This window comes from Seriola lalandi, unplaced genomic scaffold, assembly GCF_002814215.2.
Source record: "Seriola lalandi dorsalis isolate HSWRI2012SDOR001 ecotype SW California unplaced genomic scaffold, Sedor1 jcf7180002054829, whole genome shotgun sequence".
Lineage (NCBI taxonomy): Eukaryota > Metazoa > Chordata > Actinopteri > Carangiformes > Carangidae > Seriola > Seriola lalandi.
The window spans coordinates 1,133,671-1,194,618 of NW_019525382.1; the positions used below are offsets into that span (position 1 = coordinate 1,133,671).

At 38.9% G+C, this 60,948-nt stretch overlaps 3 protein-coding genes across 4 annotated transcripts in view; 2 read left to right on the forward strand and 1 right to left on the reverse strand.

Annotated features, from left to right (window-relative positions):
• The window catches only part of mast3b (microtubule associated serine/threonine kinase 3b), a 35,641-nt gene extending 15,110 nt beyond the window's left edge, over nucleotides 1-20,531 (reverse strand). Inside the window, exons 1-9 of the mRNA XM_023426525.2 lie at nucleotides 20,245-20,531; nucleotides 17,396-17,485; nucleotides 10,017-10,105; nucleotides 7,459-7,531; nucleotides 4,690-4,710; nucleotides 4,233-4,311; nucleotides 2,072-2,229; nucleotides 439-514; nucleotides 1-63 (exon numbers count right to left, since the gene is read on the reverse strand). The exon at nucleotides 1-63 is cut by the window's left edge and continues 147 nt beyond it. Of these exons, the coding sequence (XP_023282293.1) occupies nucleotides 1-63; nucleotides 439-514; nucleotides 2,072-2,229; nucleotides 4,233-4,311; nucleotides 4,690-4,710; nucleotides 7,459-7,531; nucleotides 10,017-10,105; nucleotides 17,396-17,485; nucleotides 20,245-20,291 (696 nt within the window). The 5' untranslated portion in view covers nucleotides 20,292-20,531. The remainder of the gene's footprint in view (nucleotides 64-438; nucleotides 515-2,071; nucleotides 2,230-4,232; nucleotides 4,312-4,689; nucleotides 4,711-7,458; nucleotides 7,532-10,016; nucleotides 10,106-17,395; nucleotides 17,486-20,244) is intronic.
• A 6,503-nt stretch (nucleotides 20,532-27,034) lies between these two features.
• On the forward strand, nucleotides 27,035-34,694 carry LOC147817939 (uncharacterized). The gene is made up of 5 exons (XM_087179372.1): nucleotides 27,035-27,307; nucleotides 28,233-28,559; nucleotides 30,486-30,638; nucleotides 32,262-32,305; nucleotides 32,394-34,694. Exons 1-5 carry the CDS (start codon nucleotides 27,238-27,240, stop codon nucleotides 32,541-32,543), a joined length of 744 nt encoding a protein of 247 aa, XP_087035498.1. The 5' UTR covers nucleotides 27,035-27,237; the 3' UTR covers nucleotides 32,544-34,694.
• A 9,311-nt stretch (nucleotides 34,695-44,005) lies between these two features.
• Nucleotides 44,006-57,165, forward strand: il12rb1 (interleukin 12 receptor subunit beta 1). 2 transcript variants are annotated; one of them, XM_023426513.2, is made up of 17 exons: nucleotides 44,006-44,184; nucleotides 44,841-44,964; nucleotides 46,191-46,256; nucleotides 47,063-47,214; nucleotides 47,423-47,580; nucleotides 47,675-47,696; nucleotides 47,916-47,972; nucleotides 48,686-48,808; nucleotides 49,606-49,682; nucleotides 52,863-53,091; nucleotides 53,179-53,286; nucleotides 53,675-53,773; nucleotides 54,353-54,508; nucleotides 54,736-54,891; nucleotides 55,020-55,089; nucleotides 55,704-55,779; nucleotides 56,510-57,165. In XM_023426513.2, the coding sequence occupies exons 1-17, from the start codon at nucleotides 44,112-44,114 to the stop codon at nucleotides 56,825-56,827; spliced, it is 2,064 nt and encodes a 687-aa protein (XP_023282281.2). In that variant the 5' UTR covers nucleotides 44,006-44,111; the 3' UTR covers nucleotides 56,828-57,165. The 2 variants fall into 2 exon arrangements, with proteins under 2 accessions (XP_023282281.2, XP_023282280.2); XM_023426512.2 differs by having other exon boundaries at nucleotides 44,007-44,184; nucleotides 53,179-53,322.
• Nucleotides 57,166-60,948: the final 3,783 nt, after the last annotated feature.

Consider the following 60,948-nt stretch of genomic DNA (forward strand, 5'->3'; position numbering starts at 1 on the left):
AGAGCTGTCTGGAGAGCAGTGGGTGACGATCTCCAACAAGCGTTCCTCCATCTGGGCTGTGGCCTACAGGGAGCACAAGTACACACACACACACACAGTTAAGATATTTAAAAGATCAGTTATTATGATTTTTACTTTTTACTCTCCACAGCACCAAATGTCCATAATATTTCTGTGGGTGGATTCATATGGTTGCTGATCATTACCAGTGATTCAGCAAGTACTTTGCCACCTGCTGAGAAGGTCGCTGTTCAAAACTAAAGCTCAGTTTCAGTTCCATACTGTTTTATTTCTACTGAGTTTTGAGACACTCCAGATTCTGTTTTTGGCTTTCAGGTGGGTTAACAACCAAACTCTGGTTTTATGCACAGTGTGTTTGCTGCTCATATACTGTATGGCTTCAATGGAAAAACTAATTTAACGATATCAAGTACATACCTTTGGAAAACGCTCTTTGTAAACATGGTTCATCATGACTATCTCGTTATCGAAAGAAACGTTGGAACGCCCGGGGCTGCGACAGAAACAAAACAACAGATTAGCATATTTTAACTGATCAACAGATGCATATTGACATTTATCAATACTCCATCCAATTCACCTCTCCTTTGAGCCATTAAGTTGGGATGGGATGTGAAAAGTGATTATGTCACAGTTATCTAGAAATGACCATCAATCGATTCAGTCCAGCCCAACAAAACATACACACATCAACTCTCAGTTCATAGTTTGGGTTTGACTGAAGGAGGTTTTTTGAGGTCAATATCTATATTTACACTTTTGATCTCAACCTAACAAAAGCAATATTGTGAGCCAACACTCGATTTCAGCAGCTCTTAAGCCGCTAGAGCTGCAGTCAGGGTGGATTTCACTGACAGGTTTTGATGTTTCTCTTTTAGATGTTTTTTGTGCAGACAGCAGAGGTTTTTCTGGCCAAAATGTGTGAATCACCAACATCACCCAATTAGTCATTTACTGCAACACCACCAGTGTTAAGACCAATGAGACGAGTGTATTTTTACAGATAAATCTTGCTTAATGAAGCTTCAAACAGAACAGATGGAGGGAAAACCTATCACATGCAAACAGGCTCCCTAAGCCATTTTTTGTCATGAAAGACACCTCTGTTAGACTGGATGGCTGCTGCCAACACACACTGCTGCATCTCTGCATCAACCCCCACCACCACCACCACCACCCCATCCCCCCCATATAGCACCACCACCCTCTACTACAGTTCAGCAGCTAGATCCCTGAGGCGCTCTGTTAGCTAGCACGCCCACACACAGCACACAATGGTGCCAGAACACAGAGCACCCCGGCATCGCACAAACAGTGCAGAGCAGAGCCAACAGACAAAAGTTGTCAAAACCACACAGCTCCGCAGTCAGATCTCCACCTGCCTGCCGGCCAACAGGCATGTGTAATCAATCAGAGGCACTTCAGATGTCAAATGCTGTGTTTACTTGTGAATTTGTCTTGGTCATACCGATGTACAGGCATCCTGACATTTGACAGTCTACCAGTGCATAATGACACCAAGGACGTCATGAACAGCGCACCACATGCAGTCGCTGTCCAAATCTAGAATGTTGTTTTCCCCGACGAAGAGGTAGTTAATCCTTTAGGAAGGATTACTGAATTTAATCTGTATAAAATATTCATTTCATCAGTTTAATGACAGGCCAAGAAACACCATTAAACAGATGTTTGGACTCGGTTCAGATTGGGTTGTAAAACAAGTGGTCTGATGGGAAATTACAAGTGGTGAACACAAGTGTAATCCACCAACACTTTTCTCGCATTCCAACTGGATCTATGGTGAACATTTAAAGTTCGCTGTCACATTTGATTTACAGCTGATGAGGCTCTGTAAACATGCAATGCCTTAAAAATGGGGTGACACTGTTATCATGGATGATGATATTAACCTGCAGTCCATGTCTTTCTACATTATCACTGGCTACACAGATCAACCTTTTTTTCCCAAACTCAATATGTAAAATTCTAGAAGAAAACAATCATTTGCCAACAAGACTTTCGGATGCAATGTGAAATCCAGATTAGGTACCTGAGGCTCCGAGACCGAGGTCGCATGACAGTCGAGGGTCGTCCATCCTCGTCGGTCATGCTGTCTGTGCTACGGAAGTGTTTGAAAAGGAAGTGTAGCTCATCTTGTGTCGGCTGGTAGGGAAGCTGGTGAAGACGCTCCTGGGAGGACGACGAGGACTGCAGACACAAAGACGATGGATCCATTAGTGGAGAATATCTGTTTCCATATGCACCAGATTCAAATCCTCACATCTATCTGTAATTCAGCCAAAACTTTTACCAGCTCTTCAGCCAACCTCAGAAAACTGTTTTTATAACTACACTGAGTGATACACTACAATACTTATATTGGGCCTTTTTTATATTAAATGACCCAAAATAAAAATTACTGGTTTTATTTTGTCATTTTATCAACACAAAAAGACAAATAATTAATGACTGAATAATTTTGTGTATCTATCTTGAAAGATAGACATTTGTTTATACAGGTCTTAAAATCACAAAGACTCAAAACATATTGCGGTGCAACACATATTCAAAACACCAGCAGAGCTAATCCAGCCTCAGTTGCCCAAATTGATGATTAGTTAGACCAAGTTAAACCAAAGAAAGACTTAAAAGTTGATATATGTAGCATTGTGTCTTGGTCAAACTCAAGATTACAGCCCCAGTAAACCCTGCTACTTCCTTTCACGCAGAGGACATTGCTACAGGCTTGAATTTTCAGTGGCATCACTCTGTTTAAGAGACCACAAGCATGTGTTCAGACAAGTTAGGCAAGCCTGAAGCTGAGAGAGGGCAGTAAGAAAAGGAGAAAAGCATTAAAGTTGTGCTTTACTCCTGCACTGAGTCAAATCTGAGCCGATGCCTGTCAAATCAAGCAGCTGTCAGTTTTTCAATGTATTTATACTCAATTACTCCACATTGCACCACATGGTTTTAACCAGCATTTAGCTGGCCACTCACATATTCACATTTTCTTTCTAATTCATGACGACAGCAGCGTAGTGTAGTCTGTGCCAACGAGGAGTCAACATAAGCCTGACCAACTGATCATGCACCTGTGGAGGATTTCACATGTTTAGTTGGTGAGTTTAGAGTAGTAGTCCAAAGAGAACTTAACACCTCTCAGGCTAATCATTAGAGTGGATTTTTTCAGGTGATGGTGTAAACAATAATGAAGCCCAGAGAGGCATCATTAGTTACACAAATAAGCTATTTTCCATATCTACTGAGGCGCTGAGTGAACTCTTTTCAAACTGAAAAGGGACGTGGTGTACGTTGCTGGCGCTGTTTAATTTTACGGCCCATGTGTCCTGAAAAGAAGACGGCCAGAGGAACAACATCTGTGAAGTCTCTTTCTAATGGCTCAGTATGAAGAGGGCAGTGAGAGCCCACTGAAGAGCCCTATTGTCCCCACTGACCTCTGGGCCTTCGCCGAGCTCTAACCAATAAACTTCCTTACAATAGCGCCACATGGCAGACTTTCATCACAAACTCAGCACCACCCGCTGTCCCATTGCGAAACTGTTCATTAGAATGCTGTGTACCGATATCATTCTGTAAACAAATGCAATTACAGATTAATACTATGCATACTATAATAATATTCTCAAAACCTCCTTTAAAATGATTTTGAAATAAAAGTATTTGACATTTATACCTTGTATATTCTGACATTTTCCCTCCCAAAATGTGGGTATAGCAATCTGTCAGCTTTTCAAACACCAAACAAAAACACATCACATTGTAGGCCAAGTTAACATAATTACCACCTGTGATGTTAATAAAAAAAAAAAAAAACAAGATCTCAGCACATTGTTAATATGACAAATGTGTGATGTTGTGATGCTTTGTTGAAATGCTGTCATAAAATAATGCCACTTGAAGCATTTAATCTAATAACTAACACACAGCACACACGCGCTTAGCTTAATCTCTTCATTAACATGCATACACACAGACTGTGTGTATTACTTCTAATACTGAGCTCCACAGACTGGGAGAATGACTCATTCAAGCAGATGATGGAGGAAAACAATTAGTGGTTTGTCATCTCGGTCTTGGCATTCGCTGTCCCTTATTGCATAAACGAATGTGCTATTTGGGCTGAGTGAGGTGTTAGAATTGCCTGGCCGCCACTTCTCTACCAGGGTGGTGGTGGTGGTGGGGTGACTTACTGAGACAGTGGAGCTCGGCGGATTGGTGCCATAGCCAGATGAGGGGAGGGATGCCAGGGACCATCTCCGGCCTTCAGCTCTGAGAGAAACGGACATGCAAGTTACATAAGCCTCGGCAAAATAGGCATTAGTTAGCATTTCATATGTGAAACTCCTTACATAACAAAAGACGTAGGAGTTCTGTGACTACGAAGGCATGAAATGAATGTCTTTTTTCTGCCCAATTCATATACAACAGGGTTTTCTGTGTCATTTTATTCACAGCAGTTCTTTAGCATTTTGCTTTGCTTCAGAAAATCAATCAGTACCTTCACATAAGACCTTTTTTCAGGAGAAGAATTTTCTTTGTGAAAAACAAATATAAATCACAAATACAAGCTTGTAGTATATGAAAAAAAAAAAAAAAAACAGCCAAAAGAAATGGTGCAAGAACATAAAAGATATAAAAAGAAGCTACCTGTCGGCGCGAGCCAAGTGACTGAGATCACGACAGCAACAGAGAGAGAGAGAAAAGCAAAGAAAGAGTTTCAGTGAGTTTTGAGAATCTTGCGCAAGTGATCCTGTGACCCCTGGCATTCATCTGAGGGATTAGTACTGACAATGCTGCCTTCCATGCCAGTTTTCATTTGTCCAGATACAAGGAGTAGCTACCAAACTAAATTAATTTGAGGATAAATTTTACATAACAGAAACAAATCTTCACTTCAATGCAGAGGTGAGAGCAAGTCAAATGTGCAAGTCACAAGCAAAGTCTCAGGTCTTAACCTTCAAGTCTCAAGCAAGTCCCAAGTTACTGTGGTGAGAGTCAAGGGAGTCAAGTCCCTGCTATATGTCAAGCAAGACAAATCGAGTCATTGCTCAGGTCAAAAAAAAGGTCACAAGTCAAGTTATATGAAATTCTGATGATCAACCCCAGTTTCAACTTTTAAATCAGTTAAAAAGTTAATTTTATTTTTAGCATTAATGAAAACTACTTTCACCTTTAAATCTTACTGATATTTTATATTTTGAGGCAATGTAGAGTCTGTATCTGTCACTGCTAGCCATCCACTGCTAAAATTATTAGTTTTAGTCTTTTATTATTACTTTCGCCAAGGAAGTTGAATAGAAAGTCAAAGTTAAGCTGATTCTTTTACCAGTGTGGGTCAAGCAAGTCTCAAGTCCGAAAATTTGTGACTTGAGTCAAGTCATGTGACTCAAGTCCCCCACCTCTGCTTCAAAGCACCTCCAGCAAAATGATCTTGTTACTTTAGTGTCTGCAGTTCGGATATTGCGACAGCAAAAAAATGAAACTGAATAGAAATAAAGGTTAAGTGGTATTATACTATTTGGCATGTTGGAAGCAAAACACAGTTTTTTACACAAAGAATTCCCACAGGAAACTGACAGATTGAATGAAAGCTTCCACAGTCATAATGTTCAAAATTAAATGCATTGACAGTATGAGTCAGCAAACATTGAATAAATAAATAAATAATAAATGATGAAGGCATAATTAAATGGTGAAAAAGATGCAGCTTCTTATTAACAACTATAACCAAGAATGATCATCTTCTCCATTTCAATTTTAACTGAAGAGTCTCATTAAACACTGGAACAAGATTAATTGAGCAAACCAGAGCTTCAAGCAGCAATGAGAAGGGTCACTGACTGTTCAACAAGGCTTTTAGTCTTTATTACTGCAGCACAACAGCCGATGGATGCCTGAGGAAGTGACTGTGTGTGGGGAACTCATCACTTTCCTCCGCATAATAGGTGATCATGTAGTAATATGTTTGCCTGCAGAATTAGATCTTGTGTATCAAGGTGAGATGAGAGCCACTGTATGTTTTGCGCAAATGAAATTAAGGTTAAAGGACCGTAATCTTCTATGGCTCACTACACTAGAACATGTCAAATCTGAATATTTAAGCAATAAGGGTTTATAGAGTGTGCTTCACAAGGATGCCAGCACTAATTTATTCTCAGAGCAGGTGTCATTTATCTGTCTTGTTCCCAGGATGAAGCACCTGAACTGCTCATGAGTTTTTAATGACTGTTCTTCGGTGTCTTCAAGGTGCCGCCTCACTTGTAGGCTGAATGATGTGTGAGTGGGCTTCAGGGGTACCCTCTATCTAACTGCACTCGTCCTGCTGAGGAAGAGTTGGCTGTAAGAAGAGCTGGCGGGGGAGGTGTGTGGGTGTGTGGGTGTCGTGCGTGCGTGCGTGCGTGTGTGCGTGCGTGTGTGTACGCTGTGGGCTGAGTCAGCCTCTGTCACCTTGCTCCTGTTTCTCTTCAGACTGTCCGCCCCTGTCCCAACACACACACTGAATCTCGCAGGAAACCCTCCGATCATTAGATTTATTTGTTTCATTATTTTTTTGCTTGTTGTTTCTTTGGGTTAATCTGAGTTCACACTGTTAAATTACAAATGTCCATGGAATGTAAACAACAGTTACATAGACTCAGGAATCAAAAGTGATTATAGCTCCTGTGATTTTAATAAATCATGATGTGCAGCCCAAATCTTTCTGGGACCCTCAACAGAATTTGATAGACCAAATCCAAAAATGTAATATTTATATAGTGCCCTACTCAGCGATGCATAAATTAATGGCAGCCAGTATTTCCAGTTCATGATAACCTCACTCTCTGTGTACTCACTCACTCACTCACTCACTCACGAGCAGTTTTGGATAAATATGTGCTGCTATTCACTGAAAACTGTATTTGAACTTCAACATTTTGCTCATGTACAAAACAGCTTTAGAAAATCTCTTGATTAATTCTGTAATACTCAAAATTTTTCAAAATAACTTCCAAGAAGTTTATTTGATATATGTATATTATAGAAAAAATATTTCCAGTGAATTAAGTCCATATAATTGCTACTGTAGTGTAACCTAAGGACTCTCTGTAAGCAAGCACACAATTCAACATATATGGAAAGTTTTCAATAGTATATGAATATAAAGTTAACTTTTAGTTAAAGAAAATATCCTATAATCTGTCCCAAATTATACAAGTCTTGTCAATAAACTTTTTAAAAGATTATTAGGAAATGACAGACTAAAATACAGCACCAGCCTTTGTATTAACTGTTCAGATGGAATACAAGGGAGGTTGCATAATAACATTTCATCAAAAACATATTCTTATCAAATCCTATACTTGAGATCCTTTAAATGTAACAAAACAAATATATCACTTGAGAGAGAAAGGATTCAAAAGAGCAGTATGTACATACCTCCGGGCAAAAGGAAAGTTGAGGCAGGCACTGGTCGACACATTTCTGGGGCTGTCTAGAGGGCTGCTCGCAGCTGAAAGAGGAAAGACAAAGTTCCTCCCCATACTGTTCACGACTGTAATAATAAACTTATGAAAACAGAACAGAGATGACCATATGGCTGCATTTACACATGGAAATTTTCCAAAAAGGATGACATCATGTCTATACAGGAACTCTCAATCACTGCAAAAACCAGCAGCATTAACCAGCACCTCAGAAAGGTGCAATATATCATCCTGGTATTACATTTCTAAATATCAGAGCGTCTATCTAAGAAGACTCTTAATTAAGGGGAAAGCCTTGTGCAGGTCTCACCAGAGTCTGCGGGTGTGGGTACAATAGAGACTGTGGTTTGTTTACATGCAAGTGGTTGAGTACCAATTAGAGCCTGATAGCTCTCTGTGATTAAATAATCCTCAGCCTGATTGAGTTCAAAAGGGAGCACATCCACATACTGCTGGAATGAGGAGCTCTTGAGCAAAACTCTTTTCATAGAGTGCAGCTGCTTCACGGTATTAAGAGGCTTACACTGTATGTGCTATTGTTCATACAAAAAGCAGGAGGAGGATGCCCACCACTGAGAAATCTCCTGCCCTTCAATTATCTCAACACTTTCTGCACTTGTGTCTCCGATCTGATGTTAATTCTGATGATGGTGGATAACTTTATTTTCAATTCTGATCACAATTAGAGCTAGACTGATAAATCAGCCAGGCTGATAGATTGGCTGATATTGGCTCAACGTATTTGTCTGGGACAAGAGACTGCAGTTTAGCAACGCTAAACCAGGTATGAGGTCATTTAAAAACACTTCCTCCATTATATAGTTTGTCCACCAGAAAGACAGGACAAGATGATTTTTCAACTGTAGTATGTCCCTCTCAGTATGTATCTTCATAACTTCATTAAAAATACAAATATAAGGAATCCATATCAGGATTCTTTGTTTATGTTACATGTTCATGTTTCAAAAAATAAAAATTTACGAAATTGGCCAAAATATTGTTTCCACCCTTTTTAAACTCTCTAATATCGATGTCAGAGTCAAAGAATAAAGAAATAAATAACCAGAAATTCAGCACCAGTCGGGCTATGATCTCAACAATTACTTTCAGTCATTGGTCTCAATGATTTAACTGCACTTTCTTGTGTCTTATATCAAACATTAGAGCATTTCATATGAAAGAATTTAGGATCGTTTTGGTACTAGAAGCTGTTTCGGAGAAACTAGATAAAGCAGTTCTCGGTTTGAATAATGAAAATGATTATGAAAATGTTATAGATTCAATCTTTCTTCTTAATTTCATCTTTATTTCAGCATTAAAAATAATGTTCGATTTGCACTAGAACTCTGTAACAAAGTGAAAACATCTTGAGTGTGCTGTCAAAATCCTGGGTTGTGTTACACAGATGACTTTTTCTCTTTCTGTCTATTCTACTCTACTTCATCATTCGTCATCATTACTTCACACTGTGTAATATTAGTAATATTATGTAGAATATGAGTCATATTTATATATCAGTGAGTCTCTTTAACAAACCCAGCTTATCATAATTTTAACAACTCAGTTAATGGCTATTGTTTGATAGTTAGTGCCCTCCAGGTCGTCTTAACATGTCTGACTGTTCTGCAGTAACAACCACATACTGGCTGAGGTGCAGCTTACAAGTTAAGAGTGAACAAGATTAATCTTGTATTAGTGAGTGTGGGAGGGAGGCAAGGTGCCCTACAGCTTACCATCAATATGTGAGACGAGCTGATACTTGAGCCCTAAGAAATGATGAACTCATTTGCAACTGTATTAAATATCATTAATCAAACAGTGGAATTTTATTTTATTTTCATGCTGCTAAATTCCACATTTAAATAACTTTGGAAATGTTATTTCTGAGAGGGTCTAGTGCTGAGTGTGTTTTGAGCATGTTTCAAATACTGATACTTGAGTTTAGAAATCTCTCAAACTGTTCTTAAACCATACAAACATGCAGACAAGCACCAATGAGTCAGTCCTGTTAAACTAAATTACCAGAGCTAAAACCAGACTGGTTTCACCACCAACCACCTGCTGCCACCAACTTCTCTGACAGCTCATTCAGTGGAACAAGAGCAGCAGTAAAGCATGACAACGTAATGGGCTGCGTTGGTGTTGACATGTTTCTACAAGCCACAGGGAAAATATGAAGCAGGAAGTCAAGTTTAAAGGTCAATTAAATGCACCACACTCCAGATTGTACTTTTTTGATGCAGGATTGAACAACTTTGTAAAGTTACTAAGACCAATGCTTGCAGGATAAAACTGTAAATGGGTATAATGCTATAAAAGGTATTCTTGCTGCTTTGTGCACTTACATCTAGCCAATGCAGTACAGTGATGGATGACACTGCACTACTGATAACCAAGTCGAGCCTATGCCAATTCTAACATGTTTTTGCTAACGTTTTTTTTTTTTTGTAGCAGTGCTCCTGTTGCAACCTGCTGGGATAAAAGGTTACAAAACATTGAAATGGATCTTACCAGTGTGGAGAGAGAGCGGAGAAAGTGGCCGGGAAAGCGTGGGTGATGGCGTCCCGACGCCGAGGCTCTTCCTGTTGCTGCTGCGACAGCTGGAGCACAACCAAGACAGAAAGAAAAAAAAAAATCAACATCTTAAGGCTGTTGGAAGCATTTATTCGGCAGTTTGCAGACTTGAAATATGAAATATAGGACACTCAAATCAATTAGCCAGATTTATCTTACTTCTATTATTATTAGTTTTTAAAGTCATCTCATTTGCAGTAGTTTTAAGATGAAAACAGCATCCCATTGGTCACCTGGCTAAACTATGCAAGGCAGGTGTATTAACAATATCAGTCGACTGTTTTGCCAAATGTTTTGCACTTTTCTGTTACATTCATCATTTCTTCCCCCAAAATATTGCCTTATTTCTCGTCAATATGTTTCCAGTTGCTGCTGTTAAGTTCTCTTTTTTCACTTTAAAAATTATGACAGCAAAACTAAACTGTTGGACACAGATGTGTCTGCTCCAATATATAATTCTGGGGGGGGGGGGTGATGTATAGCAAGCAAAGTATAATCATTTTGGGCCTGGGTTTATCCAACTACAATTACATGTCTGAGTCATTCAGGTAGTGTTTATGTCTAAGTGTGTGTTTGTGTTTGAGCAGCAGGACACAAAAGACTTATTACAGTCTGACACTGGACAGATTAAGAAGACACTTGACCTCTAAAGTAGCAGACTGTGAGCCATTAAGCTCTGACTGTTGTAGCTCGATGAGCAAGTCTGACACAACAACACATCTGTGCTTGTGTGCAAGCCGGAAGTAGGAGCGGTGAAAATAGACAACAATGTCCAGTTTTCTGTATAGTTGTTTTCCATCTTCACACTTCACTCAAAATAATAAAAAATGAAAATCATACAAATATTCCTATTAAAAACCTTAACATTTTATTTTGCTTACACTTTTATTATTTCATTATAATTTAAACCTATGTAGTTGGAGTCAAGTTTTCTGTGCTATTTACAACTTGAATTTTAGTTTTTACATTTCTTGACATATTAAAATTTTTTCTTAAAAGCCTATTTTTCTTCTTCAACTTTCTTTCTTCTACTCAATTAGGGGCTGCAACTAATGATTATTTTCATTATAAAGGTGATGTCTTCAGATGTCTGGTTTTGTCTAACCGAAAGCCCCAACCAAAAGATACTCAGTTTACTATTATATAAGCAGCAATCCTGTCATTTGAGAAGCTTGAACTTGAGAATGTGTAGCTTTTTTTTTTAAATTTTGCCGGAAAAAGGAAACTGTTAACTGACTATCAAAATAGTTGCTGATTATTTTCAGCTCTACTCAATTTAGGATGTTAAAAGGTTCTCCAGTCAGTGGAACTCGAGTTCTAGGCTTCATTACATCAGCTTGCCTGTTTTTCAGTCAGCATCAGTATATGTCCCTGTAACTACACTTGACAGTCTGAAATTTTTAGTCGCATGTGAAAAATACAAAAATGCAATAAATTGAACCTATATTACAGGCACCATTATACTAATACAGCTTTTGATTGGTATTGTGAGCTGAATATGTCTCATTAGTAATCACATTCTGCAGCTACACACTAGTATTTCATATCTATGGTGGCAATAATGCAGTTTTTTAGCTTACAATGCCAATGTACAGGAGTCTCTGGCAGTCATCCACAGTTCATAGTTACATTTGCAACTCTCTGTATCATATTCACATCTTGAGCAACTGAGAGCAATGCATTTTTGTAATAGGCAGAATGGCATTATCAACTGTAAGCAAACCACAAGTTTAACAAAAATGTACACTTTATGGCCTGGTACAGATGAGACTTAACTAGAAGGAGTAAGATTTCATTGTCTCTGCCCACTGAGATTTAACTCAAGCGATGAGATTATTTCCGCCTTCAGAGCAGCTCTGCCTTGAGAAATGCTTATGTAACTACAACTCTAATCTGCAAGCAAATGCACGACACACCAGCATGGCAATATCAGATGAGGAGGGAAAACTGATGATAGCCAGAATACAAGGGGGAAGCCTCCTGTCAACAGACTCAAGGCGGGAGAGATTGTGTGTGTGTGTGCAACAGCAACAGCAGGACCAGCTTGACCCACAGATGTCCACAACTCTGTGTCTGTGTCTGTGTCTGTGTGTCTGTGTGTGTGTGTGTGTGTGTGTGTGTGTGTGTGTGTGTGTGTGTAAAGGGAGGGAGTCCTAAATAACCCTCTGGAACTAAAAAGAAGGGGCGAACTTTGGCCTACGACATTCAAATACAGATATAATAAAAATAAATAACAGATTTTACTGTGACACCAGGGCTGACAGTTAAACGATCAACAGGAAATTAGGCGTCACCTATTTTGACAGTGGCAAAACTGCAAAACATTTAATGGCTTCCAGCTTCCCAAATGTGATAATTTGCTTCTTTCTTTGTGTATTGTAGTAAAATGAATATATTAGGGTTTCAGACAAAAGATGGTCAGACAAAAAATGGCAACGTGAAGAAGCCACCTTGGGTTCAATGAAATTATAATACACAATTATCACCATTTTCTGACATTTTATAGACCACAAGCTTAATAAAGAATGTTATCAGCAAATAGATTGATGAAAGAATCAATAGTTGCAGCTGTTTCAAGCCACTTTAAAGTCAGGATTTTCTCCTTTTGTGCTTTATATGATTTCAAATTGAATATCTTTGTGTTTTGTACAGATGGTGGCACAAAACAAGCAACCTGAAGACATTACCCTGGGTTCTGGGAAATTGTAATGTGCATTTTACACTAGTTCCTGACATTTTAAAGATTATTGATTATCGACAAGACAACTAACAGATAATTGGAGAGCTACTGCTACTTGCAGCCATAGTCCACAATGGAGAGGCCACAGTTCACTTGAGTGCAACAGACTGCATCAGACAGTCAGAAAATGCAGTTTTATCTCCAGTAATCTAACAGTAAACACGACAGACAACCAGCCACTCATCATCATCATCATAACACAGCCAACAGCAACCAGCATAAACAGAGAAGCGAAAATATGTCTGACTTAACATCAAAGATGTTTTGTGAGTATTTATTTTACTGCCACTGGTGTGATTCTATAAGAAGATCCGATGGTTTTATGTGCCAACTGTAAACTGCAGCAGGTTACATCCAATTTCAACAAAGAAAGCTTCATGTTGCGTCTGATATTTGGGGAATTTCATTTGAGAATATTAATTTTACAGCAAGCTTTTGAAACAAAATGCAGTAGCTGTTTTCAGTTAAGTTATTTTCTGACCAGAATCTGCATATAAACACAAACTCCTGCGTTGTACTGAACAAACAGAGGATTAACGTTACAGCGGCTTTCTGGGGAGAACAGAGGAGCTAGCTAGTTTTAACATAAAGGAAGCCTCGTGAAAGCATTAACATTAAACGAAGGCCAACTGCGACCCATAAACTGCCATATGACTGGATTTTATCACAGCAAAAGCCAAAATAAACAGTCAAACTAGCTTAACGTCCACGCGCCAACACTTGGTTACTACCTTTTTGAGCGCTTCAGCAACGCTCCGGGAACAAAATGTGACTTGTTCTGACTTGGCACCGCAGAGCAATGACTGGGATCCGACATGCTGGAGGAGATGTTTTCTTGAATAAACCCGTTTCAAAGTAAATGTTAATTTCAGAAAACTGAAGCTGGGGTCGTTGTAAAACCCGCTCCTCCGCCTCCACCTCCTGCTTCTGCCGCTGCTCTCCCCACCATCGTCTCTCCCTCTCGGCGGTTCCTTTTGTATTCACCCCGAGTCTGTCCCAACCACTCCGGGGCTGCCGTTACATCCTCCGTGCACCTCTCCGGCTGTAGACCTAACCCCGAAACATCACTTCCATGTCGGTTAGTTGGTGTGTAGCAATGTTCATACAGTGGCAGAAACACTTCAGTTTAGCCAAACACACTGCTGGCTGCGTGTGGGTCCGTGTGAGGAAGCTGGAGCCTGATGCTGCTTTCAAGTGCTGCTTGCAACCTCCGGTTTCACACTGCTGCGAAAAAACCCACCCAAGCTTTAGGCTACAGTTAACCATCATTATTATAATTTTAAGGGCTGCCACTAATGACTGCTTGTTACTTTTCCGAGATTATTATTCCCCAAGGTGACGTCTTTATCTTGTTTTGCTAATGTGTTTTCCAAAAATTTTTGTTGTTGTGTTTTGCACCTCAGGACCACCATAACGAAGCCCAAACACATTCAATTTTCAATTATACAAAACCTAAAAAGCAGCAAGTCCACCTGAGAGAAGCAGGAAAAGCAGAAATCAGCTACTGTTTTGATCAATCATCAGAAATTGTCATTCTAAATGCTCATGGGAGTCCTGCCATGCCCACAAAGCAAAATTTCTATTCATTCCTGAACAAAACTTTAGCGTTTAGAAAAATGCAATAAATGTTGATTACATTACTTACAACGTTTAGATAAGATGTTTTTGTAATCTATAGTATTTTGTGATATAAACTTGTAGAGACCTTGGTTACAGTGTGACACAGTTCAACACCACTGCCACTTTATCTACACGTTCATAGGATAATGCTCATTGATCAGCAGAAAAAATAATTGTAAATGAGCCAGAGTTAGCCTGAAAGAAAATTCTCCTTCTGTTGTTCCCCTCCAGATGTTAAAAAGGCTTGATAAAAATTGCATCAATTATTCAAATGATTATTTCACTGATTGTTTCTGCAGGACTCGGACCCCCATTGTTTTGAGGGACCAATGTGAGAGTTTTCATTTTGCCAAAACACTTTGTCAGACCAAAACACAGAGGCTGTTTGGGGTGTAGGAGTGAAACTAAGCTCCACACACTAACTCCTACGCTAGTGCTACAAAGCTACCTACTAAAAGCTGAACATAGCCAGTGCTTTAAAGAATTGTTTTCATTTGTTTACATCCTGACTATTTTTATAGGAAACATAAGATTGAACACGAAGATGAGTGGTGGAGATCTATGACTCAGCTGCTGTTCTTCTGGAGGTCACACCATGGTCGATTAGTGCAGTCATCTTTTTCTGTGAGCCTACCTAAAACAAAGGTACTGAGTGCAATGCAAGATGGTGCTATGTTTGACCACAAATCTTGCCACACGCCACTATACCAAGTTGTAACCTAAACTGCACCTGACCTTTTGAAGCAGGTGGTGTGCATTTCAGTTTCACAGTGTTTTTTGTTGTATTAAACCATGACCATAGACCATGAAGAACATTTTAAGGGAAACTATTACATTTAAAATGGTGTAATCATAGTCGGAGCCATTGCCTTAAAAACACTTTCTTCAAGTTTACTTCTTTGGCCACTTGCGCCTTCACACTAAAGTGGCAATTTCCTACAGAACCTGAAAGCAGCATATGTTGTTGGGTTATACCATGAGGAGTCGGGTAGAGGGAGGATCCCAGCCAAACTTTTAAACAGTGGTACATTCCACTGCATATAGTACCTACTGTTAAGTTAACACGTGTATGCATACCCATCATGTACTGTATGTGTGCATTTTAATTTCATTTTCATTTTACATTAGAACAAAAAAATACTGTAGTGGAACAATGAATTTGTAACAGCAAACAAAATCTAAATAAAGTTTATTTATTTCTTTACTTATTTAGAGAAACTACAAAAGTGGTATACATTATGCTTTCTCCCTACAGTATATGCAGTTCAGCTGATATGTTTACAGTGTGAGGAGAAATGTATGTGTGCTTTATATGATTATCATCACAACTGCACATATGTGGAGGTCACTCACATTCCTATTATCAACTTTAATAATATGATTTTTTTAAGTAATAATATGAATAATATGAGTCCCCTTTTCACGCCTCAGCCTTGCGACAGTCCTTTTTTTCCCAGTGTCTACAAAGATTTCCTGAGCGGCATGAATCAATCCTCTGGACCCAGAAATTACAGTATGAACATGTTCTTCGGTTATCTGACCGTCTCTAACCGGCAGATACCTGTCATATTAGTTGTGAAGATATCTCTGCACCAATGCCATCAAGACAAAATGCTACATATTCAGTGATCAGAGTCAAAGGTTGATGCGGGGAAGCAATTTACTTGCATACAAATATAGAATCTGATGCAAGAGAATGAACATGTTTCTGGGAGGTGGAATAACACAGGGAGGGTCTCCCATGCAGAATGCTGAGGAATGATGCCAAAAATGTGCAACCTGTCGTAGATAATGACTGTGTGAAAACTGAGTCGTGTTGAGGAATTCGTGTTTATCGCGCCTGAGAAATTTTTGTATTCCCAGTAAGATTTGCTCATTTTTCAACAGAGCAAATGGATTTCATTACTGTACAGCGTGTGGTGTGAGCACTGCTCACACATCCAGAAACATGCTGGATGTATCCGCCTCTGTTTGCAGTGTTGCCTTCCTCCACAGCACCCAGCACCGTTGCCAAGCAACCCACACAGACTTAGAGACAACTAATAAATGATAGGTCTTCACTGGTGAAACTGAAGCACCTTAATATAAAAAAACCCAATTCAGACCTAGTGTATATTTCCTCATCTCTCCATTTATATTTCATACTTTTTGATACCATGATGTTGATGTTTTTGTGTTTAGCATGTGTTTAAAATCATATGGAACTGTAGAAGCTCAAATATGTAAAGACTGTGTGGTACGATTGAAAGCACCAGAAAAGCTACTAAATGGACCTTGTGCTGAGATAGTTTGTCAACAACTGTTTCAAAGGTCAAGGATTAACTTTGAATCTCAAATCTTTTCACCATAACATCACATAATAAAAAAAAAAATAGCTGCATCTATGATTCAGGTGACCAAAGTCTTCACTTATCACTTCACTATATTTTTTGTATCACTGCAAACAGTGTTGGCATCTTCCTTGCCTTCTCCTTCTGGTAGAAATTTGGCCCAAGCCCTTTTTTTACAAATGAAGATGTTAACCTTTAAAAAAAAATACATATTTTCATTTAAAAAAAAATACTGACTAGTATCTTAAAACATCTGGGCACTGTAGTCTTTGGCAAATGTGATAAAAACCATAGTAGATATTGTATTTTTTGGGGGCTATTGCCAGTCGTGGATTGATACATATTTGGTGCTCTGAGTATTTGCACCAGCAGCTCAGCGTATGTGGGCCTGAATCCAAATATACAGTGCCCATGTTCTTGCTAATGAAGGGACCTGTCACACAGAGCGACTCTGTAGTCCACCGTGTCCTCTGTGGTCAGGCTTTGACTACACGGACAACACTTGTTAGGTGGATCAGCTAATTGTTGCTTTTGTGATGAACGGACTCTTTGATGATAGACTTTTTTCAAGTGACTCAACATGTTCAGTCTATAGAAACAGTCTGCGTGTGACCTGTCTGTCTTACCTCCAGGGATGAAGGGTTTGTAAGGGGCTGCAGGGGCTGCAGGGGCTGCATGGGCTCAGGAGGGTGGGGCTCTGGCAAGTGGGTGACAAACTGTAAGGCAAGAAACGTTCGCATGGATTAGTGCGCTGACTCAGCACCTCAGTACGCCGGCGTCTGTCATCAGGCAGCAACAGAGGTTTTGTCGTGGGTTAGAGGTTGATGCCTGCCTTCAATTGGCTGACCTCACCCGCTGATAGTGACAGACACTCATCGTCCCTCTGAAGGGTGATGCTGCTGCCTAATTGGCTGCTACTGTATATAAACTCTCTTGAGCTCCTACGCCACAGGATGCAGCTAGGTGTCAACACACCAGACAGGAAGTTTCATTGTCCAGCACACATTTAGTGAACACCTAATAGTGACTACACTACTTACTCTTATAGTTTTAGGGACTCTGACATCTGAGGACATGCTGCATGTTCACATAAGCTTGACTTTAGATTAAAATTAACAATGTCTGTGTTCTTTAATTAATCCAGGAGGACAATCCACATTGGGTTCCTACACACAAAGTCCTGAAAACGAAATATCATCTACCATTTCACATCCTAACGCATCATTTTTGTATAGGAATATGCATGCTCAGCCACCCTAAGGTCTATATCTCACTGATGCTGACCAAGCACCGAAGCCGTTTTCTATTGACTTCCCTGCTCAAATGTAAGCTCTGCCTTGCCACAGTGCTGCTATTGTCTCAGTGCTGCAGAGGCTTCTCAGTGCTAAACACAGCACTAATGAACGTGTTGTCATAGTAATGCAGGGAGGATGGTAGGAAAAACAACTCCTTGCACAAAGACTCCACATTCTGTAGTGTCTGCTCATAATTACACAACACATGAAACTCATTGCGCCGAATTTCATCTCGGCTCATTTTCTCCTACAGACCCCTAAACCAAAGCTCTCAGTGATGCTTGAGCCAGTAATCGTCCGTCATTTACACTTTGCATTTACAATTTGTCAGCACTTCACAGACATTGTTGCCAGAGTGTAAACTGAGTAAAAAATCTCATACTGAATCAGTGGTGGAATTTTCACTGAATTTGTGATTTGCTCAGATGTTCAGGTCGTACACGGAGACTCTGACACGGAGTGCAGGGGCAGCTACAGTCCCTCAATAGCAATATGACAGCAGGATTGTCTTTACTGCAAAAACAACACTCATGTCAAGTCAATTTATTCTTTAATTAGAATTATTGGATTACTGGCCTATTCCACGATATTCTAGACACATTATTGTCCTTCACTGGGAAATAATTTTAATATAAATAAAATGAAATAAAAAAAAAACAAGAGTTGAAACCTGGAAACAGGAAAGGAAGTATGTTCAGAAAAGTGTATTATCTTACAAAATAACATAGCATAGTATAATTCTCTGCAATAAATATGTCTGAATACAACCAAAATTGTATGTCATGCTTGTCATTTTTCTCACTGCTGGTGGTTAAAGAGCTAATCCAGAATGCTAATTGTCAAAGGTTTGGTTTAGACAAATGAGCGTCAAGAACGATGCTTCCATCAACAGGCATCAGTGAGACCCTGAACCCCTCCCTGCGAGCCAGAGTTTGAAACCTCCTCTGTATCTCTGCACGGGAGCAGAGGCTACAAAAGTGCCTAAAAATGAAAATGAAAGGAAAACAGCGCATGCTCTGATGAGATGATCCACAGTGGAGGCAGATGGATGGATCAGAGAAAGGGGATGTGAGCAGGGAGCTCCTACGCCTTATGGATCAACATCTAGTGGGCAGCAGGTACCCCCCCCCTCCTCCCTCCCTCCCCACAAAACAAACGGCTACATTCACTCTAGGGGATGAGTGGGTGGATATAAGACTACAGCCATGTCCTTTGATGGAGATAGGAATCACAAATTAGCAATTATAAGGAAATAAAATATCTATTCTTCCAAAGGCTGAAAGGCATTTATCTGTCTGTCTGTCTGTCTGTCTGTCTGTCTGTCTGTCTGTCTGTCTGTCTGTCTAGTGTTGTGAGGGTGAGCATGTGACTCATGCAGGAATCCTGGAGTGAAATCTTCATGTGAAAAAAAAGAAGAAAAAGAAAAATGAGACAATAGAGCCAGAGAAAGGCAAAACATCGTGAGGACAGAATCACACTGACTGAGACGTACCTCCAACACTGAGAGAAGCATTTGGTTTGATTAAAATCAAAGATCTGTAACTGCCTTGAGGAAAGAAGTATAATCCTTCTTGTATCTGATGTTCCTAAAACTTCTTCCCTAAAACTCCCATTCTTGTTGTTTCAGTGATGTGGTTTTACAAGTTTAACCAGCCATGAATTGTCAAACACAGTTAGAGTTCAAGGCTGGAAAGCTGGATTCTCTACATTCAGTGGGGTGAATTAGTTTAAAGATTAAAACTAAGTTTGATAATTCTAATAGTTGCATTATTAGGAAACTGATGAGACATCTTTAACTTCTCCAGTCCTCTCTTCAAAAATACAAAAACACAAGAGTAAACTGAAGCTGTTCAACTAGATAGTGGAGCCTGAAGCAAATGTCATCAACCTGAGAGAAAACAGGAGGGATTATTTACATTTCCATCTGGCTCAGTTGGCAGGTCTGATCTCAACGCTTTAGTGGTAGCCTAGTAGATAACAGTGGGTTTGAACTAACAGCCACTTCGCATGGGAAAAGTCTCTGTGTTGACACTGGAATACGCCGAGTTACCATCAAGACAACACGACCACATAAATACTACCATTTCACTTTAGTTACAACTTTAAAAGACAACAGTTTCACATGGCAGCTTGCGGTTTCACATCTGCACCACAGGATGAAAACAAAGAGCAGAACTTACTCCAGAGTCAGAGAGGGGATCTTCAGTTTATCTCGCCTCGACTTCATTCTTGCTGAACACCAAGCGGGGGCTTCACTTACCACGCAGCGCAGCACCACTCGGTCTCACAGCCGGCTTCAAGACACTCATCGCTGCGGTGGCTGACTAAAAATAACCCGTTTTAACTGAGTATCGTTTACCGGCGGCTTCAGCGGATTCCGCGAAGATTTTCCGAGTGAACTGGTTCGATAAACCGCAGTTTACACTTAATAAAACAAAATGACGCGCCGCGGCAGTTGTGCGCGTTTTGCTCGTCGTTCTTCTCCAAGGCGCACCGGAGAGCGACTGCCACGAAACGGAGGGAGCGACGGGTCGCCGCTAACCTCCATGTGACTGGTGGGAAGAGAGGGAGAGAGGGAGGGATGGAGGGGGGAGTCTACTGGAGGGGGGTGGCTAAATCAGTTTGGGTGGTGGGTGACAGTCAACAGAGGCGAGGTTGGGTGAGGACGGGGGGAAAGTTGGCGTAGGGGATGAGATGTGATTCACAAACCTGATTATTCTGTTTTTCATAAAAGAGAAGACAAACACACTGAGGTCTGGTGAGTTCACGGGTTATAATAATCAGTGTAGGTTATATGTCATGTCTTTTTGCTCCTTTTCTATCTGTTTATCCGCGTAATACCACAATGACACCACGACAAAATGAAGTTTCAACCAGTATTTTTTAATGCTTCACTTATAAATCCATCCAATCTCTCTCTCGCTCTCTCTCTCTGTTTCTGTCCACGGACACAAAATGAAGCAGCGGGGCCGTGAACAGTGGCAGGCTGCTGGTCGTGATGAGGCTGGGGAATACCTTCGCTGGAAACCGTGACAGCTGCCACACAGAGTGCTTTTCTCACTCTGCCGCGCGGCGCGTGTGCGTGTGTGTGGGGAGGCACCTGCCATGCGAGCCTTTATTTTCTGACTGGTGTAGGAAGCCATCAATTGTAAGGACAGAGTCAATTTCCCCACAGAGGCAGTGTGTGTGTGTGTGTGTGTGTGTGTGTGTGTGTGTGTGTGTGTAGGTGTGTGTGTGTGTAGGTGCGTGTGTGTGTGTATCTTAAAATCACATTTCTGAGCATCTGCAATTTAGGCTGAGTCTGTGCGAGCACGTGCGGACATGTGGTTTTGACACGTTTTAACAGCATGCAAGTAGATTTCCCAAGCATGAGTAGGAGTGTGTTTATGTGTGAGTGTGTGGATGTGTGTTGTTTGGTGGATGTGTGTTTGCAAGTGCATGCTTGAAAGTCAATTTTCTTGTACTTATGTAGGGTAGGTGTGTGTGTGTGTGTGTGTGTGTGTGTGTGTGTGTGTGTGTGTGTGTCTGTGTGTGTGTGTGTGTGAGAGAGAGAGAGAGAGAGAGAGAGAGAGATCTGTAGGTTGTGTTTGTGTGTTGTCACTATTTGCATCTCAGCTTGGTTTCTATTGAATGTCTGCATCTCCAATGGCAACTGGTGACAGCAACTGCACCAGTGTCTTCCTGGTTGCTAGGGAGCTGGTGAAGGTTTGCCCGGTTGCTAGGACATGAGCTTGACCCAAGTACAATAGTTATCAACCAGTAGGTTCACACACACACACACAACACAGACAACACACACACATACACACAATTTTTTGATTGACCAGTATGCTGTTTGTTTACTGTGTGTATCTTTAAATCAATAAATGACTGCCTCTGCCTCTGATGAAATATTGTATGTAACTTTTACATTATACACCATGGTATTGTTACCACTGGTAGTAGTATTAGTAGTAGCAGTAACAGCAGTTTGTATCAGTGCGGAGCTTTAATGTCCTATATGGCAAATTTTTTTATAGTTTAAAATAAAATGGATCAAACTTAAACTTGAATTAAAAAAACTGTTTTGACCACTCTGGGGCAACGGAAAGATGGAAAGCACTAACATATCACCTTTTAAGTTGATATGACCAACTGGTTAGAAAAGAGTTGCACATTTACACACAAGATACAGCAATTTGAAATGGCATTTATCTCAAGCACGATGTTGCTAGATCACAAAGAGAAAATTGTGGGTTGGCTTTGCCTGTGAGCATGATGTGTGTGTGGTGGTAGGTGGTAGGCATTGAGTGGCGGGTGGTGTATAGTGTAGTGGTGGTGGAAGGCAAGGAGGGATTTCCTGATTCCTGATTGCTTGGTAATTGTTTTGCTAGAGAAGCATTTAGTAGGAGAAGTCGGTATCTCAGTTACCATGGCAATAAGGGCTTTCCTGCTCTTCCCTTCCCATCAATCTGTGTTCTTCCTTCAATCTCTGCTGTGTGAGATGAAGCTTAGCTAAATGCTTTTTCAGCCAAATTAGATTTAGGGTTGAATACGCTTTAATCCACCACAAGTGTTTTTAATATTACATCATGTTTTGTCTTGTCTTCTCTGCTGCATGTAAATATAATGAATACATGGTCTTGTATAATAGTACAAACTGTGGAGATCACAGTAAATGGTTGCAAAGTGCAAATTAACACTATATATATATATATATATATATATATATATATATATACATGCTGTATTTCTGATACAATAGAAACAGCTGGGGAGCAATGTAGGAAAAATGTATGTATGCTAAATGAGAGAGAAACGTGTCTGCAAAGAAATATTAACACGTCTTTCCACAGAGACTTAGTGTAGAGGTTTCTGGATAGCTATAGCTTGCAGATTGAGGCTCACACACATCCAAAACCTCACCCACAGATACTGAATGGTTCAATAACAAGCGAGAGGAATAGCTGTGCACCAAAACCTGAGAAACGTGAGGTGAAGCATTGTTTCAGTCGGTGTTGCTGCATGGGAGGAGAGGCAAAGAGGAGGCTGTTTAACTGGATGCTGACGCTATATATGTGACTTGCAATTCATGGACACATTAATGTTAACCATGTGCAAAAACTTTATGCAAATCAAAGGATGATAACAGCCCAAGTCTTACATATAACGTGCCATCAAATGTCATTTCCTTTCACAGTCTCCTGTCTTTGAAAGAATGTTGTTTACACTGGTTGGTCACACACAGGTTCATCTGTCAGTGTTCCCCTTTACAGTCATACAAATGATACTTCCAGTTTGAAATGTGGGGCCTTCACATGAGTAAATGTCTCAGCTCTGACAGAGACTCACACAAACTGAAGTGAAGATGCTTCCCCTGATGACAGTGAAACGGAGGCACTTGAAGTGCATAACCTGAGGCCATGATTTATTTCTTCGTTGATTCTATTATACAACCACTGAAATCTAATAGGTTGTGTATTTGAGGCAAACACACTGTGAACTGAGTTAATAAAATACATACACAAATGGATGTTTCATCAGAATAACATGGCAAGATTAAAAGCTGGCAAAAGGGACTTGACCTGACATTCTATTCAATAAAAAGAAAATAATTACAAAATGCATGATGACAAGCAAGAAAAAAAATTTGAAAATGGATTGTGAAATGAGCAGCAACAAGAGAAAAACATTCACCACCACAATTAAACTCAAGGAATATAACAAAAAGGTTGTACTTTTGTTACTGTGTAAGAGAAAGAGAAATGTCAACAGTATGGCGTAAGGGATGCACAGAGGAAATCATTTTACCAAGCTGTGATGCAGGAAATTGAGTAATATCACAGGGGAAGTGAGTGGCTATAAGTGCGTGTATTGTATAAGTGTATTAGTGTTTTTCTGTGAGAAAGTAAAAAGGGAGGTGTGTGTCATTACGTGTTTGAGGCGTTGCAAACGATTTTCTTCTCAAAGCTCAGTCCACAAGATGGCGTAGAAATACAATAATGACAGTGGAATAATCACATCAGTGTTTGTACTAGATATAATGTGTGAGCAGGCAGAAACACACTGACCCCTGATGGACGTAGGAATGAAACCTGTGGTCCTCTGTAGCAATGCATGAAAGTAAATACACCTTGTCTTCAGGGTGACTTATTACATGGCAGTTGTTTAATAGAACCAAGTTTATTCCTCAGACAATTCGATTTGATACAATCTGCAATGCAAGAATTAATTTGTGTCATTAATGACTTTTTAAGCCTGTTGCATCAAATAAGAAGGCAGGTAAATGGGAGTTAGGAAAGTGTTTACTTATGATACATCCCCAAATATTGTCTATATTAGGGACAACAACAAAGAAACTAGACAAAAAATGCACTTAGCCAATCAAATCATTTTCAATGTGACTGCAACATTTACAATATAATAAATAAAGGAGACGAACAGGACAGAAAAAGTAGTGCCAGCAAAAAAGAAAACTCACCTGTACAAATCCATGCTCTACCCATGGACCTGCCACACCCCTCCTACAGAAGAGCAACACCCCCAGACTGAAAGAGACACGAAACAGTTATAGTTGGTTCCTTCATCTCTTTGTGATTGTCTTGCATCTCTTTCGACAACACTGTGTGAAGTTTCATTTTATGACGGTTTGTAAGTGTTTTGTGTCTCTTCGCTGTAATTTTGTGTCTCCGTGGTCTTTTTATGTCTCTTTGGAGTTGTTCGGTCATTTTAAGCTCTGTAGTCATTTGTGGTCATTTTCTGTCTCTATGTGGTCATTCTGAGGCCAGTTATGTAAGCAACCACAAGACGTCCTGATTTACAAAGACTAACATACATTTGTTACTCAAGGTTTTTGGGGGCCAGCCATATAATTGTGAGTGTCTGTAACTGAGTGACTGACTGACTGACCGACTGATAGAGTTGAGTGATCATAGTTCCACCATTGGTCAGCCAAATGCCATGTAACTGAGTTGGACTTTACCCATTGGCCATTGCTCTTTCAAAATGAATTGGTGCAAATATGTAAATGAGAACAGCTTTCTGTGAATTCAGCTGTATTAAAATTCTGTACATGTGAGCGCAGAGAGTAGGAGTGAAGCAAACAGATATAGATCTGAAACCCACTGACTGTAGGTGGAATGGAAATAGGAGTAGGTGATGTCAGTTGTTTACAGCGGTTCTACCGCATCCTTGAACTTTGACCATACTCGCTCCAGCCATCAAGTAGGTTTTGACCTGGTCTTGTTTGAGATACAGCATTTCTGTGCTGCATTTGAAACTGATTCAGCTGTTTGCAGTCTTTACAGGCTCCAAAGGCACGCTGTGATTTACAGACGATGCATCACATTACCTTCCAAAGTTCATGCACCTTATAGCTGAGTCATCTGCTTTAGTGGGGTCTTTGTCTGCACGCTCATTTTACAGAGGTGATTCTACAGGAAAACTGAGAACAGGAGCTGCAAAGAAATGACCACCTCCATCAACCACTGAAACCAAACATCCAACCAACACAATCCCCCACGCTGTTCACTGACAGTGATTGACTTAACGAAATCAAGTCCTTACCTCAAAGCCCCCAACTTCCTCTTCTGTGGTTGGAGTGTTGCTGTGTGTGTGTGTGTGTGTGTGTGTGTGTGCGCGCGCGTGTATGTGTGTGTGTGTGTGTGTGTGTGCGTGTGTGTATGTGTGTGTGTGTGTGGCTGATCTTTACTGATATTGACATCAGCATAGTTAAAGCCTAAAAAGGAAGATAAGACGTTAAAAATCTAATGTAAAAATTTGTCTCTAAAAATATAATTTTCAACCTTGGAAGCTTTCTTTTCCTTAAACAGTTTCGTTGTCTGAAATTTAGGAACTTAGTTGTCCACAATACAGAAGATTGTCTTTGAAAAGAATGCAGTATGAACAGAAAATGATAAATGCATTTTCGAACAAAAAGAGGATCTGATACGCAGTTTTTCCATTTTTTCTTTCCATTTCATGACAGAAACAAATTCCCAGCTGAGTACCAGGTTTACTATAAATTACAATCTGCAAGATGACCATCTGATATGTGGGTAAATACATATCTTTGTAAATATGCTTTACATATCTGACTTGATTGACTTGTCTGCAATGACAGACATGTAAAAAAAGTAGGCGTAAAACTTCAACTGATAACATGTTGCTGCCTGACCTCGAAACCTTTCAGAATCTGCTCATGGTAAACATCCCATCATCTACATCCAATCGTTTATATGGCTGGAGCCAATTCCAGCTCACACTGGATTGGTGTCCAGTCTATCACAGGGCTGACACGGTCAATCATCCACACTCACCATCACACCTACACCTTCACCTACACTTGATATGGCAGTCGATGAAGATCAATGGGAGGAAAATAAAGAAAATTATTGAAACTGTTCACTCTGATGTCTGTGGATTTTCTATCACACCAGGGATAGTGTTTCTCAGAAGACAATTTGTTGCTGAATTTAAGTAGTTTTCTAAATGCTTTTTAATGTCATGTTTGACCCGACTTGACTTTGAGGACCACATACTAAAAGTCTGATCACTTTGCAAAAACCCAGAGACTGAGATCTCGAAACCTTAGCATATAAAAGTGAAACTATTTACAAGTCAAAAAATAGAAAAAATGCGGGGGTTTTCTTCTGCAGTTCAAGTGAACTCAACCTTTAATCAAAAACAGGGTACAACCATTCACTGTATTTGTAAGTGACAGTTTTCTGGTTAAATAACAGATCAAACTAACCCGGATTTTTACGAAAACTAAAAGTATTTACAATAGTTTACTGTCAGCAAAACTTCAATCCCAGACCACTGTATGGTGAGCCTAGAGGTGGTTTTCTGTGGGTCACATTTCTGTAAATTCTTCCTCAAAATATGAAGGAAACTATTTACTCTTTCTGCATCATGTGATTGACAACCTCTTCAGCTGAGTTCCTCAGTCTGCACCACATGTCCATGAACCTCTCTGAAGTCTTCCGTTACAGGAGGTGCTTATGAGGCTGTAGGTAGATATATCGGTGTTTGTGCAAGTTCCTGTCTACAGTTTCCTCCTGTCAGGCACACAAAGTGCTACTTGGCTAGAAAGATAAAACTAGAGGACCCAACACACCGAGACAGCTCATATAAATCAACAAGATCAAAGACTCAAGGGCCATTTCACCAGGCCTGCAAGCAATTCTTTCACCATGGTTGACAATATTGTCACTAAGGCTGTCGGGTTAGTTTTGATCACCACAGCTCACATGATTTCCAACGGTAAGCTGTCTCCTTCATCACTGTTAAATCTGTTTAGTAGGTTCTCATGTGCTAAAGGTTGATATTTACATTTACTTTTTAAAACTTATTTTTGTTTGTCTTCTTTATCCTTTTTGAATCACAGTGCCTGTGTTTATAACACGTTATTACTCCATTGCTGTGCCACGATCTTTTCATTTCTGACGTGGTGTCTTCTCGGTTTGACTTTGGTGTCTGTTGTTATGCTGTTGCTGAAAACATTGGACATTATAATGAGCGCGATGTGCACTAATGTGAAGACAAATGCAAGAACAGTATAATGTGTAGCCTTAATAAGTCATTAATACTCATTGACACTTTGTATGTCAAATCCTTTAATACAAATAAATTTGCCTTATTTCCCCATGCTATCCATGGAAAAAAGGCCATAAAAGTTTAAATTATGCCCTTAAATTTTTAAGTAGAACAAATTCTGGGTCATAATATGTATAGACAGATGGAATACTTAGTTAGTGGCACTACTAACAGTTATGATGATCGGTAGCGATGTTTTATTCTGAGCCAGGAGTTTGTTTTGTAGACATACTACTAATAAATAAAGTAGTTTAACAGAACTTGCTACAGCCATGACATATGCAGTGAAAACATACTGATGCTACACAGTGAGGTTGAGAATAAAGGCTTATAAGTTTTCAGGCTGGGTAATAAATTGTGAAGAGATAGAAGAGTTGTGTACTGCACTTTATCTCTCTTCACATGTTGCAAGGGGGAAAACCCAGTATCTGCCATCAAAATGTTCTGTCAGCTCTCTTGTCCATAACTGGGTTGTCTGAAAAAATAAACTTTAACTGGATCATGTATAGTTCATATTTCATAAGAATTAGATGTAGTGACATAGTGATCATTGCACTGCCCATTGGTACACATTGTTTTTTTCTTCACACAGGCTCCAGCCAAGCAGGGGTCACCGGGACCCTCGGCAGCAACATCACCCTTCAATTTCGATTCAATGACACTGTCCTTCATCGTAACAGTCACTTTGCAGTTTATGTAAAAGGCGAGAGAAAGATTTATGAGCGTAAAAAGGCCAAAGCTTGCCCAGGAGGATGTTTTCTTAACATTGACCTTAACAATGCCTCTGTTGAGTACCACATTACAAATCTAAGATTAAATCACAGTGATCTTTACTGGGTCAGTTTGTTCGACTCAGTACCTCCCATTGACAGTAATAAGGTGCAGCTGATCGTCAAAGAGGAGAACAGAAGCAGCACAGGTAAATTCAGACTTTATAATTATAGAGTACACTTACAACAAATGACACCAATATAAATCGATGTGAAGGAAGGACACTTTGTTAGTCTGTGGAGTGTGCAGTGTAAGAAGACTAACCTCCTGTTATTATAAAGATGTCAGGTTGTTATTATAGTCAGCAGATACGCATTAAAAATGAAAAGTTGTTAACTAAAGTTAGTTGATTTATTCATCTCTGAAATATTTCAGGTGAACAACCATGTGCTCATTTGCTGCGGTTTACACAGTTAGCCATCATGCACCACTTCTTTTAAACAGAGAGAAATTGCCCTTCACAACACCATATTGTTTGTTTCATTTACCAAGTAAATATTTACCACAACTGCAATGAATTACCAGGTCATGCCAGTATCTTTTAAAGGATCCTTTTCTACATTTTTTATTATTGTCAACAATTTTGACAAAAAGACCAAAACCATCAACAAATTGATCCTGAAAAGTATTATTTCCTGTATGACAAAAGTCTCATATCACTTATTTCTCTGTGCTATAGAGCTCCATTGTTGTTCAAACACTATTAAGAAACACATCAATGACCAACAGTGTTTCACTAAGTGGCGACTGGATATAATCCTCTCTCATAGTGTATGTGTTTTTATTTTGTTATACCTGACAAAGATTGTCATTACATTTATGCAAAAATGTATATATAAAAACATTATTGTGAAGCCATAAAGCAATCTTACTCATTGATTACTTTGCTACATTGACCATAAATGTCTAATACAACCAGCAATATTAAAAGAATAGTGAATGGCAAGTTTTTTGACAACAGTAGATAAATGTATAATAACTTCATATCATATTGCCCAACCCTTGTGGGAACAATAGATTATTTTGTCTCCATCACACATAAAATGTCCTTCTGCTGTTGAGCTACTAGAGCACAAATAATGTATAAATTCTCAGTTTAAAATAGTTCTAATCAAATGTATTGTTTACTCCTGTATGAGCAACATTTGCTCACAAGAAAATTAGAGTTGTGCTTTGAGCTAAATGCTAATATCAACATATGTTGCTGACATTAGGCAAGTATAATGTTTACCATGTTCATCATTTTAGTTTAGTGTGTTAGCATGCTAACATTTGCTAACTAGCACCAAACACAAAGTACAGATGATGCTGATGGGAAAGTCTCGATTGGAAATGTTGTGGTTTTCATTCAGAACCTTGAATGTGAACCTCATGGTGGCACTAAAGTCATTAGGAAACGTCCTCTCTGCACCATGGGTAACTGAATCAAATTTGATGGCAATCTTTCCAGCAGGTGTTGAGATATTTCAGTCTGGACTTAAGTGATGGACTGACCACTGGACATTGCTATCTATGCTGCTAACATGGCTAAAAACTACAATGTGGGTCACAGTTTTATAATAATATATTATAATAATATATATATATATACATATATATATATATATATATATATATTTTATGATGATTTTTGAATTATTTAAATCTTCAGCCTTTACTTTTCATGGAATTTGTTGACAATAATGAAAATAAAGAAAAACAAGTACTGCTACACATTCTCATCAACGTGCATTTGAGATACTGTTTGCCACTCCACAGAGTGTTAGTTTCACTGCTGGTTAAAGGCGCTAAGTCTGCTACTAAGGTTGTCAGTCAAAAAAGTGAAAGTGTCTGTGCCTTGACATTATGGTCTGCTTCATATCTAATTTAAAAGAAAAAGGGGATTATACTGTATTAGTCTAATTGCATAGGAAAAATGTAGTCACACAATACCTCCCATTAAATTAGAATATAATTTGGTTCCATTTGATCAATTATTACCATGGCACTACTTGCTATGGACATTGAAAAGAAATATCATTTTTCTGTAGCGACATGACTGTATATTTTCATAATTTCCTTTTAACTCCTACAGTTCCTCCGTTGCCGACTAACATCACAATAATCGAAGACAGTGGAAGTTCCAGTTTCTTTTCCTTTCACAACGTCATTGTCCTTGTGGTTTTACCTGTAGTGCTGCTGGCTGCAGCACTTCCCTTGTTGATCTGGTGTCTCGTGATTACCAAAGGTAGGGACACTTGTTTGTTTTACTTGTTTGCCATAACTGATAATTCAGGGATATTGATGTTCTGACTTTTTATATGACTCTTGACATTGACTAGTTGTTGGTTGCTTGTAATTTAGGTCGGCATAGAAGTGTCAGCTGATATCTTAAAATCAAAAACCTAATGTTTGACCTGATAATCCAGCAAAATGAAATCCAAGGTTGGATATATTTAAGGCTACAGTCAGTAGTATTTTTCTACAAATTTTCTTTCAAGTAAATACAGTGAAGATGAGAAGAAATATTGTTATTCTGTGGAAAAAATGTGCAGTTGTGTGGTTGGATGCTCAAAAATGCTAACCAGATTGCAGTTTCACATCCTTTTGATACATGTGATGATTCACTGCTTTTGAAAAGAAGTCCTCCCTCAGAGCATGCAAATGTAAATGTGCCTACTATCACTGATGGATGTGTGGAAAAAAAAAAATTGCTTGCAGTATTTGTTCACTATCATGAGTGCACTCTCACTCAGACATAAACCCCTCTGGCCTACTTTGTGTAGGAACATTGCCGCCCTGAAATATCTGACAGCCCCAGTGACCTCAGAAACCACTTTGACGATTTCCCGTACATGTATACAAATGCAGGCTTTTGCTGACTGTGCATTCCTGTATCATGTCGTGCTTATCCGGTCCAAGGTTGTCCACAGATAGCACTGCTCAAACACAGCTATGAGTCTTCAACTGAGAGAACATCACAACTCTGCAAAGTGACAGATAGTGGAGATGAGCTGTACTTGTCTGCACCATGTCTAGCTTATTTATACTACCAAATCATAAAGGATAGTTTTTTTTCTTACAATGTTATGGAATTGATGCAGTTGAGTATCAGAGCTAGAAGTAAATGAAATCACTGATATAGTTCGATTAAGTCTGACTTCAACAGAATTAATAGGCTTTACTTCAATGTTGTTGTTTTTTTAATACAGGCTTAATTTGATGAACCTCTAATCACTGTTTTTCATTCAGCTTTTGCACAACTTTGCCAGTTAATCCTTCAGACTGTGCAATAATTAATGTATGCATTTTTGCAGAGAGATAGAAAAGAAGATCTTCCACACACTCATGTCTGCATTAAGAATGGAGATGGAGTTGGGAGGTGATTAGCTTAGCTTAGCACAAAAGCTGGAAGCAGAGGGAAACAGTTAGCCTGGCTCTCTCTTATGTTAAAAAAATCTGCATAGCAGCACCTCTAAAGTTCACTACTTAACACTCTTGCTTGTGTAATTTGTACAAAAACAGAAATACAATTTTGTGTTTTTTTTGGGAAGTTACATGCTGCAACTATTAACATGCTGGACACCCTACAGTTTATCCTTTCCCCCCAGTTCTCCTGTGTAGCATCTGCAGCTTTGTCACAGGTTGACAGATATGGTTGTTGACCAAAGTTACTAACTGATGTATTTGCACATGAATGATTCTAACCTGGCAAACTCACTCTGATGACAAGACTCCAGGAATTACGTCAGTATTGATCTGAGAAAGACCATGAATAGACTTATTTGTTGAAATGTCAAACTCTATTATCGCTAATGCTGATTATTTGTCTAACTGACTCTATATTTTACCTGTTTTGCTTCTTGTCCAGAACAACAACAACCACAGCAACAAAACTCTAATCCCACAGTACAGGTAAGAACACTCTCATCATGTCCCTCCTTCAGACACGTGTATGTCAAAGTAAATATTTAAAACTTCTTCCCTATGATTGTCTTTGCAGGAAACAAGTTTGGAATCCAACAGGGTACCTCCACCCTCACTGGTTTACAGCATCCTGGACTTTCCTAAAAGACCTTCTCCAATTTTGGGGATTAATCCAAATGACACAGAATACGCAGCCGTCAACTATCTCCCAGAAAACAGAGTGTGACACACAGCTGAATGTAAACCGACTAATCTGTCTTGGTTTGAGTAAAGGTTTTCCAGATGACTTATATACTGACTATATAAACTAAAAATATATTTCTCGGAGGTGATGAATGCCGTTTTTGTAATAGAGTCATGAACCCTCCAGGATGTGAGCTTCCTGCAATAAATTACAAACAATGCAGTTTTGACTTGATGGGTCATAAGTATGTAGGTCTCGCTTTGTTTTTGGTGGTCGCAAGATTGAATGTTGACAGTTGCCAGTGGCAAACCACAAGCCACCATATAAACTGTTGCAGTAACAAACCAACTTTGCTTTATTTGTTTCAGGGGAATTTTGTAATTGTTAACAAATGCCCTAAAGACACTGAAAGCACCAATGAACTGATCTTACTAACATCCTACTAACAAATGTCCCACGTAACTAAAGTCTATAGAGCCTCCACTGTAATCTGGTCAAATAGATTAAATTTCGTGTTCCTGGGGAAATATTCTGAGAATGTTTTTTGTTGATGATAACAAAAACGTTGAAAACTGCCAACCTTATCTTTTAAAGTAGCTATTTGTAAGTTTTGCCATTGCTACATAGCAGCTGTTTACTTGCCAGTCTTGCTAAGAGCTTCAACCATTGATGCATTTACAATACAGGAGGTTATAATGTGCCGTCTGAGTGGCGGTACTTCTTCAGGGCAGCCTGGATGCTACAATGACTTCTAATTGGAAGTTGATGACAGGTGCCGGCAGGGCAGGAGCTATCTGGTTAGCTTGCTTGCTGACTAGCTTGATAATTTAAGTAGAAGAAAATAAGTGATAGTAATAGAAGCAAAACAAGGAGGTTGCTTTCCAATGCTAGAGACAGCTCTTGGTGAGTACAGGATTGAAGTATGATGCTGAACTTACAATATTTCTTCTAGACTGGTAAGTGAACAGCTGGTAATGCTAACGTTGGCTATGTATCAATAACAAAACTTAGCAATAGCTCCTTTAAGTCACATTACAGTACCCATAGATAATACTGTCACCATGTGTGTAACTACACTTCTAAGGCTGTGGAGGGAAAAATCAGTCAGTTTTTGCCTCAACCTTCTTCCTGAGATTAAATTTGGACCCAAGTGTTTAACTTCACAGTAGTGACATATCTGAAGTGATTTGATTTTTGTTTTTTGTTTTGTTTTTTTTAAGAGAGGAAGTGTGATATCTTTAGTATTTTGCATATCCTCTGTCAATATTTCGTTTTTTTGTCATTCCATTCATCACAGTTTTGAACTTTTGACTCATCAACCTTCCTCTGTTTATGGCTTTTAAAATAAACAAAGCCAAGAATAACCAGTGAAATGAAACAGGGACATGGTGAAATCTTATTTGTAGATAAAGATCTGTTACCAGCTCAACAGTACTGTATCAAAGAATACAGATGTGATCTTTCCATCTACTGACAGTTTTTTCACACTCAGTATTACACATACAACATCTGACACTATCTCACTACCATTTTCCATTGCATGGCATCTGAAGTTCTCTTTTAACTGAGTGATGTTTTAATAGATTTGTCAGACAAATTATTGATTTAGTTCTCATACCATGTATTTTTATGTGTTACAAATGTATTATGTAGAATAAAACTCACCCAACATATGTACATGATAGTGACAGGCATCTCGCATGTTGGTTGTTACTCAGGAAGGAAAATAACTGACTAAGCCAGTAAATAATGACAGTGGTGTTAAGATCGATGGTCACATGGCATGCAACCAAACACAGACTGAAGGTTCATCTCTGTTCTGAAAACCTTGGTGGTGAAATAGCAAAAGTAAATTTTGAAAGCTACAAAGTTTATTGTCCCAACAGGTGTTATTATTTCACATATTACTGAACAGTTTCTTCCTGAAAAGCACACAGTATTTAGTGAGTGAATGTCAAAATAAGAAACTTTTGTGTGTGTAAATAATGTTGTGTTCATAATTGTCGGTTCTATGAGTCTCATGTACTGTAAGTAACAGCAGAGCATGTTCGAGGCACTATATGAAATGAGATCAAATGCAATGTGCATGGTTCACATTGTGTTTTAGTTGTAAAAAAAAAAAAAAGAAGTATTCTTGTACTTGTTAAGCTTGTGCCCTGAATAAAATAGCTGCTGATTCCACTTTGTACACTACATGTATCTGGTTTTTGGCTCTTCATTGTTTTTAGTAGTTATTCAAACAACATTTCAGCAAGTGGAGTTTAAACACCATTGTTTTATTAGTCACAGGTATTGCTAAAGTGGCCGGGTTTTACCCAGCCGTCAGTAGCTTACGTTACACCACGCTGCACCGATCCACTACGCATTCAGGGTCGTTCTTTTTAGTGCATCAGTGGGGTTGGCCCGTATGAATTGGTGATAACCACACCATTTGTTTTTGTGTGAACCCTGTGCGATGTTGCCTTTCTGAAGCTGCACACAGGGTCCCAGGTGCAAGTGCTAGTTCAGCATTTAACGTTATGACACCTAGATTTGAACAATGCAAAGTCTGTACAATAGCTACTTTCAATTTTGCCTCCAGCCCCCAAAAGGCCTGAATGCAGCCCTGTTGCAGTGCGTGCCTTGTGGTAGCCTCATGATAGCCTGTATGCTTCTTTGATCTGAATTACTTCTTACAATTTTGGTTAGTGTTCGTTCAGTAAGTTTCATTTCATGGTAATGGACATGCTAATGAGTGGCCAGACCTTTTCTCTCACAACCCAGACTTGTAGAAATGGGTAAACCCCTGAAAATTCAATTTAAATTTCCTTCAAATTAGTATTTCTTTGAGTCATTTGACAGTGGAAACAAAACAACATCTTGCGTGATCAGCAATAAGGACAAACGCAGTAAGAAATCACACAAGTTCAATGTTGTCTCATGAGTTTTCCAAAAAAACCATCTGAGTTACGTTAACTAAACTTGAGAGAACAACTTTAGTAAATTTTAACAGATGAATCGACATCTGTTCGGTCACACTGAGAGTCATTACAGAGAGATTTGTTTTCCATTCAGTTCTTCATTTGAGATGAAGATTAGTGAAATAACGTATGTAGATAATATATGTAGTATTTTGTTACGATTATGGTATTGTTAACTATGAATTCACTATGATTGTTCTTTAAGATGTCTCTAACCCTATTTGAAAAAGATTAAATCCATATTTCAGCTATCTGAAACTGAACTTTAAGCTAGCTCTGGTGTGTTGTGAGGTGTGAACCTGCACAACACTGCCTAGCATTGTGAAATGTGGTAGGTAATATCTCAATTGTAACATCTGACTGTTAAATTTGACTCTACTACTGTTTGTTTCCACAGATGTTGCATCAGTTTGTTACCTCCTATTTTAATCTTTTTTATTTTCATGTTCCATGTGAACAAACAGTGGCCTAACCTACAACTGTGAGAGTCTAGCTCCTGAAATACCCAAAGCAGCGTGATGTGCTATTGATTCAGAAGCGCTACAGGCAGGTCACTCATTACACCGACTGGCCCTTCTTCCATTTTGGTCCGTGCAGGGACATATTTATTTGAAGATATTAAAATACTCTACTTCATTTATAAATACATTGTTTTTTCAACAAAAAGTTTAATAACCAGCCGTAAAATTAAATTTCTAACTGAAAATTCCAGAATCTATTTCAAAAGTTTAACTTCTGGACGTAACGTCTCTGGTTTCAGGTTCCCACGTCACACTTGTGTAAGTTGCATACTGGACCTTGACTGGTTGGGGAATTTTTTCAGAGCATCGTATCAGCTCAGTGTATGTAGGAGTGAAAGCGTCAACTGAACCCTGAAGATAATCATTGAAGTGAAACTGTTGCTGCCTCTCGCTTCTTTGAGGTAAAGATGGACTTCAATGTCTTGTGTTAGTAGTGAGCATGTTTGCTGCTGTGCTCCACCTGTTGCAGTGGCACAAGCAAACAATGTGCACTTTGCACAACATAACACCCACCTCTACTGTATCAACGTTTCTCATAAACAAACCAAACCTTTTCCATTACAGGGCCGCTGAGCTGTTGCATCTTCTAACCAAGCAACATTGCAATGCAAACAATGACAAATAATGTTATCTCTGTGTGTGTATCTGTGTGTGTACCACAATAGTGTGTTGACTTCACCTGAATGGCACTACATTATCAGGATTATTGCATTAACAGGAGGCCTCTGATGTATGTAGCTCAATTGTAATGATCACAATTCCTACTCATTGCATTTTGCACCATTTGTTCTGTCATTCCCTCCCTGTCCTTCAGAAGTGTTTTTCCTGCCTTTTATCATTACATGGCCTCCACACCCATCTGCACACCTGCTCCCAATTCCTTGATAGGCTCCCCAGTATACCAGCCCTTTAGCCAGTTCCCTGCCAGGCTGGCTGCAGTGTTTTACCTGACAAAGGTTGATGCTTTCTAAAGTTAAAGCTCCAGCTGGGAAACTTGGACAAATTCCATGCACGTCAATAAATGCTGTTAAGAAAATAAGACAGATAATGTATGTGAAAATTAATCATAAATGTTGCAAGCTAGTTAACTGGCTATGTGGAGAAGCTAGCTAGCTAACTAATTACATATTGCTAGCTGAGACTTATTATAGAAAGGAATGCTGCCTGCTGTAGGTTTTTCTCGTGGTCAGCCATGTTGATTGTTGACGTTGGGTGTAACAGGTGGTGGAGTGCTTCAAGCTCGGAAATGTCGAGTTTTCAGTTTGGAAATTTCTGACCTCTGATGCGAACAGAATGAGAACAAAGACTTGTACAATTAGAATAGATTTGCAAGTGTTCACGTGGTTGTATGATTACAGAGTTGGTCATGGGAGGATTAAAATGCATTCACAATATCATATCTATTAAATTTTGCTTTCCATTTGGTATCCATATTTGTTTGGTTTTTAGGAACTTTTAGGAATCCCAAGTCTATATATAAGATCTTTAAGAAAAATCAAAGCTTCCCACATGTAATTATGACTTGGAAGTTAACGTCAAGGCTATTTACAAGTCAAAACTCATAATTATGCTCACTCCAATATGAACACAGTTGTGTGAAGTCAAAGAAGGATTTTTATTCTCACATTATTTTTTGAGAGGTCAGAAGTGGTGAAAGCATCCAGTATTTGTGCAACAAAATTGATTTTTTTTTTTTTTTTTCATTTTATCCCTGTGATTATCTTGTGACTCTTGTGATTTATCAGTGGAGCCGTTGCTGTTTTTATGCTTCTACCTGCTTTATGACCCATTGAATGCGTGTGTTATAATCCGTTAATGCAGAGCTGTTGATCTGTAGGAGTGTTATTAACATAGATTCTGTTTTCCGCTTGAAATCAGCAGAAAGATCAGCGAGCTGTGGTTTGATTCTAAAAATTGGAAGGTTTCAGAAGTCAGCTAATCAAATTTATAACATGTAATCTGGTCAGAGCTAATTTTCCACTTATTGTTCCTAAACATTATCATTTCCTCTTCAAAGAGCGCTCACACTTACAGTATGAGTGATTGTCACAGTTGTGTCAGTTACATTAATTTCATCAACTTTCCACAACTAACTAACTCGAATCTTGTTAGCCTTGCTGGCATCAGAGCGCTCTCATTCCTTTCTGCCTTTGACATGAATCATATTCATAGAACCTTCTACACAGCAGACACTTTGACCTTTCATTGCAGGAAAAGCACAGGAACTGTAATAACATTAATGATGGCTGTGTTTTAGTAACAAATGCAATGCAGCAGTTAACAAGTTATTAGTTAAACCTGAGTTTGATGAGTAAACTAGATTCATTTCACTTTAGTTTCACCCCATATTTCCCCCCTGGCCATGTGGAATCCATGGGACCCGCTGCATTGGAGCGAAGCTGAACATTATGATCTTCAAGAGATTGATGGGGTTTTCTTTTTTTGTCCAGCAGCTGATTTTTCTCACTTTTAAATGTTAAAAGCTGGTTTGAAGTTCCAGCCTGGACTCTGGAAACTTTAACCACAATCCCCCAAATATGAAAGGCCAAGTTTTGCTATCCAAGTGTGCAGTTCGTGTGCTGATTTAATCTCACAAAATGCTTCTGTTGGATTTCTGCTCATATTATTTATTTGTGAGTTACATGATACAAAATACTGTTAATATTTCTTGATGACATCAAGAAACATCATTACCTATAAAGAGCCTCCTGAAACAGGCATTTTGTTTCTAATAATATTATATTGTATATCTCTACCATGCAAACAAAGCACAGCATGTATTGCGGGTATTACGTGTTTTTCCTACCTTGACTTTCAGATGATACATGCCTTTCCCTTTCATGTCAACATTAGTTATTCATCTTTTAATTTGGTTTCACCTCTCTAAATCTCAGCCCACATCTCTATGTTTATCAAATAGAGAAAGAACATTACAAGTGAAAACAACATGGAAATTCTGTCTAATTATCAAGCTAATCTTTCCTTACCCACACCTCAAACAGTCCAGCTAAAGGCCAACTTCTCCACCATTTTGTTGCACAGCCACAATATAGCAAGCAATTCCTGATTATTTCATCTTGCTGCTCTCTACTTCCATCTTCCTACCCAGATACTTTCTGCCATCTGCTTGGTTGTAATGGAGGTCAATCCACTGGAGGCTCAAACACAAATAACGACTCAGGTTTTCATTATGAATTAATTGCCCAGAAATATACAACCCAGAAACTGCCTGTCTGCTTATAAATCCTCAGACTGTATTGGATACACAGACTCAAAGGGATTTGGAAGTTTCTGATATCAACTTCAAATGATATTATGAAAAATCCCTGCCAGGAGGAATTTTATCTGCAAAACAAATTTTTCTTTCCACATATTTTACCGTCTCAGTCTCTCAGTTTATTTTCTTCTATGTCATTGCTTGCTGGTCAATCTCTCTACCTCAACACCACTGCCCTAACTTTCCCGATGGAGAGTGAAGAATCTTAAACACAAGGTTTTTAGAGAATGTTCATGACATGTCAGTTTCAAGCCAGCTCTCAAAAACTGTAAATTTTCAACTGCATATAAATGTTTTAATGCAAAGTATATCTGAAGAGGATTTTTTTTTTTGTAATTTAGTGACCTCATTGCTCAAGTAAAAAGTCAGTTAGAAAAGTCAGCTGAGACTGCCCTCTGGTGGCAGTGAGTTGCAGTACTTGAAAACTCCACAGGTCAGGTACACATTTTTGTCTTGCAAACCACAAGACACACACAGGCATGCTGTATTAATATACAGTAGTAATACCAACTTGGAACAAAAATATGACAAAATATTTATTTACTTATGTAGTAAATATAATGTAACCAAATGAAAGAGCGCCATCTCCAGGTCAGCCTATCAAGCGTAAAGGAGAGCCATACACTTGTGAAGACTTTAACTTCTAGGTTGTCTGCCAAATTAGTAAATGTAATTTATTTACCTACAAATAAAGTGCATCAGAGCTTAAAGCTCTAAACATTCACCATCTTCCTGTGTGCCAAAAAAAAAAGATAAATTCAATTTAGTTCAATTTAGTTCAGAAAATTAAAATTGAAAATATATGTATGACATGACTGAATCCTAAACTAACCACTGCACATCCCATCCAATCGGACGGTTAATAGTATGGCTGGACTGGTAATCTGGTATACGGGACATTTTCCCAGTGGGCCAACTCACCTTGGGGCCGATATGATTTGAATTTTTAATATTTATTTTAAAAAACAAACAAACAAACAAACAAACAAAACACCCCTCCACACGAACATACACATACTCGATCATCAACGACCAGACCATAATACTGGGGCAGCGGCCCATTGGTTCTTTTTTCTTATGACACAAGTAAGACCAGCCCATTCACATCTCCAACTGTGCTGGCCGATTTTTTGTCCCAGTCCTGCCCTGTCGACGAGCATGCATCATTTTATCAACAGCAGGTTTTCAGCCCTGCAGGGTCTGTTCTGTTTTTAATTTACATGTTGGCCTTAGGTCACATAGACCAACATTTTATTTCTTCTCCTTTTGTGCTAAAGACAAACAATCTTTCTTCAATGCAGTGAAAAGTTTCTGAATTTGAATACTACTGAGGGAAAATAATAAAGTAATAATCACTGGTCCAGTCTGTTCCCAGAGCTGTGTGGCCTTAATATTCCACGATAAAAAGATACAACTTAACATTTAGATGACTAATTCTTTTTTATACACTCATCTCTATCTCCGTTATGTCTCTGTAGTTTCTGTCTGCTTGGATTTGATACCATTTGTGCAATAACATCTTAGAGATTTCACGTTTAGACAAGATTAAAATATCTGTTACCAGATAAATTTTCAACGCCTCTAGATCTCATTTTGGCATGTGAACTCAGCCTATGGGTTGTTCCATTCTAAGCTAATAGGGGTGTTAAATAGTTTGTGGGGCTCACAACCCAAAATATTAGGTTGAGCTGAGGCTCACCTTAAAGCCTACAGTTTACTTCACCATGTTGATGAACTGTTTATCCCATTCCATTTCAATTCCAGTTTCAATATCAATATCAGAATCAATCAGTTCTTAATCTGTCTGCTTGTAATGTTACAGTCTTACCACTAGATGTCCCTATACACATTCACATGTCTGTGCCATCACTAAATGAAGCTGTGTGACCAGCAAGTATGAGTCATGTGCCGAATTGTTGGTAATTCAACATACAGTTATGGTCAGAAAAGTTTGCATAAGGTTGAAGTTAAAAATTGAACTGTAAGTCATCATTTCTACAGTACATTGAGCCTATTTGTTCAAAAGAAGAACCTTTGAATCAACACTGTGTAAAGCTCATGTTTCAACATTTAAACACCAACATTTAATCAATATTGTCTCAATGTTGTAACTGCCAACTTTCCCCTTAAATATATTAATTTAAACGAGGACTTAGGAACAACCATTTAATTTGCCCAGTGTTCTCTCACCAGTCTGTGGAGAAGAAGGTAATGTTTAATCTTTTAACTAAGGACAATCCTACGTCAACTTATAGCTGCAAACTGGCAGACCATTATTTTCAGGTTCTTTAGCAGTGTACTGCTGGGTTGGGTTGCCAATGTGAGATCAACAATACAAGCAATTCCTTACATGTTCCATTATCCTGCTGTCTGTTAAGTTTGACTAAAGTTGTAAATGATTAGTTAATTAATTATTGTATGTGGTTGTATATGCTGCTAAACAAAAAGTGCCAGATAGCATAAGGCTATCCATCAGATGCCTGCCGCGCATACAGTCTTCATCAGGGTCTGCATTCTCTGGAGAAGAACCTGCTCCGCTATCGTAGGGTGCAGACTCCAGCTCTGCTGCCCAGGTTGAACTTAGTGTGGACAAAAAGTTCAAACCTTTTAGGCCACTGGTGGCGAATTGCCGCCCCAACACAAGCATCTTGGTGGAGGTGATGACGGCAGAGGAGAAAGAAAAGACTTGTCTCACTGTATGAGGGAGGCTTCTCCATGGCAGAGCTCTTTGGTAAGATCAAGACTCTTGTGCCTTTTGGACCAGCTGGTGTGCTACTATCTCAGTGATGTGGAGAAATCCCTCCTCTCCCAGTGCCGCCTTTAACTTAATATCAAATAAAGATTTTAGTTGATGAAGATAGCATGATGATGCAGTGGTTAGTATTGTCACCGGCAGCAAGCTCTTTCTGACTTCCTCTTCCTGTGTTGAGTTTGTAGACACCTCTCTATGGCTTTCCATCTGTGTGGTTTTCCTCTGGGTGTCTGAAGACTTGCACATTAGGTCAATTTATCACTGTAAATTGCCTGTATGAGTGATAGATAAGCAATGTGTTTTACTTGCGCTGTGAATGTTATCCAAAGTATATTTATATGCTTCACATCTATTATCCAACCATTGTGCTGAACACAATGTTTCAACATCTATTTGGTTTAGGCTAGTTCCTGAAACAATGAGATCAAGGTTATAAGCAAAAATGAGTTTCCTCCACCATGTGATTGCTGGTAAAGAGTTTGGGCAGGGAGGGAGACAGAGTTGAGCTGCCACTCCATCACATCGAAAGGAGACATTTTTCATCAAGAGCCTCCTTGGCGTCTTCCTCTGGAGGTTTTCCGGGCACATCCAACTGGTAGGAGACCCCAAGGAAGACACAGAATACACTGGAGAGAGTATTTGCAAGTAATTTGTTATGAAACTGTAACTTGAAAATGGGAATTGGTTAAAGAAAAATGAGGATGTAAGACAAGGAAGTGTTACAGGAGAATGAGCTCCACAGTCTCCAAAACCACAACATGAGCTGGAAAGGTATATCACATTTTTAAATAGCTGAACATTTTTTCACATCCCAATATGTGACAGATTAAAAGCAGTTACTGAACATGTATACAGCTACACAAAATCCGAGATTATGGGATGATTACCTGAGGGAATACAGGAATAAACAGTGCAGGAGAGCCCTCCATTATTTCCTTCAAAGTCTTTCCCATCATTGAGTTGCTCTGAAAAGTTTTATAACTTGATATTTTACTTAAAAAAATAATAATAATTAATTGGACTAAAGAATTATTTGGGCCATCACTGCTACTGCAAAACAGAGTGAGCTTCCTCTGATTACTCAGATTTACAACTGAATATTTAATTTAAACGTAATTTTAACATACGTGTAATTTGAAAAGTCCACAATACTGCAAAACTATTCGAGAATCACCAGCCAGCTGTGCAGCTATACAATTCTTTCAGCTACTTCTACTAGCTAAGTTAAAAGCTACCTGTCCAAAACAAGTGTGTAGAGAAAAGGCTGGCAATGTTCGTAGTTTTCTCTTTGTCGACAAATCCCTTGAATGGACGAAAACCAATATGCTAGTGTGTCACTGTGACTGCCCACCAGTAACCCAGCCATTCCCACCTTCCAGTCACTACCCACCAACCTACACACCTGTTCCACATTCCCTATTTACATCCCAGTATATACACCAGTCTATTTCCACCTACACTCCACCAGCTTGTCCATTGTGCCATCCCAGCTGTAGCTTTCCACCTTCACTTTCACTCCTTTGCCTTCGTAAGCTTGGTTTTGTTTGGCCCGTTGCCAACCACTATGCGCTCCGTGACTTTGCCTCCTGGTTGTCCCTGCCTGCTTTTGTCTGCCAAGCCTAAATAAAGGTGAAATAAAGGTGTCTCCGAGTCGTGCATTCAAGTCCTTCTGGATCTGACAAGTGCAGAGATCAAACAGGTGGTTTTGAATCAAGCCATAAAAATACTGGAAAGGCCAAACTGAAGTATATGTCAATATGATGATCATATGCATGCTGCTCACTTGGTGGTAGAGAGAGACATCGGTGTAGTTTCCTCACATTTTTCTTTGACTGGCTTGAGGAAATTTTTTTTTTTTTTTTTTTTTTTTTTTAAAACTCAACATAATGGCTTCAAACAGTTTCAGAATGGCTGTTGTGTCTGTCTACCAGTGTACCGAACACCCTTCCCCCGCCCCTGACTGTGGTTTTGTTTGTATAACATGAGAGACGTGAAACTGCTGTGACATTTCTGAGAAAGACAACTGAGTTACATGAAATCAGGTTGACTAAATGGACTAACTGAAGAACGATCATCTTTTGAGACTTTCCACCAGATCTCATGGAAACTTTGAAATGCTGGAGTTCACTACATGGATATGTTATGTTTATATTCCTTACAACGGTCAGCAAAGGTAAAACAATATAAATTTTCATTTACTTCAGGGACCTCTTTGTAGCTTTTGGTTCACTTTTAACCTTATCTTATCATACACAATCCACAAAACTAATCAGACGCGTGAAAGTAACAAAGCCTCTTCAGTAAAAGTACATCAGCCACAGAATGTTGGTTAGCTTATCAGCAGCATGTGGTTTCCACTAACAGATGACATCCGTATTGCATTGCCCTGGGCACCCTTACAAAAGTTCCAGTGTCTATCATTTTTTCTAAACTGATATTACACATTGGTAGGATATCTTTTTACGAATAGGATGTATTTTTTTCAGGTTGGAGCTTGGTTCAGTCGCAGTAATGAAACCGATGTACGGAACTCCAAATCTCTTTGTCAGAATTGTAAAGCATGTTATGATGTATGGTTCATTACAATGTGCTTCACAGTACAATGAGAAAATGACAAGAAGAGGTAAATTAAAAATTGGATTGACAATATAAAACATGTTACTTAAAATGCAGCTGCTGCCTTTCCTATCACTATAGATTTGCTGCATTTGGTTTGTTGCTGATCTCAAAGAAGAGATCTTTATTTCTGGAGCAACCCGGTAAAATAAAGGTTAAAACTAATTTCAAAAAGTTAAAAAATATTGATTCTAATTTTACTTTTCTCCAAAGGGTCAGCATGTGAGGCTCCTTCAAGTCCTGAGTGCTTCAGGAATAATTCTGAGCAATCTGTTTACATGTGTGAATGGAGCATGACCACAACTGAGAGCGATGTGATATTTGACCTTTACTTCAGGTGAGTATTTTTTGAGCTGCAATATTTTAGAATGGTAACATTTACTCAACCAATAAACCGTCCATGGTGATTTTAGCTTTTTTAGTATTTTGTGAACATGTACTGATATAACAAATTCTAGACACAACAAACACCCATCAGTCCTCTCAATGTGCAAATAAAATGGTTGTCTTAATGGGGTCATTGCCAGTTTTTCAGTGTACCAGTGCCTCGAATCTCTTCCTCTATAAATAACTGTATAAATTCAGTACAGTAACACACAAAGAAGAAACTGTTGACTTTTTTCAGCACTACTTTGGCTACTTTATGTATGTAGGTATAATGCCGTTTCATATTATAAATAATTCCTTTTGACCACAAAGTCAAAAGAAAACCTAATGTTGCGGCTTTCTAGTACCTTAAAAGTCGCTTGTGAGGCAGAATGGGTCCTGTGTATTTGTGTGACACGCTTGCTGCTGTTCCAGGGAAGCACACTGAGTCCAAAGAACGTTTCGAAGATTTTAATTTTGCAATTGGATGATACAGCGGCTCCACACGCGCCCATATGCTGTTACATGTGTACACTTGGCGCGGTGCATCAAAGCAAACAAAAGGAACATAAGCGATCATAAAACGGTCAACAAAAACTACGGCTACCCAGCCTTGCCTCACTCCCACAGTGCAGGTGAGGCAGGTTATAATATACCCTACCGGCTGTCAACGACGGTGCCCACGTGACTCCAAACACCGCACATCCCCATGGCAACAAGACCAACCCAATCAAACACAAAACAAACGATCGGAACCAATATACGGCTCCTACACCTAAAATGGAATTAGAATTTGGTAAATTTTTATTCATTTTTCAACACAAAAAAGGGGAGTCATTACCCATGTAGCCTAAGGCCTTAGGCAACAATTTCAATTATTTTGTCAGTGGCTAGACTTAAAAGCCAATTTATACTTCTGCATTTAGGTAAAGCATTAGTATGGCGTAGGTACGGCATATCGGGATACCCTACGCCATAGCCTATGCTAGCCTTACTTGCACCTCCCCAGGAACGTAAATACACTTCACGGTGGCGTAGACAGCAGCAACTGTGATGGGTCGACTGTCTGATACATGTTTCTCAGTGGATGGTCAAGCAGAGAAAACTCACCCTCCTTCTGCCTCAATCGTTTCAACTCAATGATCGTAAACGCCTTTATGCTTTGCAGTAAAATTACCGGTTGTTCAACATTAACAGGCGAAGCCATCCAGTGTGTTGGATGCATGGCAAGTGCATCGCGGCTGCAGAACATCTTGTTTACAGGTATGAGTGGACACACTGCCTCAAGGCGTGATGAGCGCGTCTCTCAACAAAAACAGACAGCTGCAGTAGCAACAACGCAGCAGACATGCAGCTGGTGTGAACACACATGCATGCTTCTCCACAGCAAGATAGCTAAGGCTGCTGCCATGCACACGCAACACAGGTTTCAGTTTCATTCACTATTTTTGATGTACAGGAAGAAACTCAACACAGTGGAATAGAAACCCCAACTACATTGTCCAACTAGCAATTTGTAATTTGTAATTGCAGAGTAAGGCACACACCCCAGCACAAATGAGTAAATGCTCACAATGATGTAGGCCACTTTTGTAGACTACGATGTAGGCTCTGTGTTGATCCTAATAGACCTATTAGACTATTAATCCTATCTCTAATCCTAACCAATTTGCTAGGTGGCACAGTTACATAACACGAGCATCGGAGAAATGTGGTCATTGAATCGTGGTCCTGAAGCTGTAACAGGAACATAGTATTGGCCCTCCATACCTTTCTGACGTTGGATTAGGAGAGGCTGTGTCCCACCATTGCTAAATCCCAAAACTGACGATTCGACATTCACACATACTTCATGCCGTTTTGTTCAAGCAGGCCCCAACCCCTTACTATTGGGAAGAGAGTGAATATGCATATTTCCCAAAATGTTGAACTATCCCTTTAAAAAAAATCTTAAGGCAACTTAATGGAAATGGGGAAACTTGGATTTCTTAATGTCTTGTGATGTCTTGTGAGGTGCTTCAAGTTCTACCACTTTCAATACATTCATACCTCAACATATTTACCTGCAGTGAAAAGAAATTTGTCAAAATAAAGGAAACCTACATTGAGATCGCTGAGGAACTGCTGATCCGACATCAATCTGTTGACATTTGGGTGGAAGCTCATGTAGGAAACTTCAGCTGCAAGTCACCCAGGAAGTCTGTTGTACTCGGGGATACAGGTAATGGATACTTCTCTGATTTCAACCTACAATATGGGAGATTAAAACACAGTGTCCTTTTTGAAGTAAAGACTAACTGAGAACACACTGACGTCAAGGTTTTCATTTTAATCAAGATACACTTCAAATGTATATCAAGTAAATATTAAAATAATAACAATAATAATAACAACAATATTAAACACAAGTTTTTACTTCTCCTCAACAGTCAAGTTTGAAACACCACAAATAATTTCAGTGTCCTGGGTAAAAAATAATAGCTTAAGAAACAACATCAGCTTAATCTGGAAGGCTGCAGAGAACCATCAAGCTTCAGCTGAGGTCAGGTTTCGACGAGATGGACACCCCACAGAATCATGGGAAAAAGTAGGGTTTTGTTACCAAATCTATTGTATCTGAAGCAAATTTACACTTCACCCTAAATAACCATTTTAACCTTATGTGTACATTGCTGTTACAGATATCAACATACACCACGATGAGTAAGTGTTCGTGTCTTATATCTTTATAGTCACAGTCTTTCAAATGAACAGTTCTGAAATGAACAGTTCTGCATTGTTTCATGTTTCTGTGGGTGATATATTTCTTTCTGTGCTTCTTGTGGATTTACTTCTGAATAACACTGAAGGACCATGCTGCTGGTTTTGTTTGTTTTAGCCCACTAACTGTTAGCTAAACTCTTTTATTTCTCCTTTCCTCAGTGACTGCACAAAGTTCTCCACAGGTCCCGACTTCACAAAAAGGGGTGACTCTTGAATGTACGTATCCATGTGGCTAACATTTGTAAGCTATCCAAGAATGCACAAAATTTAAATAAGGCTCCCATCTATCCCTCACCTCAACCATATTCTAGACCAGTCAGCCCATTGACCACAGAGATCAAACTGATATCAACCCTCCATCTAACTCCCAGTATGACTGCCAACAAGGCAAACCCCAAATATTAAAGTTACTGAGCATTATTGGTATTAATAACTGTACTGTAATTACTAAATATGAAATTCAAATCCCTTACACTACTGGAAAAGGTAATCATATTACTGTAACACATTACTGTGAGTAATGCTTTACTGCCTGCCACTTAATCATAGAGGTGGCAGATCAGAACGTTAGCTTCATGTCTTTTTTGCACCACAAATTTTGCTGAAAACATTGACAAGCAACCAGTTTCGTCATCTAGGTATGAGGACTGCCTCTTAAAAGGACATTCTTCCTTGCCACTGTCGCCAAGTGCTTTCTGATGGTGGGAATTGTTGGGTCTCTGTAATCAGTTTTAAAGAGTATGGACTATACCTGCTCTATTTGAAAAGTACCTTCACATAACTTCTATTGTAATTTGGTGCTATATAATTAAAAATTGACTCGACCTGACTTGACTTGTTGAAAATGCAATGTGTTACAGGAAAAATATGCTACCAAAGTTTATAATGTCTAGTGAACAAAATGTCTGTTTCCCTTTTAATCTTTACAGACAAGGTCATTGTTGTGAACCTCTTGAAGCATTCAGCTTACCAGTTTCAGATCAGACATCAGTCCACTCAGGCCCGAAACCCACTGTGGAGCAAATGGTCTCCAGTTCTGATGGTTCCTGCAGGTGAACTCATGTTATCTATTTAAATTAATGCATGGATCATAACTTTTACGGTTTATTGGAAAGCACTTCGGACTTTGAAACCATTATTCTGGTTTGAAATGATTTGTGTCTGATGATTCACATCATTCAATACAAGAAAATGAATGTATAATCATCATAAAGCTGCTGTAGACGTAATAGGAAAGTATATATGAATCACAAAGGGACACTTTAACAGTGAGGCGCGTCAAATCCCCACCCATGACCCATCCACCCATGATTCATATCTATAACCTTAGGTTCTCTCCTATCTAAACAGTGGCTTCAGGTATGACTATGGTCACAATGGATACCATAAACACTGTTGCTCATGAAGTTGGAATAAAATATTTTTGTTCTTTTTCCATGAAATGATTGTGACAATGTGATTTATTTCATTTCACCTGGGTAATTGGGACACATAATGTAATCATTGCACCTGGTCAAAAGTGATTACTGATGCCTTTACATAGAAATAAACAGAGGATTGTGTCTGAAAACAAAATTATTCCAACTTTATGGGCAACAGTATATATGAATACGTGTTCCCATCACTCCCACCCCAACACCATACAGTAATTTACATTTTTTAATTCCTCAAAATCTATACACTTGCCTCTTTCCTCTGGAGATGGCAAACTATGAACAGATGCAGCTTTACTGAAAAGTTTGAAACACATTTTCAGTTGTAAAAGTGAGACAAAGATGCCTCAAACTCATTGCAAAATTTCTCTAAGAATGAAATAGTCTGTTCACTAATATTTTGTTTGTTACTGCAGAGCTGGAACATGAACCTGAAGTTAACATCAAAACAAAGGTTGTAAATGGCTCTCGAGAGGTGACACTAACTTGGAAGGTAAACCAGTGAAGGAAAAACATCCACATGTCCATACATTTCAAAATTGGTGTACAGAAATTTGAAGGACAAATTTGTCCCAAACAGGAGATGGATTGGAGAATAGTGTATTGTCAGAAAATCAAGCGTCAGAAAATTACAAATGAATTGATGACTTGATGTGTAAAATGTCCAAAAAAGCACCTGGAAAGTATTTTTATTTCAGTCTCTATCATTTGCAGATGTCAATTCTCTATGTTCACAATATATATTAACAATATAGAAAATAGACAAATATAAAACCGCACTTAGAGAGCAAGGCCAATGTCAAACAATATACATCAGGGAGAAAAATGTATTGGTTCTTCCCTGGCCCACGCCCCATTAGGGATGCAGCGATTTTACTTTTAAGTGCGCTTTAAAACGTCACGGTTACGTAATGGTAAAGGCTCAGCTACAGGGGTGGATGTCTGTTCTCACTCGAAAGAGGGACATTATGACTGTAAATTAATTTAGGCGCAACCTGCACGGAACATTTACGCCAGTGGTGCACCAGCTTTAAGTGACGCGTTTATCAGCAGAATGAAGAGGTAAGCATGGAGGCCACGATAACTGCGCTAACACCACGAACTACTAGGGAGTTCCTCAAGACGACGACTCACCTGTCAGCAAAACCTGCCGGAAAAAAGTCTCCGCTGAAGGGTCTAACACATCAAACTTGATGCAGCATCTGCGTGATTACCACCCAACTTTACACATCCAATTAAAGGTAATACTAACAACCGAGTTAAATTACGTTAGAGGCAAGTTACTTCATGAAACCCTGAGCAAGAAGTAAATATGAAAGGGTCACTCACAATCAACGGCTTTCAGTGAAACGTAAACAATTAGGCAGTAAACCTGGATCAGTCTCCATTTAACATTACAGTATGTTGCTTCCTCCCGTCTGTGTTGAATAAACTCTAGGTATGGTAGATATATATGCCAGGTGTAAAACACTAACACTATAGGAGCTTGTAAACTTCCAGCACGATACAATGGGTTTTAATTAATTGCATTTCAGTTATTGATAACATTGTATAAAAGATGTTCTAAATTTCTTTCTTTAATTGCAAACAAAGAAACAAAAAGAATAATAGACAGGATTTTCTCAGGCCACGTGTACAATTAGATTATTAATTATCAAAATTGAATTAAAAATAGGCATTGATTACAGTAGATGACAATAAGACTTTTTATAAACCACATTAGTAATATTTTCCCCTGGGGGCTCAATAAAGTTGATTATAGTCTTATTTTTATAATAATAATTTAAAAAAAATTTAATCACTATTATTTTGTACTGTATTATTTGGTTGCTGTACTGCTGTATATCTGTCCCTACGCCCCACCAAGTTTGGTCCGGGAGGTCAGTACTTCATAATAATCCTGCTGAAATATTCCAAATAAATATTCCATTAAGTACTTTTCATCCTACTGCAAAGAACTTTTTGAGTTGATTATTCAGCAATACAAATTACTGATTAGTATATCAGAAAATGACAATTAATATCCACTTTGTATTACTATTATATCCATACAGTATTCTTTAGGAATCAGGTTTCCTTGACTTTTGAATTCGTTGCTTTTGTTCAGCAGACGCAGGACTTTACTTTTGAAAGGTTAAAAAAACAAAACAAAAAAAAAAACAAGGTCAAAACCTAGTATATGCCTGGACCACCTATGGTCAATGAGAAAATTTGACATTGAAATTGAGAACATAGTTGAATACTGTTGTGGAACAGATGTAAACAACCAGCAACATTGCATAGTATTTGCAGTTTTCCTAGTGTCAGCTGGTTTCAGCCCTTCATCTGTTTGCTTTTCTCCTGTTCTCTGTGCTCACATACACAATATCTTAAAACAGTCAAATTCCCAATAAAGCTGCTCTTATTTACATGTTTTTCAGTTTATGTTGTTATTTAGTCTCTCACACAGCGCACAGTGTCTTTTTGGGTAATAAACTGCTGCTCCACATCTCTGCCGCTCACTGAACAGAGTAGACATGAGAGAGGTCATTACTGATAACTGTCTTCTAAGTAGCCATGGTTCATCCAAGAGGTTGCTAGATTTGTCACTGGGTATTTTTGAAAACTCTATCATTCAGTCAGTCATTCAGTCAGTCATTCAGTCAGTCAGTCATTCAGTCAGTCATTCAGTCAGTCAGTCAGTCATTCAGTCATTCAGTCAGTCAGTCAGTCAGTCAGTCAGTCAGTCAGTCATTCATTCAGTCAGTCAGTCATTCAGTCATTCAGTCAGTCAGTCAGTCAGTCAGTCATTCAGTCAGTCATTCAGTGAGTCAGTCAGTCAGTCAGTCAGTCATTCATTCAGTCAGTCAGTCATTCAGTCAGTCAGTCATTCAGTCAGTCAGTCAGTCAGTCAGTCAGTCACAGATTAAATCCTGGCGTAATAAAGACCCAAGGTTTGACTCTTTTACTGTTTTCAGCATTTTTTCTTTTAACAGTTACATCAAGGAACTACTTTATATGGCTGCAACGATTATTTTCATTATTGATTCATCTGTCAGTTATTTTCTTGACTAATCGATTGATTGTTTAGTCTATTAAAAATCAAAGAATTGTAAATTAAATGCCCATCACAACTTTGCAGCAAACCAAACATGATTTCTTTGAATGTCTTGTTTTGTTGGACATAAAGTCCAAATAACCAAATATATTTAGTTTATAATCATACATGATGAAGAAAAGCAGGAAATTCTCTCATTTGAGTTGGTGCAACCAGAGAATATTCCCAAACACTTTACTAGTACGTATTGGTTTATTATGGCAGAAATGATTAATTCTACTTCTACTCCATCTACTACAGTGCTACTACAACTACTACTTGTACTAAGACTACTGCTACTACTTTTGTAGCTAACAGTAACAACGATAAGGGAAAATCAGGTAGGCTCTCTGCTTTGTCAGACGGCTGAAATCTGTCTTTAAACAAGACAACCACCAATAACTACAGCTGGAGTTTGAGACAACTGGTGAGAAATGACTGCACTGGCAGCAGCATGTAACTAAGCAGACTTAAACAAAACCTTTAAGAATCTCACCACTGACCACTGATATTCAATTAGCCATTAACCATTGCCCTATTCACTTGGTGCCATTTCCTGTGTTTGTCTGAACTGAGATTTGTTTGTATCATCTTCAGCCAATGCCACATGCAGCAGCAGTCGGAGGAGTGACCTACCTGCTGGAGGACACACAGTCTTCTCATGGATGTCCTTGTAAGAGGACAAAGAGAGGCAGACATCACAACAACACTGTTATTTATGTGTCATACTCTGCTGTCAACATCTCACTTACTGCCAGAAACATAGCGGGGTATTCTCCTTCAGCACTCATAGAAGTACCAGCCGTACCTGCAGCAGATTTAAAACGTAGGCGTGTTTGAGTGTGTATCACGTATCATGTATATTTATCATTCAGCAGACATTAAAGGCTGTTCTTTCTTTTCTCCCTGGTAGCTTGTGACAACATGACATTGGATGAAAAATTAAAAAAGAAAACTTGCAAGCAGTGGTATGAGCTTCGAGATCAAGATTCAAGACCACAAAATGTTATAACCTTAGCAAGTAAGAAAAAAAAAGAAAGGGAGCGAGTAAAAAAGAGTAAGTTGTATTTAAAGATGTTTTACCCACACAACTTCTTTGCTCTACAGAGGGCAAACACAATGAAAAAGACAAAAGTAAAAAAAAAAAATAATAATTCTCTCAATTATCCACCACTTCTTATTTTTTGCCTAACCTGGCACCAAATTCATTGACATTGACAGTTTAAAGGATAGTAAAATAGGTCACATAGCAAAAAAACCCAAAAAAACAAACGCAGTGGAATTTCCACTGCGTTTGGTAGAAAACCACAATAACTTTTATCTTGTTAATACAATTTTGTGCTACACTTGCCGTGGAAATATCTTCTGTACTGTAAAGAAGTTTCACACACCTTCTGTGTCTTTTACAGGAATGCAGGACTATGTTCGCTACCTTCACTTTGAACACACATGTGACAATGAGAAGCCACGGACAGTTAAAATGTGCCTCTTTTACAAAAAAGAGGGTGGTAAGTGTCTTTAAAGTCGTTTTCTCTACATACTGTGTGCACTGAGATGTCCGCGGTCAGCATATTTATCGGACACTCACCTTAAGCCAGTGTTATATGTATCACATCCACATATATCATTCACATTGGGGTTGGCTAGGGTCTGCATGATATAAATTACGTTCAAGTGTTTTATGATCAGACATTCCACTTTACTGGATGACATTTTTTGACAGTGCCTTTCAAAAGGGTAAGAAATCCTAATTTTCTCCCTCTGGACAAGAATTATAATTACACCCGCTGGAGAGCTTTGGCAGTTAAATGTTAACATGGCATTTGTTGAAATGAGTGAAAATAATAATCTTGTCACTGGATGGAAATGACTGGGGACATTACTCTATGTGTAGATAGTTGTCATGACTCTAACTAAGAATTTAATTTGTCTCTTTCATATTTTGCCATATGAGTGCTGAGGTGCTGACACAGATCCAGGGCGAACTAGTGCATCATAGTCTTACAGCACAGCAATGTTTGCCTCCACATTCTGTAGAAGGAGAAAAAAATAATTGTTTTTACCCTTTTTTTTCTTTTCCTCGTCAGCACCACACAGAGAACCACAGGTCTTTGCTGCTATTAATGACGCACACAATTCTGCTCTCCTGTCCTGGAAAGCAACTGCCTCTGAGCACCAGCAAGGTTTTCTCACGCACTACAGCCTGTGCAGCGTGAAAGTCAGCTCACAAGAAGGGCAGGAAGGTGTGAAAGCCACTTCTTTTTTTTTCATCTGAAACGGTTTGCAGAGCTGGCGGGACAAAAACATATTTCCTCATGTGCAGTTATTTGTTTGATTACAAATGTGCAATAGTTCAACAACTTTTGATACTTAACTTTTGAAGGACAAACTTTCGCTATTTGTGAAAATAAAACTTGCTAATAACACTGCTACATGAATTTTACTGTGACAACATGTCTCATTTCATCAGGGTGCCGGAATATATCAGCCTCACTGACCGAATACTGCCTGGAAAACTTGGAACCGGGAGCAAAATACAACATCAGCCTGGCCGCAGTGACACGAGCGGGAGAAGGCCCTAAAGCCATAATAAATATCAGCATACAGCCAGAGAAGAAAATGAATGGTATCAGACTATCCAAAATCAACTCTAATGTTAACTTGTTTTCAACAAGTGAAATGTCAGTGGAGCAGATGTCCCATGTGTTGGCGCTAACTCCTTTCCCCTATCTTTCTTTTCTCCCCCAAAATTAGTGTGGCTGAGTTTTGGCCTGCTGATTGCATTCTTTTTAGGCACAACAATGTGCACTGTTATCTTGAAGAGGTACGTGACCTCCCATTATCTTGTTGCACTCTGTGGTTAAGATGTCTTTGTTTAAAGTCAGAACATTAATAAACGTTTTATAAACATTAGCTATAGCCACAATTACAGGATAATATCCCGCCAAATTTTCTTTGATGTTCCAAGATGCTCTTACGTCATTTTGTTTGTTTTACTTTTGTGATGAAACTGTTCAAATGCTACAGTAACAGTGGCACAAACAGACCAAACTCACCTCATGATATATTTAAATTTTGCGTTAACATTAGCTAACATCAACAACCACAAGCTAGCGGTCGTACCAGACCAGGTAAAGAAGCTATAGTAACAAAATGTCATGAATTCAACTTTTCAAAGTTGCAATTGTTCATAACACACTGATGGCTTAAGTTTTTGTTATCTAGAAAAATGAAACAATCTTGGTGAACATAAGTGCAGTTTGCAGTGTTGCTCATATTCAGCATCTGCTCAGTTTTACAATTGAAAGGGCCGTACATTGCCGCTTTAAGGAATTTGTGTTATCTAAACGGTTGTTTGATCTGCAATATTTAAATCAGCTATTCATCCTGGGTGGATCTTTAAGTTTCAGTCACTTTCTACTCTGTTCTAATATTTAGAATCAAAAACAAGATCTTTCCTCCTGTGCCGAAACCCGTTATTCCAGATTTCAACCTCTTTCAGCCGGAGAATCAGGTAAATCTCACAAACAGATTGCTCTTTACCTGGAACCTTTACCTCCGAAACTTTTTATCATGTGGGAAGTTTTTACTCTTTATGAAACCCTGACAGCTGCACCTTTAGTCATTTATACGCTGTAATTTGACCAAACAGCAGAACTCATTTCCTCAGACATAGTAAACACAGAGTTAAGTAAATCAGTGCAGTCTATATATATTTAAAGGAAGTGTCAACTGTTTTTGTGATAAAAATAACTTGCCTCATTGAAAACCATGTAACTCCACTTCTTCTGTAGTTACATGGCCAATGAAACACTCTACATCACTCTAAAACCTCATGAGTGACAGGACAAAAAGTCTTTCTCAGTTCTGTAATGTTGACATGTTAGCAGTACAAGTTTTTTTAAAGACGATTACAACTTCTGTAATCAAACTACCGTAAAAGGTTCCAGTTTTGGACCCTTGTATTCACTTTTTGGTGAGAAGAGTGAACTTATACTTTTTATTTTTATATTTAAGAAAGTAATTTTCCTGCCTTCATAATGCTTTTGCTGTGCTTTGAGTAACTGTAGAGACATGAAAGTGATAACGATCTCCTATATTTCTCGGCAGGAGAGCAAAATTTGATTATTTTTATTATATAGAGAAAAGCAAGCTAAGAGTTTCATAGAACAGTGCAGTTTGTTTTCCTTTTTGAATACCGAAACTTGAATCTTGCTGTCATGTGTCAATGCGACCTACTACAGGAATTACTAGAGGGGAAAGAGGAGGTGAATGATCTAACGCTGCTCCAGCTGCATCCAAAGGTGAAGTCTGTCCCTGAGGATGCAGGGGAGACCACCACACTCCGAGGAGAGTGGGATGATGGGAGTGACAAGCACATGGAGAATGAGAGGGGTGTTTCGAGGATGTCAGGAGGAACCAGTGATGAGAGCCCCGGCTCTACAGATCAGGCACTGAGAAGCTCCAGAGAAGGAGAAATAACAGATCTTGAACAAGAGGACAATGAGATTGCTATGTTGGTATACAGGAATGGTTTGGTCTTTGATGTGAAGGCAGATTAGCCTTGAAATGAATGTAAGTGTGGATATTTACTGCATCGTTGCGCACACACAAAGGGTTGATATATGCGTTCATATGGGTTAGTACTTTCTTGTGTCAAGAGTTTTATATTTTTGAACAATAATATTTCTGCAAAAGCATCCCGTTAAGCATCCCGAAAAATGCATTGTTTTCCCCAGTTTGACATGAGTGTATTTTTTAATTTATGCCAGTGACATTTCACATACAAAAGCCAGTATATGAAAGAAGGAGGGTAATCCAGTCACAGGCTTTGTCAGTGCATGTTGTTGATATAACTTTTTTGTAAACTGTGGATAGTAAATCTTTTTTCAGACGTGCAGTTTTTGATATTTTTAAGTTTTTCCACACCATCAAATTGTGATGACCGATTTTGTTCTAGAGGCCTGCTTTAGGACGGCAGTGTCAGTCAGTTCACCACTTTGTACTGACTTTCATGATCCCCAGAGGGTGAACCATACTGACTTTGGTGATGCCCTGACTTTTCCTCTTGCGTCAACACAAGGTTGACATGTGGTTCAGAGGAAAATATCTTGACGACGGTGCCAGGAAGTTTGGTATACACATTCATGTTTGTTGATCCTCTGACTTTTCTTTTAGCCCCATCAATGGGTCAAAAATTCTATGTCCAAATACAAGCAAAATGAATGCCTAAGCTGTACCTAAGTGCTATTTTGCATGTTAGGAAACTTTAATAACAATTAATTAATAACAATTAAAATTTAATAACAAATAAAACATGAACAATTAAAAACCATTAATTTCTCATGTAATAACTGGAAGTATATAGATTCGACTGTATTTTTTACGTTAGAAAGAGGGAATATCTTTGACAAATTATTTAGGAGCATAATTTATATAAGCAGCATAGCAGTTTCCATAATTTGCCATTTATTTTTTTTTTAACCCCACCTTCTGGCCAATTATTACATTTATTTTACAACTGCAAAAGATCAAAACTAGTTTTGGACCTCAACTTTTAACTCCCTAACAGTCATGTAGTCTGAAATCTAGATCAAAGTCATTGTACAGCTGCAAAATATGATATATTGTAATCAAACCACTAAAACACAGATCAATTAAACAACAATTACACCATGTTCATGGAACAACAGCAAGGTCCAAATAAAAGAAAACAGCTTTACTGTAAAGACTGTGACCTATTGATGGTCAGCGTAAAATGAAACCTGAGACTGCAGAAACAAAGAAGTGCTGGATGTAGTGGCTGAGCAGTAGAAATGTGATCCTGCAAAGAGGTGAACATGTGACAGGAAGTGGTCACAACAAAAAAAAACAATGGCCTTTAAAAAAAAAAAAGGTAGCATAGCAAGGTGAAAAACTAGATTAGTCATAACCAAAGAGACTTCTGTGGTGTTTTGCTCGACTTTGTTCAAACAAGTGTGTAAGAAAGTGTCATGTCGATTTATTAGAAGTGATGACAGACTTCTTGCACCACAGTGCACTTTAGTTTTTCAGCAGCTGAGCAGAAAACGTATTTTCCTCGTTCCTGTTTTGTTTGGTTTTAGCCTCAGCTGTGTCACATATTTTATCTTTCACCACAGTGTGACATTTGTACTGACCACAGACAGCAGGTTAACATCTGATAATTGTGATACGTGGTTAAAATACTATCAAATGATACCACAGTGTTTTGTGTATCTTTCACACTTGTGGACTTGAGTTTCCACTACTTATTTGATCTAAGTCTTTTAGAGTACTTGTACTTGGGTTCAGTGTTGTAGGTTTGGTTTGGTAGTGACATTTATTGGCCAATATGGACAATTGTGTATGTGTGCACTTTTTCTATGACTCTTTTTGTCTTCTGTATACACACACTTCAAGAACAACATGGTTGGGCCTCTGTCTGCTGCACTGGGCACATATTCCAGCTCATAGTTAACAGTGCCCTCAAAGAGCCCAGCATAGTGGGAACTTAGTGGAACACTTCACGAGAAGCGAGCTGGCAAATACAAAACTGAAGCTGAAACAAGAGCAAATGAACACAGCACAGCACAAGCTGATCCAGGATGTCAGTACAAGATGGAACAGTACATACTACATGGTAGAGAGACTCCTGGAACAGCTCTGGGCAGTCACTGCAACTCTATCTGATCCTGAAGTGACTCTTAGGGGCAACTGCATCATGTCTTCCACAGCTGGTCAAAGGGCTGCAACGGTCCATACAGCAAATCCGTTTTGCTAACAAAACAGCAAAGGAGACATGGATACACTTCTACAACAGAAGAAGGTCAGCGTTCCAGGGGAAAATTCAGCACTGGATAACCTCTTTCAATATGACACTGAGAGTCTGAGTGGGGAGGAAAAGGAAACCCAGGCAGACCAAAAGATCAAAAAGGTGAGAAATTAAGTTCAGATGTACTTTGCAGAGCCAGTAATACCCAAAAAGCAAGACTCTCTCATATGGTGGAGGGAAACTGATGGGCGTTTTCCCACACTGTCAAAGCTGGCAAGATCTCCTCTGTGCATTCCTGCAACAGTTTGAATAAACTGTGTCTGAAATGACTGACGTATAGCCTCGTGTAGTTGGAACTTGAAACAGACACTATAGACCACAGAATACTGCGCACAAAATGCACTTTTATTTTCTTTTTATTAAGGGAAAAATTTTTTTGAACATTTTTTTGTTGATTCCAGGTGATAATCAATTCAAACTTCACAACCATTCACAACTGAAGCATTGATTTGCTGAGTAAACTGAACCACAGGGGTCTGTATACAGTTGTGCTCATAAATTTACATACCCTGGCAGAATTTGTGATTTTTTTGGCCATTTTTCAGAGAATATGAATGATAAGAGAAAAACTTTTTTTCCCCTCATGGTTAGTGGTTGGGTGAAGCCATTTATTGTCAAACAACTGTGCTTCCTCTTTTTCAATCATAATGACAACAGAAACTACCCAAATGACCCGGATCAAAAGTTTACATACCCTGGAGATTTTGGCCTGATAACAAACACACAAGTTGACACAAACGGGTTTGAATGGCTACTTAAGGTAACCATCCTCACCTGTGATCTGTTTGCTTGTAATCAGTCTGGGTGTATAAAAGGTCAGTGACTTTCTGGGCTCCTGACAGACCCTTCCATCTGTCATCCAGTGCTGCACTCACGTTTCTGGATTCTGAGTCATGGGGAAAGCAAAAGAATTGTCAAAGGATCTACGGGAAAAGGTAGTTGAACTGTTGAAAACAGGAAAGGGATAAGAAATAACTTCAGCTGAAATACAGGACTCTCTGAAAAAAAGTGGCGTGGCTGTTTCAAGATACACAATAAGGAGGCGCTTGAAGAAAAATGGGCTGCATGGTCGAGTCGCCAGAAGAAAGCCATTACTACGCAAATGCCACAAAGCATCCAGCTTACAATACGCCAAACAGCACAGAGACAAGCCTCAAAACTTCTGGAACAAAGTCATTTGGAGTGATGAGACCAAAATTTAACTTTTTGGCCACAACCATAAACGTTACATTTGGAGAGGAGTCAACAAGGCCTATGATGAAAGGTACACCATTCCTACTGTGAAATTCAGAGGTAGATCGTTGATGTTTTGGGGATGTGTGAGCTACAAAGGCACAGGAAACTTGGTCAAAATTGATGGCAGGATGAATGCAGCATGTTATCAGAAAATACTGGAGGGAAATTTGCACTCATCAGCCCGGAAGCTGCGCATGGGACGTACTTGGACGTTCCAACATGTCAACGATCCAAAACACAAGGCCAAGTCGACCTGTCATTGGCTACAGCAGAATAAAGTGAAGGTTCTGGAGTGGCCATCTCAGTCTCCTGACCTCAATATCATTGAGCCACTCTGGGGAGATCTCAAACGTGCAGTTCATGCAAGACAGCCCAAGAATTTACAGGAACTGGAGGCTTGTTGTCATTATGATTTGAAAGAGCAAACACAGTTGTTTGATAATAAATGGCTTCACCCAACCACTAACCATGAGTGAAAGAAAAGTTTTTGTGTTATCATTCATATTCTCCAAAAAATGTCCAAGAAATCAGAAATTCTGCCAGGGTATGTAAACTTATGAGCACAGCTGTAGCTCAATATGTGGTGTTCCAAGTACTTGTTTTGGTGTTTGTTTT

What these genes read in the sequence shown, in the direction of transcription:
- LOC147817939 (XM_087179372.1), top strand. Translation starts at nt 27,238, where the DNA reads ATGGTTGACAATATTGTCACTAAGGCTGTCGGGTTAGTTTTGATCACC. An exon ending in AGCTCACATGATTTCCAACG is followed by an intron (nt 27,308 to 28,232) that starts GTAAGCTGTCTC and finishes TTCTTCACACAG; the next exon opens with GCTCCAGCCAAGCAGGGGTC. An exon ending in ACTCTAATCCCACAGTACAG is followed by an intron (nt 32,306 to 32,393) that starts GTAAGAACACTC and finishes TTGTCTTTGCAG; the next exon opens with GAAACAAGTTTGGAATCCAA.
- il12rb1 (XM_023426512.2), top strand. Translation starts at nt 44,112, where the DNA reads ATGGAAACTTTGAAATGCTGGAGTTCACTACATGGATATGTTATGTTT. An exon ending in GCAGAACATCTTGTTTACAG is followed by an intron (nt 46,257 to 47,062) that starts GTATGAGTGGAC and finishes ATTTACCTGCAG; the next exon opens with TGAAAAGAAATTTGTCAAAA. An exon ending in GCCAGAGAAGAAAATGAATG is followed by an intron (nt 54,892 to 55,019) that starts GTATCAGACTAT and finishes CCCCAAAATTAG; the next exon opens with TGTGGCTGAGTTTTGGCCTG.